At 43.8% G+C, this 72,089-nt stretch overlaps 1 protein-coding gene across 2 annotated transcripts; it reads right to left on the bottom strand.

Annotated features, from left to right (window-relative positions):
- Window positions 1-1,130: 1,130 nt before the first annotated feature.
- On the bottom strand, window positions 1,131-59,685 carry MARCHF2 (membrane associated ring-CH-type finger 2). 2 transcript variants are annotated; one of them, XM_085636857.1, is made up of 6 exons: window positions 59,511-59,685; window positions 35,508-35,595; window positions 16,357-16,586; window positions 13,280-13,475; window positions 11,244-11,453; window positions 1,131-2,337 (listed from the first exon to the last, which is right to left on the bottom strand). In XM_085636857.1, the coding sequence occupies exons 3-6, from the start codon at window positions 16,530-16,532 to the stop codon at window positions 2,179-2,181; spliced, it is 741 nt and encodes a 246-aa protein (XP_085492983.1). In that variant the 5' UTR covers window positions 16,533-16,586; window positions 35,508-35,595; window positions 59,511-59,685; the 3' UTR covers window positions 1,131-2,178. The 2 variants fall into 2 exon arrangements, with proteins under 2 accessions (XP_085492983.1, XP_085492984.1); XM_085636858.1 differs by having other exon boundaries at window positions 59,320-59,627.
- Between the last annotated feature and the right edge of the window lie 12,404 nt (window positions 59,686-72,089).

A 72,089-nucleotide genomic window follows, 5' to 3' on the forward strand; every position in this document is an offset into this window, starting at 1 on the left:
GCTAAGAAATTGAAAGTGATTCCAAGGAGTGTGAGCCTACAAAGGAGGGGGAGCTGAGAGGTATGCAATACATCTCCACTCTCTCTCATTTAGAGGGCGGCACTCACACTTGTGTGACTATACAGAAAACATTATGGCATTTTAGTATAGGATGAAAAAAGCATTGTAAAATGCACCATTTTTCCTAATGTTTTTGAACATTTAGTGGGGCACAATCCAGCAAAGCCCATTTTTGTGTGTTAAGCTTCATTATTTTACTAACAAATACAACTTTTTTCTTAATTTGGTTTGACCCACACATTTTATATTTGTTTAACTGCACTGTGTTTATTTTTTTAATTGCTGGCCTTTACACTACAAAGCAAAATCCATGCTACCTGCAAATTAAACAATGATTTTTCTTTTAAAAAGAGACCTTTCATTAGGTACTCTCGACCATTCCAGACAGGGTTTGCATTGGGTGCTTAGAACTAGCATCAAAATATTTACCCATTCTCTCCCTTATCTTGCCAGTGTGTTTTAATAAATCAAAAATTGTAAATGTAATTTAAAACTACAAACTAAATTATAGATTTTGTAGATGATCTAATGCTTAATATAGACTAAAAGGTCAGTACAAAATGATGTGAGTAGTACTAGCCACTCTATAGAGGAACGAATATATTCTTCACAAAGCACAAGTTCTACCATCTGTAAATTACAGGTTTGCTCATCACGCATACTTCAGTATGGGCAGAATAATAAAAAGAAGCCACAGCTTAAGACTATAGTAATCATCAAAGATGAGCATTGAGGAATCTAAAATGGCAGCACGTGTAATGTGGTCATTTTTGCTTTCGTTACATACCTTAATTTTTACAGTGCTGTCGATAAGCAATATATGCACTTGCATTATAGTTTTTAAATCTTGAACCTTCATATTCACATTATGGATATTCAAATAACACATGCCTCTATGAAAGACATTACCAGAGAAAAAGAAATAATGTTGGGCATTTCAAATTAACAAACAGGAGGCAGGAAAAGCATTACAATATTGTGTGAAAATATGGTATTTGGAATTGTTCCTGGTCATTATATGAATGTACATGAATGTCACTTGTTTGTTTATTCAAATGAAATATTCAATGTATACATGGAATACTTTTATTTATTTTTCCAAAGTATGCTTAATACAGTTATGTTCAATCATAGTCTGAGGCCACTTAAACCATGGAGCTCCTTACATACTAATGATCTGTGAGGAATATTGGAAGAAAGAAATGTATTTTACAGTAATCGAATGTATAACTCCTCTTTCAAATGAGAAAATCAGAGCAATCGTTAAATAGAATACACAGTTTTTCTAGGCCTCAACAAGACACTTATGCCAAGTGTACTCCATGGAGAGAACAGCGCGAGAATGAATTGTTCTCAGGATGCAGCCGGAACGCGTTTTCAAATGTGGGATCTTTATACAGAAACTTAAAAGGAATTTTATAAGAATTGTGAAAAGATTAAAATACTTAAACAAATAAAATAAATATTGGTTTACACTTTTTTCATTTGTGTTTTTCAACACAATACAATTTCTATAAAGAATAGCAATATAATACATGGAAATTACATTGTCTCATAACAAGATGCATTCAATGCAAAGGACCATTGGATTTATAGCAACAATAAAGATTATCAGCTACTTGACCTCTACTTTTTCATTGTGAAAAAGCAACAAGACACCTCTAAATAAGTTCAGGCAGTCTGCTTCTATACTGAAGCTCAAATAAACATATACAGAGATATACCATACAAAGTACTGAAAACACGAAAATTTAAAACATGAAACTGGGATTCTACCCACTCATGTTGTAAGAAAAAGAATTGCAGCTTCATGGCCTTTCTTGCCATTTTTGTCAAAAAAGTGCTAATGTCACAATGGATTTTGAAAACCAGTAAAAAGGGCATTCATCCACGTAATCATCCTTTGAGGGTGTCCTCACGTTAAAATATGTACTCTGTTTTAAAACCACTGATTTGGCACAGAGGCAGTTTTATTAGTGTCTTAACTTATACTGTTAAATATCTGTAAGTCAAATGATGTGTAAGGTTATATAGGCTCTTTATAGTTACTTTTCATCAAATACAAGTGGTTGTTCTTAGCTTGTTTGCCACTTTTAGAGAAAATGGCCAAAGAACAAATCATACTGTAGTTTCATCCGCATTCTTCTTGATCAATTTTGCTGACAGCAAGGAATGCTGTGTCTTGTGAGAGTTCTTAGAGTCTGGAATCAGTAACAGGACTTTCTGATTGGTCCTTCTCCATTCGGAGTATAACTGGCAATGATAGCGAAATGAAACCTGAAACAAACATGTAATAATTTTACAAATAGTTCACGTAATCTTTAACAACTTTAAATGGAACAAATGACTTGCATAGTCCTACAATTCTTTTATGGATGTAGAAGTGAAGTAATGTTTTGAGACAAGACACACAATTTCTTGAATTGATGGGACTAACCATAAACTGGGCAAAGTATTATGGGTCACTACTGTACTCCACGTCCTACAGAGCGGTCACAAATCAGGCTAAGCGCTAACCTTACGGATTTGATACCGCTTTTTCTTATTTACTAAACCCATTTAGAAATTCAGATAAGTGTTTTCAAAATGCTAAAGGAATTTTGAAATGTTTAGAAATGGTTTCCGAATCCCTATTCGGTATGCTGTATTTTGGGCCTTGCTTCTAAATAGCGATTCAGACTCTGATGTAATTCCGGTCACTAACCACTGTCCTGTTAAAGACTCCAAAAATGGAAAACAGTAACTTGACCTTTGCTTAAGTTGATCCCTTGAGATAGGAATGGACATTATTTCCTCTACAGTTTCACCATCACAATAAGATGGTCATTAGGTGGCCCTTAGTCATTTTTAACACCCCACTGTTTTTCTCTAATCTATACATTCAGCACCCTCATTTCGGGCTCATTAAGGCAAAACACTTTAAAAGATCTCTGGCAAAGAGTCCCCCTCGATGGGTCCATTGGGCATTGCAGCGCCTGCCCAATGAGGAGCTACCCGATGATGAAGCATGCCACCCATTTGGGTGGGCAAGGGCTCTTGCTTTTGAATATTTCTATTACACCAACCATTCTTGGCATGAGAGGACACTAATGACATTCCCTCATGAGATGGATTTAGGAACTGCATAATCTTACTGCATTGATTATGGTAATATGATTCACAAAGTGAAAAGGGTCTCCTTTAGATTCATTCACTTTTAGGAATCATGGTAGCAACTTTAGTTAGAGTAGGCGGTGGTCAAGGGGAACCATCGCCAACTCTCACTGAAGGTGTTGAAAACTTAAAAAAAAAAAAAAAAAAAAGAAAAAAGCATTTCTAGTTCCTTAAAGGAAATCGGGCTGTTTCAAAATGCAAAGACCGGCATGGTGGTGCTCAACTGCCATTGCAGGCCACCATTCCCATATTTTCAGCCAAATGGAGTGAGCCGCAATTTAAGGCATGCCTAATTAATATTCATTAGGCAGGTCATTCTATGACCCACTCCGATTTAGTATTTTACAAACCGTCCTATACGTACGGAGGTCTGTTGAGAAAAGAGAATTAGTTTCGCAAAAATCTGTGTCCACATTGTAACCGCCAATACTCCACCTACACCATCTCCATTTGCTTTTTCTAGTTCATCTAATGTTTTCAACGTCTACACCATGTTGTAATCATCCCCATCGAAAATGGACAAGTAGAGTAGATTACGTGAAAGACTTTAGGACTACGAGCATGTAGACAGAGGAATATGCAATTACCTCCACATTATAGCCTTTAAAAGTGGTTAAAGAATGTAAAGCATCAATACCACAAAGACAAAAGACAGCCAAAGAGTAATCTGGTGCCCTTGAAAAAAAAGAAAAAAAAAGCTTGAATGCCAAAGACTATTAGACTATTTCTGACCTCATTGCGTTTACAAAGCAAAACCAAAGGGGATGATGGATGGAGTGGTGAACATTGCAAGCACTCACCCCCAGTCAACTGATCTGGGTTTAATCCATCATCATTCTTTAGCTCACTCCGCTATCCCAGTTCAGAAATGGCCATCGGCTAATCAGCAGTCATCAGTCAGTCAACTGATCTGGGTTTAATCCATTACCAGATCAGTTGACTGGGGGTGAGTGCTTGCTATGTTCAACACTCCGTCCATCATCCCCTTTGGTTTTGCTTTGTTGGCCCTAAGTTGGCAGGGTATGCCCAGACGTGGCTCACTTTGCCACTGGATTCGTGATTGCCTGGCTGATGAGGGTTATGAACCCGAAACCGGTCTCAGGATGCGTGTTTCCGGTCCAGGGAAGACATGGCTTGGCAGTTCGGGCTGGACTGTTCCCATGACGTACAGGGTCAGACTGATTTGCATATGGCCATGTCTGAACTGGGATGGCAGAGTGAGCTAAAGAACGGTGATGGATTAAACCCAGATCAGTTGACGGGGGGTGAGTGCTTCAACACTCCATCCATCATCCCCTTTGGTTTTGCTCATTGCGTTTACAAGCACACAGTCAGTTTTTGGGAGGAACCATGGCCTCACAGTGTAGAAGTTCAGGTTACAGGAAACAATGTACATACGGTACCATCAGGAATGAGAATGAAGCCACTGTGAGATGTGCCAACGGAAATGTGAGGTTGGCTGATTAAATTTTTTCCAACGTTGAGGCTGCACATGTGATTACTACTGCGTTTATATAACATTCATTGAGAAAGAGGGAAAAAAACGGGATTATATCTTTTTGATTTTTGAGAAGCAAACGTCACTGATAAAAAAATAAAAACAAATAATACAAACTCTTTTCAAACCAGGCAGGCCGTAAGTGAAAATTAGCTGCCATTAAATAAGGTTTACTAAAACATTAAAGCAGACTGCTCATACAAGTCTCCAGAAGAAACAGTAATCCATCAGCTATGCAAAGGCAAAAATGATAACTACAGTGAATGGGGCTAGTTGAGTGGCAAAGAGTGAGGTTTAGGAGTGGATGGGGCTAGTTGAGTGGCAAAGAGTGAGGCTTAGGAGTGAATGGGGCTAGTTGAGTGGCAAAGAGTGAGGCTTAGGAGTGGATGGGGCTAGTTGAGTGGCAAAGAGTGAGGCTTAGGAGTGGACCGAGCCGCAACACTTTTTTTTTTAAACTTTTTATTTAGCAGTTGATTCATGATATATATCAATTACAACGGATCACATTACCATGAACAGGCCACTTGCAGGGGGGCATATCTCATTCCAAATATCGACTCTGGCTTGTTCTTAGTCTCTGTGGTACTTTCGTTACTGCCTAGCTTTGCTTGAGCAAGCCACACACTCTTAAGTTTCTTAGATCCTCAAGTACCGAGGGGCTTGCTCAGCGGTACCATCCTATGGGCGTACTTCTCACTGACTGATTAGAAGGGATGGGAATGCAGACCATGACATGAGCAGCCTGGATGGCTGCATGTGGCACTGGGCACTTAAAGCCACCCTGGAGAAGGTGAACCAATCTGTAAACACAGTTTCACTTTGGACCCTTTTTTCCCCACTTCCACTCACAACAATCTTCAGGAGGGGCAGCAGATTTCAGCTATATCATAGGTCACTGTATGGAGTTCATGCACTGTATGAGATACTCAGTGAAGCATTTACAAGGCGAGGCCAACATCACACTGAATCCATGTGCCAGCACATAGAAAGAAGCGGTACAAAAGGGGGTGGTGATGGACGGAGCATCAGAACCAATCAAACACTCACACCCAGTCAACAGATCTGGGTTTGATCCATCACCGTTCTTTAGCCCACTTTGCCACCCCAGTTCAGACATGGCCATATGCAAATCAGTCTGACCCTGTGCCTCATGGGAACAGTCCAGCCCGAACTGCCAAGCCATGCCTTCCCTGGACCGGAAACAAGCTTCCTAGGACCGGTTTCTGGCATTTCAGCCGTCTTCAGCCAGGCTTGCTTGAATCCAGTGGCAAAGTGAGCAAGGGACTCACGTCTGAGCATACCCTGCCAACTTATGGCGAACAAAGCGGTACAAAAGGGGGTGGTGATGGACGGAGCATCAGAACCAATCAAACACTCACACCCAGTCAACAGATCTGGATTTGATCCATCACCGTTCTTTAGCCCACTTTGCCACCCCAGTTCAGACATGGCCATATGTTGGCAGGGTATGCTCAGACGCGAGTCCCTTGCTCACTTTGCCACTGGATTCAAGCAAGCCTGGCTGAAGACGGCTGAAATGCCAGAAACCGGTCCTAGGAAGCTTGTTTCCGGTCCAGGGATGGCTTGGCAGCTCGGGCTGGACTGTTCCCATGAGGCACAGGGTCAGACTGATTTGCATATGGCCATGTCTGAACTGGGGTGGCAGAGTGGGCTAAAGAACGGTGATGGATCAAATCCAGATCTGTTGACTGGGTGTGAGTGTTTGATTGGTTCTGATGCTCCGTCCATCACCACCCCCTTTTGTACCGCTTTGTTCGCCATAAGTTGGCAGGGTATTCTCAGACGCGAGTCCCTTGCTCACTTTGCCACTGGATTCAAGCAAGCCTGGCTGAAGACGGCTGAAATGCCAGAAACCGGTCCTAGGAAGCTTGTTTCCGGTCCAGGGAAGGCATGGCTTGGCAGTTCGGGCTGGACTGTTCCCATGAGGCACAGGGTCAGACTGATTTGCATATGGCCATGTCTGAACTGGGGTGGCAGAGTGGTCTAAAGAACGGTGATGGATCAAACCCAGATCTGTTGACTGGGTGTGAGTGTTTGATTGGTTCTGATGCTCCGTCCATCACCACCCCCTTTTGTACAGCACATAGAAAGAGGCATTATTTTAGCTTAGCGGAGAGTGATGGAGAAGGTGAAAAGAAAAGGAAAATGATAAAAAAAGACAGGGTAAAAAGAAAAACTGAAGACAAAACCTAGGATACAATGAAACCAAAAAGAAAAGTGAAATAAAAACCAAGGGAGATAGCAGATTGATAAAAAAAAGTTAATAAAACCAAAATACTTCAAAGTAAGTAAATCATCACATCTAGGAACACCATTAAAAGCGAGTAGATACATAGAGCTCTTTCTTCAATGTATTCCAGATGTCACTTAGCCTTGAACCTATTTATACAGAGCTTTGTGCAGTAAGAAGGGCGTTTTCCCAGTGGGCCAGAAGGGTGGGGGCCACTTTTGGATCCGTGGGGGGCGGTTTTGTTACTGGGGGGCAGTTTTGAAGCAGTGCTGCAAAATTGGCTCCCTGTACCAGAAGCGGGGGCAGTGCTTCTCAATAGCAAACCTCCACCCAGCGCTACCGGGCTGGTCGAGCAGGATGCCAGGGGTGGTTGCTGTTCCTAGCGCGGCCGCGACAATAAATATGTAAGTCGTTGTTTTCAACTTGCAATACACACAGTATAAGACAGGTCGCTACAAAATGCATAAAAATGTTTTAGTTTAAAAAGGCCTTTCAAAATATAGATTTTAGTATTAGCCAGACAGTGTGTAGTACAATTCTTTTTATAACTGTTCTTTAAAAGCACACACTTCACAGCTCAGCTGGTAACTCTCTTACAATACCTCTCGAAAAGAATAAATCTGTGCCATCAGGAAGCTTCAAGTGACTATCAATTAAAGCCAGTGCCAGCTTCCAGGCACCTTTAACATTTGCAGATTGACCAGTTGAAGCAAATTTACGTTTCTTTCAAAAAGCAGGCACCCTGGCAAGATTGCTTGTTTAACTGTCTGCCCCTCCCTTGCTTGTTTAACTGTCTGCCCCTCCCTTGGTTTCACAGCACAGGAGACTCCCTGCCTTACACCACAGCTGAAGCATTTCAACTGTCGGAATTAACCGTCTTGGACGGTTGACTTTTCCCAAAAAGTAGGGGGGAACTGTTTTACTCAAATTGAAAAAGTTTGAGCACGTCGTGCCCCTCAGAACCCGCCCACTTCGACCACTGGGGAGAAGCAAGGGACAAGCTGGAGGTAGGGCTAAGCAACATGTATAGGGGGAATGAACTGAAGGGAGAACAACGCAAAAGGCAGAGAGAAAGAAAACACATACATTCCCACTGAGTGCCAACAACAAAATAAATAACAGTTCCCTGAACGTGAGCACTAGAACGACACAAGTCATCCATTCGATGGGCGCAAACCCAAAGAAGAAGGCAAGTCACTGAAAAAGAAGTAAGCAAATGAGGGTAACACAAAAACCTGCTAAATCAATGCCCTTGCACAAACTCCACAAAAGGTGAATGCAAACTCCCACAGGCTGTCCATTACACTAAGAAAGAGCATTTAGGTGATCGGTTAAGGCTGATGAAAGAGTTGCGTCCTTACAGCTTTCTGTTTTCTTTTAGGAGTAGGTACATTTCCTGAGTCTTAGAAGTTCTGCATTTAGAAATGCCTGCCATAGAATTCAGTTTCCAGAGAGATGATTTGTCCAGACTTTGACTCACCCTAATGCTTTTGAATATAGCTTGTCCTGTAGTGCCCTCTTGTGGAATAAAAATACCGCACAGTTTTCTAAACGTCTGTCAAAGAGAAAGACCTCTCTTTATCTGGAGAAGGGCGCTTCTGCAATTGTATTTATATAGTGCTTACGACCCCTGACGAGCATTGAAGGGCTTTGTGCAGCAATTAGCCGCTTCTCCAGAACCCAATGTCATTAATTATTAGGTTGATAGAATTATTTTTGTTTTGTTATTTCTTGTGCGGTAGTTGTGATAGGATTGTGCTCTTGATTTCTTGTGTGTTTAGTGGAGTTTGGGGAAGGGAAGCAATGAATGGAGTGGATTTGAGATGGGGAAGTACTGAGTTGTTTTGTTAGTAATGGTCATGCCATATTTATTACCTGCAACGGTTTGACTGAAAAGTGAGACTCCCAGATAGGGTTGTTTGTTTGGTGGGCTCACTAAGTCAACTCTCTCTCTCTCCTTCTACGTAGTAAGAGACAGAAGTTTCAAAAAGCCGACGTTTGACAGCCCTTCAAGGGGATCCTGTGAAATATCTATGGATGTTTAAGTCGCTTGTTCTGGGTTGTCTATACATTGGGACCGCCGAGTTAAACCTCGGATAACGAATGGGACACTGATGCTGGCCGGATGAGGGGTTCTGGGTTCTGAGGTGAGTTTTTGGTACACCGCAATTCACTGAGGGCCTGGGTTCCTGCGCATAAGCAGAATCCCTGCAACAGTATTTGGCCCAGAACAAGGAAGCAGATACTATGCAATGCCCTCAGATTGTATTTGCCTACACTGCAACATTTTGTATATCTGGCTACCCCAATGCTGGGCGATACAGCACTTGCCCACATGGACAGCACTCTAAACCGTGTAGGGTGTGCATTTGAAAGTGGGTTGTCTTTGTTTTGTCCGAGCGTGGGAAATGTTTCCATGTCGTAAGAACAAGAAAAGAAAACCTAAATGACGTTGAGAGGTACCGAATAAAATAAATAAAAAACAAACACCGCCCCCAAAAAAAGAAAAACGGTGGCACGAGGCATTTAATAGCTGGCCTCAATGCTTCGGGTATCTTGACTTGTTAAATGCATGGGACAGTACACTTCTAGAAACCGAAAAAAGGAGAACAGTGAATAGTAGATTATTGTAGCTTACCAGGAGTGGGACTGAATAAGGAGGAAAAGACACTTAACTGTTATTGTGGTTATTCATCATTGGATTCTTAATTAAAAGGCAGAAACAGTGAATAATCGGTTCCAGGTATGGGATTCCAAAGCACCCTTAAAAGACACAGCCTGTAGCAAAAAATTGTTTTTCGCAAATCTATTTGCAAACTACAGTGACTACATTTCATATTCAGTTTTAAATTAAAAATAGGGGATTCAGATAAAATTCCCCAGGTTCAATAAATGCAAGGTGCCTGAATTTCCTGAGCCATTTTAAAAGGCGGCGAGATGACAAACTAAGAGCAATGGAGCCATGTAAGCAGCAGCTCAATGCATCTAAAAATAGGAAACTACATCTTTTAGATAGCCATCCACCCTTGCGTCCCATTCTAGCTTGCCTAGGGCAGCGGGGTTTGATCTTTTTTACAGTCTCTTGACAGGACCACTGAACTTTAATAAATATTTATGGAAACCTTCTGCCTCTTCCATGTTATTCAATCTGCATCACCTTTTGCTATTTTGTGTTACAGGGAAAGAGTATTTAAAAAATGTTTTCTGCAGCATGAAAACTTTACAGTCATGCCTTCAATATTTGAGAAATATCCTTAAGGTGGCGATTAAAATCAAACCAGTGAAGGGCCCACACACTCTGTTTTGTGCTCCCAGCTGACACATACTCTTAAGAAACACAAACGTTATCGAGGCATGTCAGGAAGGACATTGAGAGGCCAGAAAGGTATTAGACACGTCCCTACAGCCCCTGCACAAAAAAATCACAGTGAGAGTAGATTCTCGGTCCACTGACCAGCTCAAAGGAGGTCCACACTTACTCTGATTCGCCTATCAAGAGCTGGGAGGAGCAGCGACGTTGCAGAGAATCTTGCCAAAAGCTGACTTTAATGCCCAGACACCATCACCTCTAATCAAAGAAGTCAGAAGTGCATGTGAAACTTGGAAGTACCTCAAATCATCAAGCACAAAGCCATCAATAAGCATATAAATGCTCAGCCCCAACATACGCCAATGGTGAAAGGCCTCATGCTGCTGAAGGAAGCATGAAAAATGCAGAGGTGTTGCTGATAGCAATAGTTTGAAAAAAATAAAGATAAGTAGCCTCTTTAGGCGTAAAGTCTGTCATGTGGTTCATATGGGTGTTTCTGGCATGGTGACGTGTGCAATGGAGCACCATGCATTGCCTAGGTGTGGCATGCAAATTTCTGGATTTTTGACTATATGAAATTACTATAACGGTGACTGGTTATCAAGGGGGGGGGGGGGGCAGAAATGTGTAAGCACACCACATTCACATACTCAACCAAAAAGGTAGGGTGCAAGAAAATATATATATTACTTCACTGACACTTCCTGTACACCCACCCATAGTGTGGCACAATGAGAGTAGCAGGAGCAAACCACTCCTGGCAGCCACAGAATTCTCTCATAACACATACATATTCTAAATGGACTAGTTTCCACAACATATTGTAAAAACATTGAATCGTGAATATATTGCCTTGTGAATTCAGGTAGTGGACATTTTTACTGGCGTTGAAAAGCATAATACTCTTTTTTTTTTAAAATAACAATGTATCTAGCTGGTTTGAAAAAAATGTGTTTCCTTAGTTTACTTACCAATGTCCAAAGGACGTAGATAGTAAAAAGTGCTATAGTAAGTGCTACAAGTCCTACAGCTTCCAGTCTGCTGTTAAACTGTAAATGATCCTGGGCACCTCGCAGACACAACCAGCCTGAAATTGCTGCCAACGGAGTAATGAATAGAAAGCACACCATATCACAGAATAGTGTCCTTTTCTCATTTCGAGGGCCTGGATCCTTCAGCCACTAATCAAGAGGAAAACATCATTCAGAATTAGAAATGTAACTCAAGATACATTTGATACGAAATCTACATTTGTTTAACTTAAAAAAATTCAGACCTGAATTTAGTAACATATCTTAGTGCTAAATTATACACCAAAGAACTCACTTTAGCGGCCAAAAATAATGTTCTATACTTTAACTCCATCTGAATCTGTAGTGAACAAAAAAAAACTTAAACCGTATCCAAATAGATACCTGTCCAGATAACATTTGCCTACCAAGAATCTCACAAACCGATAAAGGTTACTAGCACAATGCCCTCAAATAAGAAACACGCTGTCTATCTTGGTCCTAAGAGCTGATCTCAACTCATCAGACTGGCATCCACATCATACTAAATACTCACAAACACTATGAAACACACATGTACACCATCTGACAAGCACACCAGGACCAGGCACTTGTACGTACGTACATGTATATATACACACACACTATATATCGCCACCGCCCCCCCAGTCCTCCATCTTCTGGCCAGACATGACAATATCCACTATTGAACGTAGGCATCACCATCATGCAAACACACATACACCACCAATCGACTATACGCACATCGTCAGTGACTGATGCACACTATAAGAAACCCACTCATACTAGACCTACATACCTCCATCAGACGTACACACAAGCACTAATGACGCACACGATCGGGAACTCAAGCGCACACAAACCCCATCAGATGCCCATCTACACACAAACACTAGACACCCACATGAAAATAGACATCCATGCACTTTCAAGTACCAAACACCCAAACAAAAAGACCATCAGAAGTCCACACACCAACCAGACCACAAAGCATTCATCCAGAGAATGCAACCACTCACAACCATTAGACAGTAACAACCTCAATATCAGAAGCCACCACAATTATGCTCAAAAGGCCACACACATCACACCAAACAGCTTAAACACATCAGATGCCAACATACTAACCACACACCGTCACATCCCATCAAGAACCCACATGCCTACACATGCCTGGAGAAATCAAAACATCACTAAACACTGAAACACCACCATTATCGGGGGCCCTTGTAAGGTTTCTCGGTCCTCCTTGGCTGTCAATTTTCAGCCCAAGGATGGGAGGGACAAGCGGCAGCACACAGGGGCCTGCTCCAGGCCAACTTCATCCTCCAACAAGGCCTAGGACAGTTCGTCTGGCACACTATTTGCAATAGCAAGCAGGCTGTTGAAAGAAGCACTCGGCTTCCAAACCATTATGTAAAGTGTGTATCTACAAAACCAATTATATTTTGCAGGAGAGTTAGAATTCAAGAGAAAGTTCACAACAATTTGACCAGTAACCCTGGTGCCTTGTCTGCCCATAATGCACCAATACAATAGGTCTACGACAACATGTTTATTCTAACTGGACACCAACTTAAAGAAGAAATACTATTATACAAGTCACACACCTCGATTAGCATTAAAGTCTTGGACATTTTAAGGTTTTAGTTTGTGTACTGACTGATTGTGCTTCGTTGATGAGCATTCATGGGCAGAATTTTAGCAGGTTTATGCTAGAAATGCTTGGGGTTTGCATGTGTGTTTGGGTTTTTACTATAAATCTTTCAAACAATTACTGCATCTTTAACAGGCCACCATTGCATAAAGCCCAAATCACAGACATATTGCTTTTGACATAGCTTTTGGTCTTAGGTATGGGAAATAAATTATACTCTGACCAACCCCTGACTTCCACATCTTTTACAAACGATAGTGTAATTTATGAATCTGCAAACAGTTAGGGAGTGAAAAAATACATGCGCACGGACGGATACCTCTGTCAAAGGCCTTGGTCTTCTTTCGACAACAAATTCTGTGTGACACAGTTCACAGTAACTTGTGTTTGAGGAAGAAAGCCATTTTTCCAGGCAGCTTTTGTGAACTGTTCCCAGTGTTCCTGTGCAGTCACATGGAGAGAGCAGGCCTTCTCCACTTCCACCTTCATGGCATATGCGGCAAATAGGGCCATCGCTAAAGTATGCACACCAGAAATGAAAACAGAGCATGAGGACATTTTGTGGTGACAAAAAACTGGTCATAACATCACCACGTTGATTTAAATAAGAACGATGCAGAAGATGGCGAAGTAGCAAAAACACCAAAAAGAAACACAAGACAACCTCCATAAACTGAAAAAACCCAAAGAGGAAACAAATGATTTGCAAAGTTGAAAAAGAGAAAAAACGCAAATGCGAAGCAATGCACAATCCACACAGTCGGTGAGAAAATTAGAAACTGAGTAGGCTAAAAATGACCCTCTTTGCTTCAATAATACAAAATCCAAGTACCTGCCCCTAAGATGTATATGGTAGAACAGCTTCACACAGCTAACCGGTCTACCTATGATATCCCAATATTTATCCTTGCAGATTACACTTCCAGCGTTTTTCACAATTTTGTTCCAACCTCAGGTGAATTCTCCAAGAAATAACCCCTTCTCAGCTGTTCACATTCACAACATTTCTTTCCAAAGATTTAGGCACATCTAGTTCAGAAAACGGTGTGCTCTTGATTATAATCACTAATCTCTGGTGTCCTTTTAATGCCTTTCTTTCTAACTAATGGTCATAATCTTTGCAAAACTATTCAGAGGATTTCTTATCAGAGTTCTTTATTTGTTAATGGTTCATCCTGTATATTTAGGAGATTACGCAATCTATACTTAGCATTGTCAGTATTTGTAAGGACACCATAGCTCCAGTAATTCGAATTCTATGTTAATATTTAATTATAGAGATCGTTCGGCGTCAGAATGATTCTTTTGCTACTTTTTCAATAGGAGTTTTCTTAATTTTGCTTTACAGTTTGTAGCTCCGATTTAGCATACAGATTTGAGTCAATTTTACTTTTCTTTTTAGAGACTTATAGATCTCTAGATTTCTGAAAAACCTAATAGTATTTAGAGGCATAAATGTGCCAATGCCAGGTAACGCTTGAGGTCTCACATTTTGATTAATTTATCACTTTGTGCATATCAAATACATTTGTTCACTGTTGGTTTAAATACACTTTTACATAATCGGGCCAGAGCAGTTCACGAATTACCACTTTCAAATGCTTAATACTATGGAATAGAAAACATTCCCCTACATGTCTTGCATTTTTTTAACATTGGATTCTTCATGAAGAAAACTGAAGTCTTACCAATAACATAGTCTCGTAGCCTCTTTAACTGATGGGATCATCAAACTAAAAGTTAAAAGTCTCCAGATTCTAACAATCTACACTGAGCAATCGTAAGTGGGAAAGTTAGTCTCATAGCATCTGCTTCAAAGGCTACTGTGGAGGATGGGTGATTGACAGGCGTCTGTCACAGTGATGGAGGCGATGGGCTCCAAAACAATTTCAATAACAAATTTGAGGTTAGCACATAACCTAGTATGTCATCCAGCCTGGTTTTGCTACCCATAGATGTATTTAAGTTGAGATTTACGGTAAAGTCTGGAAAAAGGATTCAGCATACATGTAACCTGAAATGCATTAGGTGCAAAGTAAAATATTAACCAATTCCCCACCCAAAAACCTTAGTTTAGCTGCTGAACCAATTTTGTTATTTAACCTTAACTTTATTAAACAGAAACATATGCAAGTAAACTTTAGGAATATAGTATACATTTTCTGCTGAATAGTAATAAATTCAGTCACTAGCCCTTTTCAGGGAGCTCGTGCTTTAACGATAGTGTAACATAGCCTCCTGTCGCCACTGGGTGCATGCACCCTACTCTGATGATGTTCTCATTACACCTTGTGCCAAATACTGCACTCCACCTGCTGTGCTGCCATAGGCCAGGTCGGACTGTAGTGTTGCAGTTGCCAGCTGAGGCATTCTATGCGCTCGCCTAATGCAGTGGGCATCAGCATGCAGTGAGACTGGCGCATCCGTTGCCCCTTTGGCCTAGCTAAGCTTGCAGCACCATAGGAGAAACCACAGCTGGCCGACTCCAACGGTCTCCACAGGCTGCATGCAACCCCCCCGATTCCAGCACAGGAGCTCTCCCACACATGCTTCAAGGTCATAGAGTACACGCTGACAAATGAGGCACACGAGCTCCGGGATGCAGCTTTGACGCAAACAACTATGGTAAAATCCATCCCAGGTTTTTCAGTTTAGAAAACATGCAGAATTTTTAGAAATTAACCATCTTGGTCGTTTGCCTTATTGAAAATAGTAAACACTGAACCAGAAGAACTAATTATCTAAATAAATTATATTATATATATATATATATATATATATATATATATATATATATATATACACACACACACACACACACACACACACACACACACACACACACACACACACACACACACACACACATACATACACACACACACACACTCTAGGCAATTACATGGAAATAAATAAGTTTTGCAACAGGGTGCGAGTTAGAGTTTGCCTCAATTTTTTTTTTTTAAACATATCCTAAATTTACACAGACAGCCGAACTTGCACTTCTTATATTGCCATTGCTGTCTTTCCAAGCAGCATCGTGTGTTCACGGTTATTTCTGGACAGATGCTACCCTGATCTTCCAACCCTTTCTAACCCATTTAAGTGTAACGAGTGACATCTCTGTTATAATCGGTATTAAATCAATTTTTCATCCCATTAAATGACACCTTCTGTCTTCACAGGGCCCTCCAGGAAAGATGTCGCAGCGGCCCCAACGCCCAACCGATTAATCGAGGGCATGTTCTGGCTATCCTGTGTTTAATGATGGTTATTGAGGCAGGAACTCTGTTTTAGGTCTGTTCTCGAGGGCCTCTTAAACAATAATAGCATGTCATTTAGCTACGGCATTTATCCAATGTTGTTTGTATTTCCAAGTGCTGTGGGTTACATTACCTCTGTGTGCCTAGCGCTTTAATCACAGTTGAGAGGAGCCGTCCATCTTTCGCCGTGACCTGTGTGACGTACTGAGGACGGCCGATGTCCGTTTCCTCCACCGTCTTAAACAAAGCTGCATTGCCAGTGCAATCACACAGCGAGCCCGGAAGGTGGCAGCAGTCGCCTGTCGTCATGGCAACAAGGAGTGCCTAGCCTTTCAGCACCCAGCTTCTCCATTCACGATGGATCTAAAAAAGAACGAAAAAAAGACTAGCATTCCAAAGCGAATAATGCACATATGTGGAATAGATGATCTGTTCCCATACTGTGTTTGGAGCACTGGACCAGGACACAAAGTATAATAACAAAACTAATACGGAGAAATTCATGGATAGATGCTCCTGCAGAATTGATGGGCATGGATTCAGCAGAAATGAATTTAAGATACAAAAACAACCAGCAGGAGTGACAAGACAGTGTACTGTAATTGCATTTCTATAGCGCTCATTACCCCTGCCGAGGATTCGAAGTGCTTTACGCCGGGCAGCACTCTACCCTGGAACACAAGGTTAATGGTTGGTTCAGTGTTATTGGTTACTGTTAGTTATTGGCATTAGTCTTGTGCACTCAGAGCAAACCATTCCATGCAGTCAGTTCATTTTTGTTTTTTTAATGGTGGACTAAAGTAATAGTGGTTGGTTGTGTACAAGAGTTAGAGGAAATGGAGTATTGTTAGGTTGCATAGGTATGGCTTTCAGGAGAAGGAGGAGACATTATGATCCTGTAAATGAGTTGTGGGAAATTTGCTGAAATAGAGAATAGTCAAATGTGCCAGAGTAGGAGGCATTCAGAGGATGGAAGGGAAGGAAAGGGACATTGAAAGAGAGAAGAAAAAGGAGAGGCAACAAACAGATGTATTAATTAAAGGCTAGTTTTTTTAAATGCCGGATTTAGGGAATGTAGTGAATATTTTTGTGACAGAATGCAGTTTAAGGATACAAGACTGCAGAAAGAAACATTATTTACTTGTGAAGATTGTGATATATTGGGAAATTTAAAAAGGGACTCGAATCGGGGAAACCATCACTCCGCTGCTAGGCTACTACTAGACCACTGCTCAGTTCAAGGGTTGCCAGTGAAAAATAATGGTTGGGCGCATATTTTGAGAAAGTACATGGGAAATAATGTACACAATGAAAAAAGGGATTCTGCTGTTCATCCTCAGATTTGACTCCGTATTAATGGCTGCCGATTTTCCTGAAGCTTTGCACTTTTTAGGTCTGGCACCTGCGTTCCAGTGCGGAGCGGTGCTCGCGCAGCGCAAGACCTTTAGAACTTGAAAAACGGGGTTTTAGCACTGACCTAGGAATCGCACACGCTTGTGCGTGTGCTTTTCCTTTTGTGCTACCCCATTGGCCTTTGCGTGCGTCTTTTTATAAAAGACTGCACGCAATTGGCCAAAGGCAGGCGCATTGCTCCGCCCATGGCCTATTGGTGTCTATTACGCGCTTGGTGTGTGTAATAGACACCAATAGGCCATGTGGTTTCAATTATCGTGCCCAGACACGGGCACGATTGAAAGCACATGACTCGCAGTGGCGCACGCGCACCACTCGCGGGCTTCAAGCCATGAGGTAAATGCGCGAGAATGGCACCCTGTGTTCTTCCTCAAGGCATTGCAAAAACAGTATTTATTGTAACAATTGCTTGTTAAAGAACCAATGAGTGATCGATAAAGCTGCCACTGCGACTTTCACACTGCACCTGCAGACTCGGCGCAGTCTGTCCTGGGCGCAACCTGCTCGGGGCGAGGCCAGCGCTTCTTGGAACGGACTTGTTAATTTTGTTCAATGACACGCGGAATTAATTGCCAATGAATACAATGTTTACTCTTTCCATTGGACTGTGGCACTTTGTGTCCCTCGTGTTTTCTTGCTTCCATTAAGAAACATTTGCTTCAAATGCAAACATTGGCCCCAGCGGTACACTGTGTGTGTGCGCACAGACCCGTCCTTTACAGGTGATACACAGGCTGCCCCTGTCACAGGAACAACGCGCTCGCATTCATCCTGTTCTGCTCAGCATGCCTGGAAATGTGTGCTTGAGTGAGTCTGTGCTATGAGGTTGTCATCATTGGACCGCTGGGTTTACTTCCAGAAACTATGGCCACCTGTCCGTTTGTTTCTTGCCCTTTGACCGTGGTATACATTAGGCGCCATGTTTCTTATCACTCACGTGCACTCCCGCCCCCCAATTAGCATCCATTAGTTTGCGTAATATCCCCTTTCTGTGGCGCGGCTGATTCACCTTTTTGCTATCTACCCCGGTTGCTACCTAACTGTTGCTAAACCTGTATTTAGTAACTGTTTGTAAATCCTTGCGTTTAGCCGTTTCTGATCGAGGTTATAAGATTCTTTTTTAGGTCTCGGCTGCGAAGGCTGCGCTTGCGCAGTCTAGCTCCGAGATTTAATGACTTGGAGAAGAGGGGCTTGAACCCGCCCCTGTTCTCCATTGGCTGGCCTCTTGAATGCTGGCCAGCCATTGGAGAAGAGGTCAGTCATTCAGATTAGGCCCCGTCCTTTTCGGATCGGGGGGCGTGTTTTTTGCAAGAAGTCTCAAGGAGGAGTTAACAGCAAAACACGCCCCCGAATCCGAAAACGACGCTGCCTTTCTCCGAGGCATTTCTGTTTTGCCTCGGAGAAAGGCGGTGGTGTCTTCCGGTGCCCTCGGCTTGTTTAATTCGGTATTTCTCGTAGATGTTTAAAGGCTTGCATACGAATTGGATACAAGTCATGGTAAGCGAGGCTCGCACTGTTTGCTCCTGTTAGTGAGATTAATTGAGGTCTAACCGGTCTCACCGTCACGCACGCGAAAGAACAAACACACTGCTACTATATGTGCCAGATTGTTGAATGAAGGTTTTTTGAAATACGCAGTTATGGAGGACAATTTCACCACACCCCCTTAAAGCGGCTGCGTCTTGAATAGATGTTCCTAAGCGCACTTATTAATTAATGAGGCTGGAGGCAGAAGGCACAATGGCCTCGGGTCTGCGTGCTGCGTGTCTCTTTAAGAGGCTGACACCCTCTAGCCGCTGGAGGACTCTTCCTCTATGGTGAGCCCCGCCTCTCTGTGCCTGTTCATGCTCCCGGGGGAGTTCCAGTAGCTGATCCTCCTTGTGAGGTGTGAGCCGGGCTCCTGCCGAGGGAAGGCTTTAGCCCGGGCTCAGTGCATGGCGGTGCCTGCTGTTCCAGGTGCCGCCAGCCTCCCCCGCGCGCCCTGCAATGCCATGCACACGCAGCCCGTCCGCACCTGACTCCCTCCCTCCCAGCCTGGATGCGCACCCCGCCGCCCTCTCTGCCAGAGCCCCCTGCGCAGGGATGTGGTGTTTCTGCGCCGTCCCGGAGGAATTCTACTGTGAAGTTCTGCTCCTGGACGAGTCCAAGCTGACCCTCACCAGCCAGCAGCAGGGCATCAAGGTAGGCAGCCGGGCTGCGCCGAAAGCCTGCGTCCTGTCACTGGTGTCAGTGCGGCTGGGATGGGCTTTGTCTGAGCCTGGAGTGCCGCAGGGGCAGATAGGTGCGCACTGACCCGAGTGTGTGCGTGCAGCGCAAGGTCTGTGCGTGAGGCTCCTGCAGAACCTGTCACACGACATCAGACAGGAGTGTTGTTACCATGTCCGTGTTATCTGAGATTAGTGACGATGGCAGATAAAGCCGTTGCCCAGGGTCACACTGTGTTCAAGTTATAACCGGGATTAGAACACAGCGCTCCTATTTCCAAATAATCAACCGTAACACTGGACCACGTTTGGCTCTCAATCTAGTGTCTTTCCCAGAGCGCACAAAACACCTGCGTGGCCTGACACACAGAATGTCACACATATCACCCCCGCTCTGAAAATTGGCCCATTACACTGTTTATAAGAGTCTCCCGCAGACCACTTGACTTAAAATGCGCTCCCTGGAATATGTAATTTATAGCGAAATGAGGCCAGGCGCGCCTACAATGCAGAAACTCGTGGTAAGGCGGTGGAGTCCCCTTTCCGAAAGCTGTTTTATGTTCTGTACAGAGAGAGTGATTCGTCGGAGCGCGCACCGAGGGCAGCGGCATCCGCAAGTGGGCCGGTAAGTCAGGCAACTAGGGATCCGTAAGCTTCTGCGCATGTTAAAAAAAAAAAAGCATTTACAATGTAACGGTCTCGGCATTGTTAAAGTTAGAGCTATTGGCATTGCTCATGACAATGCCGTTTCTTTAAATGTTTGAAAAAAAAAAACATAAGCAAAAATAATGTCATGAGCAATGCCAATAGCTCTAACTTTACCAATGCTGAGACCATTGCATTGTAAATGCTTGTTTTAATGAGGTTTTGCAGTTTGTAAGTGTGTTTCTGGTAAATCTTGCAGCAGTCGCACAACCCCCTCATTCAACCACTGTCTCCTGAGCAATGTGATATCGTCAAGCACCAAGGTGCAGGGCCAGGCTGCATCGCTTCCCTCTGGTGTATGTCTCGCTCTTGCCACAGGTCCCGGCCCTTGTGGCCACATCGATCTGGAAGGAAACAAGATGCTGTATGATAATGCACACCACATCCATGACATCATGGTGTTAACCTCCAAACTTGGATTTCCTTAATGGGTATAATTGTACACAGCCTCCTTCCTCCAGTCCTTGAAAACACATGTTCGCCTCTTACTATCGATATCATTTACTTATCATGAACAAAATACAGTAAAACGCATGCCTCTGGTCTTTGGACATAGATTCTGCTATGTCCCAGGGAACTGAGATACCACCCTAGTATTTTTTTGCATTCTAATACAGACAATACCTGCATAACTCGGTAAGCTGGTTTGGCAGTTATCACTTTTTGTAAAAAATATGCTTTTCACATAATGGAACTGTAGGTGCCAGCACAGACAGGACTGGGCATCTGGTGTTTGGGCTGCACGCTCAGTAGGGGCAGGTTAGCCCTGCACGGGCCTTCCTGTGCGCAGCTGTTTGGGTGTTGTAGTTTGGGCTGCTGCACACGCCTCCGCTACCTGGCCTGAAGATCACCTAATCCCAAAATGGCACTGTCTTGCGAGGCTGTATTGTATGTCTTTTTTGCAGCTTCCTCCACATTTACAGCATGGATTGCGGTCTTCAGCTTTGCAACAGCGGTCACTCCCTGAGTCATTGTGGTTTCAATGGCTGGACTGGTTTCCCAGTCCTCTGGAGGCTCTTGACCACTCCATACTACATTTTCCTATCCGTGCATCATAGGTTTTGCGGTCATACCTTCTGCATGAATGCTTACCTGAGTTACGTCAGGCCTGGCCTATTTCTTGGTCCCCTCACTGTTCAGGACCCCTTGGGCCCTGGCAACTGACTGCCCAGTTACAGAGTGACCTCATCCTTTCTACACAGCGAGTGGTTTGATCAAAGGTCTGTTCCGGAGATCGCTAATAAGTGGTAAACAAAGTAAAATTTGATGAGTGTGCTAGGTTTATTTTTACAAGGTCAACATCCGTCTGTTTATATCGGGATGTATAGATGTGCACAGCGCTGGTGTCTCTTGGGCATCAAACTAGTCGATTCGGCACCTCAGTAAATGTGCTGCGTTTCCATGCAGTGGGACTCTGAGCTGGCAGAATGGCAGCACGTCACTCAAGGGGCCTGTACTATCACTGCGTGCAAACATGCTAATGTTCCTGGTTTATAATGGAGACGGACACTTTTTTTTTTAGCATATACATTAAGGACATATTTTTTTGCTTCCATATGACTTATTCTTCCTTTGACCTCTGTTTTGGCATGAGTTTTTTTTTCTTTTCTTAGCCAGATGGGGTGGATCCCTAGTTCCACCTTCCCTCTGCTGCATGTCGCAGCTGTGCCCTGCTGCATTTTCAGCGAGGTCCTGATCGTGGCGTAGTGGTAGGAGTCTCGGTTTTTGTAACACAGAATATTCATTGAAATTATTGCCAGATATCACTCGCTGTTGGTGCAGCAGTGTTGTAAGAACACGATTAATGTTTGGCAGACCTCTGCTTTTCTAGTGTTTCCCAATCTTGTTCATGTTGGTGGAATTCACAATCTGATTTTATCTTCCTGTTCGACCCTACGTGATGCAAGAGTTGTTATTGCTTGTATATACGTGCTAAAATAAAATCTAGGGAATGTATTTTCCCCATTCACGTATACTGAAGCAAAGGCAAGTTAAGGCGGGAGACACCCAAAATAAAGCCATTGTTGGCTTCAAAAATCTTAAGTGAACTTGTCACAATGTATGCTTACATCAAGCCATTGGTGCCCTTGCACATTGATTTTTGGCGGAGGTTCTATGAACTATACTGGGCATCCTGTGGCCGCCACACTTTATTAGCACACAGATACCTAAGCTACCTGTAGAAGTCCCTGTGCCTTTTCCGCACGATCATGCTTGTGTATTCTGCCCACTCCTAGGCTGTAGCACCCTTGCTTGCATGTAGGCTGTAAAGTCTGGCACTCTGTTCAGTTCGGCATCACCTGGTCTTTATTCCAACTAGGTCGATTTTACAAGAACTTGTGCCACAGTTGCCTTGCTTGGGAGCCTCACTGCTGTTACTGTCGGGTGATCTCAGATTGAGATCCATGGAGGTCCGTTTGCCGATGGGTCATATCTACTGTTGGTCTCATCTTCAACTAGGTGCCGTTCCACTCTTTCAAGGTCTGCAGTGTGGTCGTGTACTCGTCCGTGCTCCCCCGACCCCAATTTGTGACCTCTGCCTGTCTTGCCTGGCCCATTCCAGTCACCATCTTCCAGAGTGCCCCTTTTTCCCCCATGAAGGGATGCTCAGGGTGGTGAGGGTGGCTTCCGGTCTCCATCCTCTTGTGGCCTCTACTGAGTGATGATGTTTGATTCCGCTTTAGGGGACATGAATGTCTGTCCTGGGGACCGAACAAAGGTCTCGTCTGCTACTTCATCAGTTGCCTTCATGTTTTTTAGGTCTCGCCAGAGCCAGCGCATACGCTGCAAGACATTTAGTGTGTTGGCTTTTAAAAGTCTAACCACACACTTTTGGCTGGCATAGAGCGTGCGGTTATGCACACAATGACTAGCAGAGGCGCCATCTGGCTTTTCTCTCTCGTCATGGTGCGTGCACATCGCACACCACTCGCCAGCCTGTTTTTGCAGTTTGCCGTCGCGTGCACGCACCTCAATTAACTTTCGCGCATGTCTTGGCCCCCACTCTGCTCCTCACTCCTTTTGGCTTCACTCTGCCAGCCCCGCCTCCCTCGGCATCCTTCCTCCTAATCGGCATCCTTCCTCCCAATCTTTTTTACATGTTTTTAGTAAAATCGCGTCGGTGTTTTATTCCACATTCAACATGTAGTCGTTCCTTCGCTTTGTTATATTTAGCTTGCCTGTGTATACACCATACCCACAATGTGAACGCTTCCCAGGCTCCTCTTAGCTGATGGCACCGGCTGTAAATTTTCACTGGCAGCTTTCGGGGCGGACGTCATTCCAGGAAGCAGAATGAGCACAGGTTTTTATAGCTCTCTGAGCGCACCTCTTTTTCTGCAGTGGGAAACGTATAGTTTGTGCAAAATGTAACCCAGTTTCTTAGAAACGGTGGGACTCTGATTTTTTTACTCTACATGCACAGTAAACATTTTTCCAGATCGCATACTAATAAGTTGTCACTTGTTTCTATTAAATTCCATGCGTGAAAAGCTATGAGCAGTTCACCTCTAAAATGAAATCCTGCCCGCAGTTTATGTCCCTCAGGTCGTCAGCGTTCCATCAGCCAGAGGTTTCTGTGATCTAATCAGCACCACTAAACCTCTAAACCAGAAGAAATTCCAGGGGGCACCATATATGGGTTCAAGCGTCCAGAGTTGTAAATTCTAAGAATATTGCACGTCACAGGAGGTGTTTCATGACCGCACTACATACTTTTAATGTTTTTTGTTTGAAACTTCAGGGGTTGGAGGAGTCTGTGTGGCGTTTTTTTTTCGGAGTCCCTATATTGCATTTAGAAGTGAAAGAGGCTTCGTTTGGAGCAGTTAAATGGGACCATGTGAGGCAGAGACCTTACAACACCTACACTCTACCTTTAGCGCCTCCTTTGATGCTAACAAACAACATCCGATTTTTAAATTGATTGCTTTCTAACATGGAAGTCCCGCTATGTTGCTTGTCTTTTTCCATTCTCTTACTTGTAGTTAAAACACGCCCCAATACAATGTGAAGTGATGCTTGCTACATGCCAAGACTAGCCTGTATATTTTTTTCCGAACAGCTCTTTACATTCTGGGCCGCTTTCACAAGTATACATGCAACCACCCGTGCTCCACGTCATGATGGAGTATTGTTAGAAACGTTATAAATGTAATCTATGGAGTGTGTAAATATTCCCTTACACTAGTGACCAGGTTTCAGTTTTTTAAAAAGAACAAGCAAAATGGTAAAATGAGAACTACATTTTGACGCTCAGTTATTCTTTGTTGTTCGATCTGGCTTATAGTCCTAAAAAAAAATAAGTGCATCACAAGCAAGCATTGGCAAAGCCAATAGGTCTCGCCAATGGTTTGTGGCCATGCTACACAGCGTCAGCAATGCTGTGCAGCATGGCTGAGGTAAAATGTAAAAATACTTTGCGTGGTTGCCAGTTTCATTGTATAGGCACAATGCATACCTGGACACTTTATTTTTAATTACTGATTATAGACACCCCCGCACAGCGGATTCAGCGCTGCAGCGGGTGAGGTGTTTGGTGTTATCTTTGCCGCCATTTCCGCGTTCAGCAGGAGACGCCCACCTGCGTTGGCCACGCCCCCTTCCAACCCCCTCCTCTACCTGTATATAGTATGTGTCCCCACCGGAAGCGCAGCGGGCGCGACGATTGCGCGCCAAAGGCGCGCCTAAGGCAAGCCCGTCTGCGCCCGTCCGCGGCCGGCCGGGGCCCGACACTCTGCCCAATATACATCTTTTGCCCCTAGGGACTTGATCGCTCTACACACATTCTGGCCGCTGGAATCCACTAGCTTCTTAAAATTACAACAACTAGGCATTTTCCAAGCCCGCAGTACTTTTCCAGAGTTCCGGACCCTCCCGTCCTCCCTCATCCCCGAGCACACAGTCACCCCCCCTCCTTCTAAACTCCTGTCCGCTCCGCTCAGGCACCTGCTAATATGGAACTAGAAATCACATACCTTAACACCCGGTCGTTAGTCAGCCACCAACTTGACATCTGCCACCTCCTGGATTCAGACCGACCCGACATTCTACTCTTAACGGAGACTTGGCTGAATGAGGATTCCTCCCCTGACATTTTGGCAGCCATTCCACCTGGGTATTATATTCTCCAAGCCAACCGGCCAGCTGGGAAACCTGGTGGTGGCGTCGCCGCCATTATCAAACTCTCCCTCAGGTTCACTTCCCTCTCCCTACTCTCCATTCCCCAGGTTGATTGCCTGGCAATCAGATTCGAATCCTCGGTGTCCCCCCTCACCTGTGTCCTAGTATACCGTCCTCCCCAACCCATGCCCAACTTCCCCTCGCTCTTTGGCGATCTACTTTCCCAGTTTGCAATCAACAACTCCAAACTCCTAGTCTTGGGAGACTTTAACTACTGGCCGTCAGACGAACACGAAAGCTCCCACTCCTTGGCTTTTACTGACCTATTAAGTGGGCTCAATGGCCTTCAACACATCCATACGGCCACTCATTCCAAGGGCCACATCCTAGACCAGGTTTGGACCTACAATCTTGAAATCAAGTCCCTTGCGATCTCACCTTGCCACTGGTCGGACCACTTCTTAATCTCCTTTCTTCTCCTGGTCCCTCCACCGCCCCCCCGTAACCGAGGCCCTAGCCTCCTGGCCCGTAACTGGAACAAAGCAGACCTCGATCTATTTCTCACCTCTTTAACTTCTTCGATTCTGCCCAGCCCCGGTTCCATAGACTCCCAGGAAGCTCCACTTGTCAAATGGCTAAAGTCCGCTAGCGACAAGGTCGCCGCCCTTAAGTTAATTAGAACTAAGCGTCCCCATGACGCACACCAATGGTTTTCAGATAGCCTTAAATCTTTAAAACTGGGACTCCGCCAAGCCGAGCGTCGCTGGCGTAGAAACTATGACCCCTCAGAAAAATTACAATTCTTAAAACTATCTGGAGAATACAAACAGGCAATCTCAGTCGCCAAAACTGCTTACTTCTCTACAAAAATCCTTAATTCCGCGCAAAAATCTAAAGAAATCTTTACCATTGTGGAGGAGCTCTCACACCCGGACAGGGTGACCATCAAACCCCTCCCATCTCAGGCACTATGTGATTCCCTTAACCAATTCTTCACAGATAAAATCAGCAAAATCAAAAACAGTATTTCCTCTGGATCCCCTGTGACGTCCCTCACAGAGGTTACTCCCTTTTTTAACCTCCACTCCCTGACCCAGCTTCCCCCATACTAGAAGGAGATTTTCTCTCTTTGCTTAATAAAGTCTCATCTGGCTCCCCCACGGATTGTTGCCCTCCTGTGATTCTCCGTGCTGCCTTTTCGGCTTGCCCTGCCCCTCCGCTGGCCCTCCTGAACAATTCCCTCCTGCTCGGTGAGGTCCCCAGCCAGTTTAAGAACGCTGAGGTGGTTCCCATACTAAAAAAACCCAACGCTGACCCCGCGGTTATGGGTAACTTCCGTCCCATCTCCCTTCTCCCTTACCTGAGTAAGGTACTTGAAACACATGTAACCAGCGTCCTCAGTTCTTTTATTGAAGATTCCAACTTCCTAGACTCCCAGCAAGCAGGGTTTAGACCTGCCCATTCTACGGAGGCGGTCATCCTCTCTGTCATGGAGGAACTCCGTAGAGGTGCCGACTCCAATATTAGTCAAGCCCTGATCCTCCTGGATCTGTCGGCGGCCTTTGACACGGTCGACCACACCATCTTAGTCGACCGTGTCAAGGAGGCGGGCATCAGTGGGACGGCCCTTAGCTGGGTCTGCTCCTTCCTGACGAACCGCCACCAATCTGTCCGACTTTCCCAGTTCTCGGCTGACAGGATGAAGCTCACCTGCGGCGTTCCGCAGGGTTCGTCCTTGTCACCACTCCTATTCAACTTGTACCTCACCCCCCTGATCCGCTCCCTCCGGGGAAGGAATGTCACTGCATTTAACTATGCAGATGACATTCAGCTTGTCTTCAACCTCGATTCCTCGGACGAAGCGGCTCAAGACTTTCAGTCTACCCTTTGCCACATCAGTAATTGGATGGGTGCTCACCATCTTAAACTTAACCCCGACAAGACTGAGCTTGTTCTTGTCGGAGGCCCATCCAATCCCTGGAACTCCACCTTCTGGCCCCTTTCCCTTGGCCCCCCCTCCCTGCCCCGCAGACAAGGTGAAAAGCTTGGGAGTTTACATCTCCCATGATCTCTCAATGAAGCATCAGGTCAGTGCCACTGTGTCCTCCTGTTTTTTCCAGCTAAGGAAGATCCGGAAAATAGCTCATTTCTTGACCACCGAAGCCCTCACTTTGGCGCTGCTGGCATTAGTCATCTCCCGGATTGACTATGCCAACGCCCTGTATGCAGGCATCCCACAATATCAAATCAAAAGACTACAGCTGGTTCAGAACCAGGCAGCCCGCCTGATCTACCATCAACCCAAACACCACCACGTCCGCCCCCTGCTTAAAGCCCTCCACTGGCTCCCTGTATCGGAGCGCTGCAAGTTCAAACTAGGCTGTTTGACCCACAAATCTCTGGCCGGCATCGGCCCTTCCTTCATCTCCTCTCTTCTGCATCCTTACGTCCCCTCCAGGCACCTCCGATCCTCTCACCATGCGCTCCTCCAGACGCCTAGGTTTAGCCGCAAAAAACACGGAGGTCTCAGATTTTCTTTCCTGGCTCCCTCATTCTGGAACTCACTCCCGTTGGAACTCACTCTCTCTCTCTCCTACCCTCACTTTAGGTCTCTCCTCAAAACTCACCTCTTCCGCAGCATCTACACATAAGCACTCATCACCTTCCCTTTATGCCATCTTCCCCAAATAAGTGAACAGCGCCAAGAAACCGTCCGGTGTAAGCTGCGCTTTACAAGAATTTTTTACATTACATTACATTTTACATTACATTACTTGGATCAGTAACTAAAGACAAAAAAGTGCAAAAGCGTTTTTAAATCAATCAGGGGAATAGAAACAACAGGGAGAGCAAGCAGTGAAGCAACTATCAATAACTAACTCTCTCAATCTCACTGAATACTCTCTTACTGACTCTCACTCTCTCACTAACGCTCACTCTCTCACTCTCTCACCAACTGACTCTCACTCTCTCACCAACTGACTCTCACTCTCGAAAATCACTCTCACTAACTACCTAAATAACTGACAGAATAACCTTCACCCTCTTGTTATTCATGCCACCCCATAACAAAAAAAACATTGGCATAGTCAATAGGTCTCGCCTTTGGGGCCTTATAAGTTTTTAGCCATGCAACAGTCGATTTTATTGCACCAAGGATATTGTGCTACATAACTAAATACTTATAAGGTCCCAAAAGCGAGACCTATTGGCTATACCAATGCTTGTTGTAGATGCTATGGGGGAGTAGGGGTGGAGCTGCAGGTTGAAGGGGTCTCTTTAGGTGAGGCCAAGCATTTGTCTACCTTAATCACACTTCAGTGCAGAGCCCTCACACCTCTTTGTGGCTTTGTTGTGGATGCTCCAGGCTGGAGACAGCCCTGCTGTGGGGGGGGGGGGGGGGGGGCATCGCTACACAAAGGCTGTGTCTGAAGCACAGCCTGGAAGACATTAACGTAATGAAATTTACCTTTCCTAGATCAGGAGAGGTACCTGGCTCCGTCTTTGTGTTTTCCAACATGGGCAATTTTAAAGGCAGGATAACAGTTTAAAAGATGTGCAAAATAGACTCAGAACATCCCAGCATCACTGGGTAAAATACAGGGAGTCACCCAAGAACCTCTACACAGTGCGCCTGCAAATAGCGCACAAACGTACATAGGCGCGCAAGCGAAGCGCAAGACACAAGGACCAACGTAACTAAAATACACTCAGAACACCTGAGCACTACAGCGTTAAAATGCAGCAAATCACGCACCACTGTACAGCATGAATGCGTTGTAAACCATTGTCGATGTGGGTGAAACGAACAAGTTCCCAGCGCCCTCTAACTGTTCAACTCGGAAAAATAAGCTGAAGAATTAAAACACATTCCAGGGAAACAGTCCACGTCGACTTCAACTGACCACATTGTTATACTTAATTTACTCTCAATTTGTTTTTGCGCAATTATGTGGAATGTCAGAAAAAGCAGCTCGAATTCTCGTCATTTGTGTAGATCCTGTGTATTTATTTTTTACATCATTTATAATGCACTCTATCAATCGTTTCAACCAAGGGATTTTACGTGTGTTGCAGCTAGAAATTCAGGCATTCGGGAGCCTTGCAGGACAGGTACTACCTCACAAATAAAGGAGTGTAATTAAGGACTACCTCTATCAAATCTTGGTTAAACAGGGTTGCTACGGTCCCAAAGAAAAATACAAGCCATCTGTTCGTATTTTAGGATTCTGCAATGATCAGGGCATGATATTAAGTAGGACATGATATGAAATTGGATTTGTTTTTAAAACTGGTTTTCTATCTTTGCTTTAATTATCCCAGCGATCATTAAATCAGTGTTGTAGAACACATTTTAAAGGGTTTTCTTCCTATATGTAGTCTTATAAATATGTACTAATAAGGAGAAAAATATTGAGTTGAAGTAATTTTCCCAAATTTTGTACCAGACAGGACATTAAAATACAGGTCTTGCTGGTAAAAAAAAAATGACAATGTGGCAAATCCTTGGTTTATACAATGGCTAGAATTCAAATTTTCTGTAATTATTATTGGATAAACTAGGAGTGGTGCTTGCTATGGATGCAGATGTGACCCTCGATGGACAGCCATAAAACTCAGGATGTGGTTAATCAACAAGCAGTAAATCAAAATGGAGGGCACGGTCATGTTTTTAGTTGTTATAAATACCCACTCTATTACTTAGTTTCATAGTTCTCTCTATAACTTCGACTACTGTAGTAAAAAAAAAATATATATATTGTCTTGATTTATCTCTCGCTAACCTTGGCTAATGTAGTAAATACGTATGCATTGTCCTGCGTTACCCATTTCAATGCCGAAAATTGGGATACTCATAATGCTTATGCATATAACTGTATTGATGTCTTAAACGTTTTTAGTATTTGATATCCATTTTGTAGCGTCTCTGATGAAAAACTTTAAAACAGAAACAAGCACTGGCAAAGCCAAAAGGTTTTGCCTATGCAAGATCTACTGGCTTGGTCAATGTTTTTTCTAAATGTTGCACATCGGTGTGAGCTGCTGTGCTTCATAGCATAAAGAAAAAAAAACAAGCGATATGAGGTGTACAGACCGCGTCATAGTGTTTATTTTTACTTTAAGCTATGCACATACAAACAAGTTAAGCTATATAAAACAAGCTATGCGCGGTGGGGCAAGGGCATGTAGTGACAGGAGTGAGGTGGTGGCAGAGACTGGCAAAGAACAGAAAGTAAACGCTGTAAAGTAAAAAAAATATATATACAATTGCATGTACAAACACGTTAAAATTGTTATACTTAATATGCAGTTTATATTCTTGAACAAATCCCATTGCAGTTACCAGCGTGTCAAAGTGCAGCTACCTGAAACACTAAGCATGGAGAGGCTGTGGTGTAACGGTCAGAGCTACTAGCTTTGGAGCTGGGGAAGCAAGTTCAAGTCTCGGCGCTGGCTCAACATCCTGCGATTCTGGGCAAATCACTTAATCTCTCTGTGCCGGTAAAAATGAATGTGTCCTTGTGTAATGTAACCTGCACTTGTGTAAAGTGCTCTAAGTCCTTCCAGTGGACTGTGCGTTATATAAAACAAGCTATGATAGAGGCAAGCAACTAGTGACGGGGTGAAGACGACGCATGCAGCGACAGAAGTGAGGTGGAGGGAGGGACAAGCAAGCAACAAACAGAATGGCGAAGCTGCCAAGTAAAAAAATAATAATAATATTAATAAGGTATGTTACAAGTGTGCACCGGAAGCAGTATTTGGTCCAAGCTCCACAGAAAGGACGAAGACATGAAGCAGAGCAGGAGGCGGCGCTGACCAACCGGAAGAAAGAAAACAAGAGTGATGTGAGAGGCAACCAAAGGTAAGTAATCGACGGCCTCCAAGCCCCTTTTCAGATTTATTTTTTTCGTTACAAGAGATTTTGCAAGCACCGTGTATGGGTAACCCAAAAAATGTATGCCTTCGGCCTTACACGAACCAGCACTGGAAATGTGAATAGAGAATTAGAGAATCAATCTCTACATCTTGAGGACTTCCACAGGCAGCCATTAAATTCTCGGGCAGCACTACCTTCATATTATGTCTTGTAGAAACTGCTCTGCATTTAGAGATCCCTTTCCAGAGCTAGAAGATGTAGTGTCAGCTTGTATCACCCACTTTTACCGGGCTCTGCTTCCAGTTTCTGGAACATGAATGAATGGTGGTGGGATCTATAGCGTCAATTAATGTATTTTGCCAGTAGCACTATACCCAGCTACTTTAGGTACCCTGGCTTTGTGGCAGTTTGGTGGATAGTCCTGCAAGGTATAGTTTTCTGTAATTCTAGCAGGTTCCTGTTGGGACCTGACCACTTTACTGATCTGCCTCACATTGCGGGTGGCTGGGTGGAGGCACTGTCCTGCCACTGCTGTGAAAAGTGGTAGTCACTTGGTTCTGGTATCATCTAAACATTTTCTCCCGTGGAAGTTTTCCTATGTCAGATTCTGCATCTGGTCAATCATGGAGTCTCCTGCTGTCCAGTGATTCAGCATCTTGTGATCTCTGTCAGCTGCGTTATTATTCTAGCCTCTGCATTGGCTAGCTGACGGACTACTACAGTGTCATCTCACTGGTGTTTGTGTATTGAGCTTCACCACTGTGGCACTAACTTCACATTTAACATCCTGGACCTGCAAAGTTTGGATGTTGGATAATATGATTTACTTATCTATAAACTGGAATTGCCGCCCCACGTTATAATCTGTTTTGCTTTAAAAGTTTTACAAATTGACCACTTACTTGTTTAGAACAAAAAAATGTGTGCTTTATTCTTTGTCCTGGTCACTATTGTTCATTTACATCTATTTACTTGCGTTTTATTCCTAATAATATTAACATGCGCCATTCCAAGATATTTTGTAAAGAGCTTTGGTGTAATGTGCTACAGAACTACCACCCAAAAAAATACACACTTAAACAAGTTTTTTGTAAAAGCAGTCAACCATCCAATTGGTCGAAGGAGATATAATGACTTACAATGCTGCTTCTTACTTACTGGCCCATAGACGCAACACAGGAGTCCGCGCCCCTTCTCAAATACCCTGCACCAAACCAAAGTGGGACTCGCACGCTAAGGGAACATGACGGACCTGGACATGCTGGAGCACTATGGCACCAGAAAATTGTGCACTAAAATGTTTGCATCATACATAGTGTTTACAAAAATAATGCCTTGCGGAGGGTAATTAAAAATCTATCCCAAATGGGAGAATATTTATGGACTCAATAGTTAGGACAATACTTCTGTTACTCTGTCATTTCCATCAATGTTAGTCAGACAGGCCACTGCTGGAAGGAAGACAATAAGAGTTGCCTAGCTCCTCTAGCAAGTTGCAGCCAAAAAGAGGGACCACAGTGGATGGAGGTTTGATACTGTAGAAGCTATTTTCTGATTATAGTCATATGTGCATATTAACATGAACCTACTGAAATTGAAACGAAACACTAAGATGTATAAACATATTTTTCTGGCTTATGCTTAACTAGGCCTCGTCTCCATTTTGAAAAACATGGCTGCTGAATCATAATATTCGTATGTTTAAATTTTCTCATTCTGACACCGCGTGCAGCAAAATGCGCACTTCTTATTATGCACTGATATGCTATTTTCGAAGAAGTCCAGAGGAAGCCTTCGCTACTTTCAAGGCTCTTCATGCTTACACGCTGTAGACACATCTATGAGTCTTCTTTCCATTGCTTACTCTAACACATTTGTTCGTCCACTTCAGATGACATTAGGGCAGAGAGTTTAATATATTCATATTAGGAGACAGTACTAGGATGGTAGGTTTATAGACGTTTTATAAGGCTCAACTGTGATTTGTTCCTGAAAAGATACATTTGCTCATCTGATGTCGACTGTGCATTTCTTCATTTATTCTATGCAAGAATTTGTATACAAAACTCCTTAATTTGAGGGTGAGAGAGAACTTTTCTGAACCTCTAGGAATACTGCCTGATATCCTGTTGATGTGCAGTACATCTTGAGACATTGGTTGTATTTTTCTAATTTTGCTCATTATTGCAGCTATTTCTAATGCGGCGAGCTTTTATGGGAATTCATTTTCTATGTCCTTTGAATGGTTAACTGAACTTTTTTGTTTTACTTCTGCATTGTACCTTAGTATTTTTAATAAACCTTCATAGTTTTTTCTGAATAACAGATTCAGAACTACTTTTTTGGGTCAGTCCTTTCTTTCATATTGTCTATACTTTTGCCGTCTTGAATCATGTCTTTAGCGGCACATTGCATCACAGATTCTTGAGGTCAACGCCACCCCCGACCCCACATCTAGGCGTCACGGTCATGCAGATTGTCTGCATTGTACCTTAGTATTTTTAATAAACCTTCATAGTTTTCTCTGAATAACAGATTCAGAACTACTTTTTTGAGTCAGTCCTTTCTTTCATATTGACTGTACTTCTGCCGTCTTGAATCAGGTCTTTAGCGGCACATTGCATCACCGATTCTTGAGGTCAACGCCACCCAGACTCCGCATCTAGGCGCCACTGTCATGCAGATTGTCTAAGTGACATCGCGCCCACAATACTTTGACACCAGCTTTTAGATAAAAGAGTGCAATGCTCAGGTCCCAATTCCATTAGAAGGGGGAGCAACCTAAATCCTATGGTGTCACAGCCAATTAGAAATTAATGTGCATTTGGGGAGAAGGAGGTCACAAAAACCAGTAATTTGCAATTGAGAGTACAGGCTGGTAAAGCTGGCGAGGCAAAAGTAAGCTATGAATTTAGAAAGTTTGTGGGGCAGGGGAAATCAACAGCCGTAAGAAAAGCGGGTTCCAGTCTCATTGACTCGTTATTAATTACTCTGAAAGAGAACAAGGTGCATCTCTGTGCAGGTTATTTATTACTTTGAAAGAGAACACGGTGAATCTCTCTGCAGCTGAAGATAGCATAGCTGCACAGAGTTCATGTCACATTTACAGTATTAGTTGCCATCGAGGTGCCAGGGTAAAAATATGCTGGAAATAGGGATGGCGAGAGAGCCTGAATGTAGGTGTATACTTATGTCTACTAAAAAGTGTTCCTCCAATCAATGAATAGACTATATTCAGTGCTCATGAATTCAGTGAAGTTACCTAAGATGGGGACTCAGTATTACAGGCAACTCACTTTCCTACAACCCTATTAAAAACATACCAGCCCCGTGGAGAAGCACTCGTACCATCCAATTAAAAGCATGGAATGCCATGAGTGGTCCCCTATAATTTGAATGACCATGGCCCACAGCAGACCTGCTATTCGCCGTATATATTACTACCTCTAGGCCTGCTGCACTACGGTCAGAGCAGTCCACAGTAGATAAAGCTCGTTATGTACATCAGAGACACGTTACAGACAATCCTCAGAATAATGCTAACAAAACAAATTAAGGGAGACCATTTTGACTGATTGTTCCAAATTGGCCTTTGTTATATTTTTCTACAAATTTAGGAAAAATAGGTACACCACAAACTAAGCATCACTGTGTGAGTGGTAACTGCAGGAAAGGAGCTTTTATACAAGCCCGACGCAAAACTGGGTAGAATGTGGGCAAAGTAAGTTTGGCCACATTGTCCAAAAAGTGTATAAATAATGCAAAATAAAATTCACCATTATGTCACAAACCATTGCCCTCTTTAGGACCAAAGTTGACACCCCGTTTAAATTTATCAATACGCAATAAACTTCTTATACACTCCTGTTGTCCGTTTTCCAAATGTACCTGCTGTTAAGCGACTGAGAAAAAGAAAAAAAAAAAAGATCCAAGTTTGAACAAAGCTACAACTTTAACGCGTACCTGACTGGTGTCATCTTCCCTGTGGCAATCTTCTGAATTCTGCCTAGGCACATGTTCTGTTCTTGTGCGGTAGATTTCATAACACCACCTGAAACAATAATGGAGTGTTGGGGTCTGTGGGTTCTGCAATGATTTAGGGTTCAGAAGGCATATTTCAGATTTCGCTGCAAATCTGATTTCTGAGCTATTTCACCAACAAACAAGTTAAATTCAATTCAAAGTTAGCTTTTTGCACATGGCCGATTGACTCTTAAATGGAAAATACTTTGCAAAATTGTCTAAACACGGGATATTTCCTAAATGGATACAATCAATTCATTTTCGTGAACTAGCCAGAACTGATGTGCTACTGTTCTCCCATTTATACGCGCATATCATTTGATTGTTAATGTTCAAACACAGGGGGTTTCACAAATCCCAGATTACATTCAACGTGATCTTTACACAGGATCAGAACTGCTGTAAGGTCCAAAATATGCGCTAGTTAGTGAGGGCAGAAGTTGCTGAAGGCAGAGGGTTGTGACAAGAGTATACAGCTAAAACCTTTATCCTAGTTTTCAGAATCTCTTTGGAACCAGAAACGTATTTCCCTTTGAGAGCAGAGCCATGCAACACCCCAGCCTCTTCCCTGACTAATGTTTAACAGGAAGAGGCCAGGAATGGGGTTCGCTTGCTGGCTTTGGCCCTGGTCTTGATAAAATCTAAAGGGAAACAGTATCCGCTCCAAGCTGTTGTGTTCACATTCACTGAAAAAGCACGATGGGTTAGCTTTAAGAAAAGACGTCAGTAAACTATCTTAGTGTACTTCTGTTTGTAAACTTGCCAAAAACGGAAAAAGAGTTTGGAAAAACAGTCTCTCATCAAAACCCCCAGGTATTTTCCTGAACACGTGGTACACAAAAGGGAAATATAGTAACGAGGGGTCCCTTGAACTGAAAATGTATTGCTGTTGTAAGGAAGCAGTGCACTGAAAACACACAGCTACCTAGTACCTTTGGCACACTGAAGAAGGACATTGAATTTTTCACATGAAAACTGCTGCCGAGTCGCTTTTGCAACTTTTTTCAGTGCATTAAAGGACACCGCAGAAGGCACTGCGCACCAGGTCCAGAGGTTAATTTGGTTACCTTTGTTACATTTGTTTACCTGCAAGACGTGCCAATGGAATAATGTGCCTGCCAGCTGCAGAGCTATGCCTGGATGTTAAAGTGATGAAGACGAGAAGCGATCCACACCAATGCCTTACCAGTTATTCCAAGCAAACTCCAACAAAACTGGCTGTTCGACCGTGTTGGATTCAATTGAGAGGTCTTAGAGAATAATGAATCATTACAGTTCGGAGTTAGATTGGTGACATTTGTTTTCAGAGTTCTTACTCTACATAGATGTTAACACCATTGTCAATACTTCCAGCCACCACCTATATTCGATGAAATCTTAAACATTTTTTTAAGACTCTACCTCATTGTCTCGGCCCATCAAGATGTTGCCTATGAACAAAATCAAAACTTGAAATGTCTTAGTCTAGAACATCAAGTAAATGGTAGTCAGTAGCATGCTGGCCAAAGGTGAATGGAAGTTTAAATGACGGACGAAAGTGGATAGGATAGTGAGACCTTTAGATAAATTCCTACACACCTGAGAATCTCAGACCAGGGCTGATAGGTTGGTTGGAAGTAGGGAATCCAGGAAGAAATATTGTGGTCCTTTTATCCAAATTGATCAGACTATGAAAGCGTGTACAGCGTTGCCCCACGGAGGAGATTGGTCTGCTCTGGGAGATTGGGAAGAGAAGGGAGTATTCATGGTGGGTGACCTATATGAAGACGGCGCATTACTGCCATTCTCGAACCTGCAAGATAGTTATGACCTGCCGCGGGGGCACTACTTATTGCATGCGGCACTGGTAGCGGGGATCCAACGTAGGTGGAAGATGGGGCTGACGGAACCAGAGACATCGTTGGTTTGTCAATATGTGGCCATGGCAGCAGGCACGTTCAAGGCCGTCACGTGCCTTAACAGGAGAATGGAGCAGGAGGGAAGGCAACCGCTGGACAGACTAAAGGGGAAGTGGGAGCGGGACCTAGAGAGGGACATCCCAGAAGCTACTTGGCCTAAACTAGTGGAAAGGGCATGGAAGATTACACGGAACGCTAGGTTTCAGCTCGTGAAATTTTATGTGCTCCATAGGGCATATATGACCCCGAAGCATATCCAACAGATCTTTAAGGCGGAGAACGCTAGCTGCCCTAGATGTGGGACACCAGAAGCGGATTTTCAGCATATGCTGTGGTCCTGCCCGAATCTGATAGCATATGGGAGAGAAGTAATAACAGAGCTGGAGGTGATTACAGAGCGAACACTTAGCAAGGATATAGGGGTGAGTTTGCTGCATTGGTACCCGCACACAAACATAACAGGGTGACCAGCAAATTTATTGATTTGGGACTGATAATAGCTCAAAGGGAGATAACCAGCCATTGGAAACACAGTCCGGGACCTAGAGTACGGAGATGGAAACACGAATTTCTTAAGTGGGCAGCGAGTGAAAGTGTGACTAAACTGCGGCTGGCGCATTGATTGCAGAAAGAGGCAATGCTAGAAGGGGCGCGGGCCTGGGAGGCACTAGTTGAGGCGCTGCGTAGGCCTGTAAGAGACCTGGAAGATGAACCGGAACCTCTTTGAGACGGCGGACCACAAGGAGCTGTGGGGGGAGCGCAAGAACAGGAAGAGCTTGCGACAGGGAGGGCACCAGGAAACATGGGGAGGGAGGCCATACCATAGAGAAAGCACATTTCCGGTAAACCCCAAGGACCAGTTTGCATAAGACATGGAATACGGAAACGGAGCACACTGGAGGGGGGAGGGGAAGCAGGGGTGGGAAGGAGATAATAGATGGGTTGTTGGGAAGGGTTGAATGATTCGGAATATATTTGCTGCAAAATATGAAGATGTTAAGATGTTGATTGCAACCAAAAACAATAAAAAACTTTAAAAAAAAAAATGTAAAAAAAATTGATCAGACTATGAAATTCAAAACATTATCGGATAGGTAGGTCTTAGTATGGCTAATCCAGTTAGGAAGTTAAACGTTTAGCATAGTGTCAGGACAATTTTTTTCAACTAGGCTGTTTAGCACAACTGCAAATATTATGGACAACTGATAAGAGGAATATGGATGGTTAATGCTGTATTACAGAAATATGTCCGACTGGACAGAAAACTATGATTTAGGGATAAAAACATACATTTATATTTGATAATTTATGCCTATTTTATCAGACCTCAGCTACAACCTACATCCAGGGTCATTCACGGGTAGAGGTATGCAGTAAAGATTTAACAATTTCTCAGACTACCAATTTACTGAAAAGTGCATGGGTGATTCTGCCTCCTGACTGCCTAACTTTTCACTGGAAGCTTTCATTTAAATTCTCTCTCTCTCATGAAACTCATCTTCTATTTACTGCCTTTTCGCTACCTTTGGCATCCCTTGGTAATCGTGATAGAATGTTATTTCGCCTGCCTCTGAATAATCCACGCACCTAGAACGTACTTATTGTAGTATCCCTGAACATGATCACTACCCACTGTCTCACCACTGCAACAAGAGGACAGGGCCACATGGTTTGCGCAATCCTCCACAAGGACCGCCTCAACATGAAGCCTTGTCTTACATGCCAGTCGGCTAGTCTTTAAGAAACCAATCTGTAATAGCGACTTGAAGGCAGACTCCGGTCTCCAGGTGGGGAGGGGTATGCAGTGACTTAGGAAATAATGAGGATCAGGTAGGCTGGCGGTAAGGATATGCTGCTGCTGTTATAGAGCTCAAGGAGCATAGAGCTCTCTTTTAGTTTTGCCACTAATACAGTACACAATAACAACCCGACCCATTCTTTATACTTAAAGACCTGACTTCATTGTTTCTTTGCTGCACTCCAAAACGCAATACATTCACTACTCGCAGGTTCTGGCAAATACTTCTTTCGGCCTTTACTAGTCTTACTTTGGGTGGAAAACTCAGAGCTAGAGGTCCATCACTAGTATCACCTTTATTAGAGAAAGACCAGAGATAAAGGACGATAGGTTATAAAGTATTGGTATATTTAGTATAAGGTAGATTTCTGCCCTGCCTCTGGACAAGAGAGCATACCAGTGAGGCAACAGTAGTACTAGACAAATCCCAAGAATGTTACCATAGGAGTTGGACAGGCATAGGTGGATTGAGTAGTTTTTGGCAATGGCAGCGTTTTCTACAGTATCCCTTGCTCTGGATGTACGACAGGAGGTAAAGCCAGCACAGGTTGTTGGCATGATGTGGCAACAGCCTTCTCATCTTTTGTTAACCTTTCTGGAGGAACAGTGACGGGGATTTTTACCTCATCAACAGTGGCTGGTAACGCTGGCACATCACCAAAGAGACCAGGAATAGAGGTGGGCAGTGTGGCAGAAGCACCATCCCCTATGAAGACAATGAGCTACTCTACGAGTCAGCCACCTCCTCTAGGCCTCGTATATATCTTACTGGGGTCTCTTTTTAAACACTGCCACTATGGGGCCTGCAGAGCCCTACAACAAGTAGTCAGTGTCCCCTTCTCCTCCACAGATGCTTAGCAAGTATATCTAGTGTGGCACCACGATACATTTGCAGAGAAAGGTGGGAAAAACATCGGGTTATTAGCAGATATTGTTGCTATCACAACAGCCTCGCTATTGGACAAACAAAAATATTATGCTCTGACGAAATGCACCCAAAATCCTTTCTTACAGGCCGTTCAACCATGACCACTCTCACACGTGAACTAGAGACCCCAGTGAATTCCTTTTAGTTCATTTACCACACAGAATTTCATTCTAGCTGTCAATGGCCACACTTCCAATGGGCATAGTTTAACAATCACAGAGCAAAACAAGATGAGGATTAGGATGGGACAGAAACAGTTAGAGCTCGGCCCGGTTGAGTAACAAGAATAATATGTTTGAACGGAATGCAAATTTAATTAGACTTTTAAGGAATGAGCTGAAGATTTGAACAAATATAACAAAACTTTAGAGTGGCAGGTAACACCATCCATAACCTTGGCCTTCCAGGCACCAATAAAACTAACAGATTACTTCTGGTCAGTGCTTGTTTACTACTTGGGAGAGGTCAGTGGAAAAACATGGGCTGGGTAACATTTCAAGTCCTCATTTTCAAACACATCCTAAAAAACATACAGGACATTTTATATACAATGTTGGGTGTAAGAAACTAATACATGTTCGCCAGACGAAGCAAATGTACTTTTTGTTAACCAGATGGTTTTTATGTACTGTTTTCAATTGCTTTGCAGCACAAAGAATGACTCACATGGAAAGAATTTACATACAAGTCCTGGCCCTGCTTTTGGAAACTGGAACAGATTAAAATATTAGGTTTAGTCAAAAGTTCCATTTTTAAAAGCAATGCTCGGCTTCCCACATAATTCAGATTAAACACTCGTCGGAACAGTAATCTAATAAATCACATACAAGGTCACAAACTAAGTTGTGGGGCTCTGAAAAACTACTAACACTTCCATAACAACGAGAATGGACAAATCTAAAGTTTTGCCCTGGTATAATGCAAGAAAACAAACATACACAGCTAAAAATATATGTATGCATACACCACCACCTTCATGGAGTAAATTTGAGATTGACAATGTCCATTTTCTTCTATATCCGGTAAAAAGTGAGAATCAGCACCAGACAAGATACATTTACTGTCGTACATGTGAGAGAAAGTATGGCGACATAGAACATTCCTTCATCATCTACTTCATTATTCACACCACAAAAGAATTGTTTTAGCATATACAGTAACTAGACTAAAATATCCTCTGCTGCTCACGCCTACGGTGCCTGAAGGTTAACCCACAGGCAGATAACAAGCCCCATGAAAATAACCCCCGCTCAGGAGCCAGATTCACCCCGCCTCACCTTCACGAGGTGAATCGCATCAGCTAACGGATCCCGTAGTGCGCCACATGGCTAAGTCTGAGACTCATTTGAAGATGAGGAGAAGAACATGGGACGCGGATAGCAAACTCCCCCCCCAAAAAAATCAAGATTTTCCAGGCCACATCAGAAAACAATCCTACCCGATCCAGAGTGGATTTAAACACACTGCCTGATTCATTCAAATGCACTATAATGTAAGGGAGCCAGACGTCAATGAACAACCAGAAGTTGACCCTGGGGAGAACTGAAGAAACTTCAAAAAGGAAAGACATACTGAAATGCTACAAACTGACAGCCCAAAGAACGGGTCAGGTTGCCACCATCCAAACTCCCTATATCTGTCCATCTCTAAGCTGATTTCCACAGAGTTTAGGGAAGCCTAACCGAACCAAAGTGGGTGACAAAAGAGACAACTAACCCAACTTTGAAGAACTGATACAATGTTGGACCTGTGCATCATAAAGATACCATGTGAAGACTGCACAGGATCTCCACATGGATCCAATGCCTTCTTTAGCATTTGTTCTACAAATCTCTTCTCATGCTGGACGCCAGAGAGGATAAAGGTCTTGTGGAGAACATGGCTGCGGAGCCAAGAGTGATGCAACATCTTTCTATGGACAAGTCAACCCAAACCTTAAAGTTCAATTTGGCGCGTCTAAGACTAAAAATCAACAAGCAAGCCCAGAGAGACATCTCATTAAGAGCACCTGGTACAAAACACATATTTGCTACTCTATGATCTACCTTCTCAATCCCTGTAAACCAAAAGGAATAAAGGAAAGCTAAAAAGTACTCTTCTGTTGAGCTACATTACATTCTTCCCTCACCTTCAACTGCTTAGCAGTGTTATCCCTTTTCTGTTCCATCTGCACAAAATCATCCTTGGAGAACCCTCTACCCATTCCTCTGCTAAAAGTCCTTATGCGTACCTCAAAGAGTGCAGAACCACAGCAACCAGGACATCATCTACTATAAACAATGCATTTTATTAAGATAATTTTAACATCTTTTTTAGAATGGAAAATTCCCCACAAGGCATTACAAGATTATCATACCATAGAGAACAAAGCAACTGAGTCCAATACAAACTGGAAACGGACACATAGAAAGCATAGTAGCTCTTGCAATGAGGAAGAAATCCCTAAAACATTAGGAACAACCTTCTTAAAAGACAAATCAAAATAAAAGTGAGTGTTATGGGAAGGAATAAAACGTCTTCCAGCTCATGTATCAAGAACTTTCAATTCTATTAAGGACGCGGAGGAGAGAATTAGGCTTCTCAATCTTTACTGCAAAACTGACAGCAGCCAATAAAAACACTTAAAATACAAGATTGCATTTCCCAAGAAAACATGTACACTGTCATTAGTATGTGGGCCTGTGAGTATTTGGCAGTGTGTGTATTCTTAGGTTTTTACTGCAACCCATGCTAAGCTGAGGTAGTAGAGTGGAATAACCTATGAAAGGGGCTCTCTAGTTGTACCAGATTTCCATTAGGAAGAAGACATCAATTTTGTAGTCAAGGTTAATTCAAGAGTTTGGCATTAGGAAAACATGCAGCTGTGAAAAAGAAATCGCAGGTGAGTGAGGACTGTGGTTCTTTTAGAAGGCTTACGATCAGTAAATTCTGGATCGTGATGAGGATGCTTATGCGTAGTGTTCTAATGTGAGGATGGTTGATGATTCTTGGGATGATAAGGTAAGGATTGAGAAAAGCCTTTATGCCTCCCTGCTTCATTTGCTGTTTTCCGATCTACTTTCAATGTTGGCTATGTTTTAATGCTTTGCCTCCGTCTAAGGGGTTTTACAAACCTAGAGTTCAAAGCATTAATACTTTACATAACCAGAGCCTCGAGTACGTTTCTTTCTACAGCAGAATGACATCTCATTGGTTGACTTTTACTGTGTCGCAGTCTAACACTTCACAAATAAGAAACCAATAGTGTTCTAGACATCCTATAATAGGCTAATTAAAATTCCAGGAGTGTGTGTGCCTGTTACCCAGCCCCACTGCCCCCTGACACCAGCATGGAATGCTATAGTATATTAGAACCATATGCAGACTGCTTCAGAACTCGGAATAGAGATAGATAGGTTTTATTTTTGATGCCTATCATATAAAGCTCAGAGGTAACTTCTTAGGAGGCATGAGGCATTTACACACTTTAGCGCAAGCCTCCCAGAGGTAACACTTTTTTTGGACCAGGCCGCCAACCGCTTGGATTCTCTTTTAGCCGGAGCCGAAGGGAAGTTGCCAGCTGAGAATTTGGAGGATGAAGAAACCTGTATGACCAAGCTTTCGTGGGTAGGGTGCTCAGAGAGAACATGGGGGTCACTCAGTGGTGGTCTATATCTTCCTGCTATGGTCTTGATAACAGCTGGAGTAGGCAATGACTTCACCAAAGCGGAGAGGACAGGATCTAGTAGGGCTTTAATGAAAAGAAGCGGGCGTTCTGCTAACTGGTGTGTAGTGTATAGGACTTCTGATAAAATGTTTGCTTTGGTCATTACTTTTGAAAATCAGCCATTCGTGCAAATGTTCACATATGAAAACGTCACCAATTTATAATTTGCCTACTCATTTTCATTATTTTCGGGTCCTCTCTAACCAGGTGCAGCCTCCTACCACAAGGTACAACATTGGAATTACCTCTACTACCTATAAAGACCAAGGTAAACTATAGCCCCTCAATAACAAAAAACAACAACAAAAACAGAAATACTATCACTTTGAAAATTCTTTGTGGTTTCTACCGACTTGCAGCATGAGGTGGAAATGGGTGTGAAACCCATGGGTGAACTCGGAATACTATATATTTATGAAAACTAGACAAAATTCGGAATTCTGCATGGGATTATTTATTTTGCAGATTGCCCATAATTTTCTCAAATTAACTGCGGGGATAAAAAAAATATAATGAAAATAAGTAGTAATGTACCATTAGGTCGGACAGTCTTGACTTCCTTCAGTACCATCCCCCGCTAACGGAGCTCCACAGAGCCAATCAACCATGGGGGATAAAATGGGGAAAGACACTGATTAGGCACAGGTGTAGCTTATTCAAAATACATCGAACACACAGATACGATGAAGAGTTTCGTTTGCTTTCACCTCCTTAAGTTTAGCAGGCAATGTTCTTCCGCTCAGTCTGCAGACCTCAGTCTATGTCAGTCTCTAGTACCACTCTAGGCCATGCAGTTAACTACAGTTTGGATTTGGATTTCAGTTGATGCAGGATGGACATGTGCAGTTGCCCTGCACAAGAGGCTCTTACACCTTAGGCGTTAAGGGTGCGCATCGCTCTGAACTTAAATGCTTGGAAACTTTAGGGTGGTGGCTCTCATCTTTGGCAGTAGAAGCCATCCGAACCTCGATGCTGACAGGACGATGGATTGAAAGGTACGGTCTCCAGGCATGCCCTGGGCAAGTGGACTTCTTTAGCAAATTGAACCTCCAGACTAATCAGGAATTGCATCTCGGAAACAAAGAGTTCTGACTACAATATTGGCCGTACTATCTGTAAGCCTCAAAGCAGACTGCCAGTCTCACAGGATGCTTGTCACTTTTTGGAAGTGTATGTAGGGAATCTGCCTTTTCTGCGTGTTCACCCTGACTTTTCGCCTTTCACTGGACCATATAATTTTACTGGCTTTAGAACTCTGGGCACTTTACCCCTGATAACATGTAGTAAAGTGCTTGTACTTCCTCTTTAACAATGGTTAAATTGGCTTATTACAGATTGACACATTTAACTAGCCTAAAAGTCCCTAGTATATCGACTAAGAAGTGCACTCAAGGCAGGGAAGTTAAACACCACAAAGGACTGCAGTATCTATTGTGCCATCCACTACAGTGGCAGTGCAAACTCGGCTTCAGGTTTACACTGGGTTGTCTCACTGTTGCAGTGAAAACATTCACTGCGAACCGATAAAATAAATCCTTTACGACAGTTAAAAACCTCTGTTTAAGTATTAGTAAGTCACCCTTTTGTAAGCCTTGTAGCCCACAAGGTAGGATGTATAATATTTAAACGTAGGACAAGTAGAATGTTACTTTACCAAGCTGTGACAGGGACAAGGAGCCAAAAGCTATTTTGACTGTGGCAGGTGCACCTATGTCCCAGACTACCAGGACCATTTACTATCATTGGTGCATTGTGCTTTTGTAAGGTTATTTCTACATATAAATGTATACATCAGTTTCCCCTTATTAGATTTGTGTCAGCCTGTTTATTAAAGTTTACTGTTTTTCTAATTCTGTTTAGAGTTTTTACTGTTTTGCATTTTGACGCTGTTAGTAATTCGGCACAGCATGAATACTTTACATATTGCCCTAAGCTAAGCTTGTCTGCTCCGTCCACATCAACCAGGGGGTTGAGCTCAGGTTAATTTTGTGACTTGGAGGGTTCATCCTAACAAGGCTATTTGTTTCTATTGTAATGACTATATGAAGTGGACAATCACCCAACTTAAATAATAATTCAATATTGTACACAATTCACAGCAAAAACCTCTCAAGGAGATCCAGGGAACTAAAACCTACATGAGTTGTGACTGGATTCGCTCTCTCATAGTCGTATGTTTATCTACCAGATATGATGCCCTGGGCTTCTCTTCCTTGATCGTCTTGCCTTCTGCAAGGTCAGGCACACTTATGGGCTTTGGTCAGACCCTCAGCTCCTCCAGCAAAAAAGTGCAGGCTTCAATGTATGTACCTGACATCTAGGAGACTGGGGGCCATCCAGACCCCAGCCCTTGTCACACAGCAGCTCTTTGAGAACTCTCCGGAGCATTCCTTAACTTGGATGATGAAAAACTTGGAACTAAAATAAAGCGATTTGGATCCAAATTTTATACATAATTTTCAGAGTGGGATTGTCTAACGTTTAACAGCCGGTGTGTGTTGTTTCCTTTTTCAAATGTAACTTTCGGTTATTTTTCAGACACCGCCTTTAACAAGATGATGACTCTGTCAGGAGGTACAAAAGGGGGTGGTGATGGACGGAGCATCAGAACCAATCAAACACTCACACCCAGTAAACAGATCTGGGTTTAATCCATCACCGTTCTTTAGCCCACTCTGCCACCCCAGTTCAGACATGGCCATATGCAAATCAGTCTGACCCTGTGCCTCATGGGAACAGTCCAGCCCGAACTGCGAAGCCATGCCTTCCCTGGACCGGAAACAAGCTTCCTAGGACCGGTTTCTGGCATTTCAGCCGTCTTCAGCCAGGCTTGCTTGAATCCAGTGGCAAAGTGAGCAAGGGACTCACGTCGGAGCATACCCTGCCAACTTATGGCGAACAAAGCGGTACAAAAGGGGGTGGTGATGGACGGAGCATCAGAACCAATCAAACACTCACACCCAGTAAACAGATCTGGGTTTAATCCATCACCGTTCTTTAGCCCACTCTGCCACCCCAGTTCAGACATGGCCATATGCAAATCAGTCTGACCCTGTGCCTCATGGGAACAGTCCAGCCCGAACTGCGAAGCCATGCCTTCCATGGACCGGAAACAAGCTTCCTAGGACCGGTTTCTGGCATTTCAGCCGTCTTCAGCCAGGCTTGCTTGAATCCAGTGGCAAAGTGAGCAAGGGACTCACGTCTGAGCATACCCTGCCAACTTATGGCGAACAAAGCGGTACAAAAGGGGGTGGTGATGGACGGAGCATCAGAACCAATCAAACACTCACACCCAGTAAACAGATCTGGGTTTAATCCATCACCGTTCTTTAGCCCACTCTGCCACCCCAGTTCAGACATGGCCATATGCAAATCAGTCTGACCCTGTGCCTCATGGGAACAGTCCAGCCCGAACTGCGAAGCCATGCCTTCCCTGGACCGGAAACAAGCTTCCTAGGACCGGTTTCTGGCATGTCAGCCGTCTTCAGCCAGGCTTGCTTGAATCCAGTGGCAAAGTGAGCAAGGGACTCACGTCTGAGCATACCCTGCCAACTTATGGCGAACAAAGCGGTACAAAAGGGGGTGGTGATGGACGGAGCAGGATTCAGGCAAGCCGGGCCGACGAAGGCTGTGATGCCAGAAACCGGTCCCCGGAAGCTTGTTTCCTTCCCAGTATAAGAATTGGCTTGGTAGTTTGGTTTGCCCTGTTCCCATCATGCACTGGGACAGGTACAGACTAATTTGCATGTAGCCAGGTTCTGAGCTGGGATGGTGCAGTGAGCTAAAAAACGGTGATGGATTAAAACCATGATCTCTTGACTTTGTAAGAGTATTCTGCATCATTCAGAAACTCTGTCCATCACCACCCCCTTTTTCCCAAATCGATTTTATACACACTCAGTGTGGGAGGATATGCTCAGACGTGAGTCCCTTGCTCATTGCACCATCAGGATTCAGGCAAGCCGGGCCGACGAAGGCTGTGATACCAGAAACCGGTCCCCGGAAGCTTGTTTCCTTCCCAGTATAAGAATTGGCTTGGTAGTTTGGTTTGCCCTGTTCCCATCATGCACTGGGACAGGTACAGACTAATTTGCATGTAGCCAGGTTCTGAGCTGGGATGGTGCAGTGAGCTAAAAAACGGTGATGGATTAAAACCATGATCTCTTGACTTGGTAAGAGTATTCTGCATCATTCAGAAACTCTGTCCATCACCACCCCCTTTTTCCCAAATCTGTCAGGAGGTAGCATAGATACTGGTATCACACAAGAGTATCCAATACAAGGGCACAATGAAGCGGTATGCCTCTACACCTTGATGTCATTAACCTTCCCAGAAGGCAGTAATCAGGGACAGACAAAAGGACAGACTCTGCCTAGAAACGTCCTCACCATGAACAGAACCTACAGCCACCGCTCCTAACCCCACGTATTTATCAAATGGCATCACTCAAATAGAACTAATCAGCAGCCCTTGCTAACAAGGCCCCCATTTAATTTCTAATAGAAGCTTGTCTCCATGATCCCTCACTTAAGTGCCTTGGCCTACACAAACCAGCCACATGAAAGCAGCCTATACACTTGCACTGTCTGTGGAAAATGTGTCTACCCTCTATCTGTGCCATGCTAAACCCAGGACCATCACAAATAGATTGTGCTGGTAGTACTCAGACTTTTGCCACACACTGAGTGAGAATTTCACCATACAAGGGCTACACATTCATTACACACACACACACCAATGTATACTAGGGCAAGCTCTGGGGTTCACATTAAAAGAGAAGTTGACACAGAAGGGGTCAGCAGACCACATCATCTTTGACACAGAGACAAAATATCTGGTCACACTAATGATTCACACAACTAAAAACGATCCCACCACCGCTCTGTGACTTACTAAGGGAATGGACCTTAGTCCTAAATCCACTATGAGGGTATGCTTTGTGTGGCCGTCTAGGTCACAGACCGGGTTCCGAACCTTGCATTACCAAGGCTAGGCCAATGCCTCCGCATAAAAGGCTAGATTAGTGTGACACACGCCAAAGAAAAAGTTAGGATACAAGTTTCATGTGCATATGGACACTCATGGGTACAAGCCCTTTTACCATACAGGGAACATTCTCCTCCCAACAAACAATATTAGTACTTAACCCATTCAAATGCCATCAATGCAAGACACAAACCTTTGTATCCCTAATTTAAAACATGTAGTAGGCCAGCTCAAGTGCTGACAAAACAAGAAGGCTGCTTTACTAGATAAAGTTCCATTCACTAAACAATATGTTTGTAGTAAATATCTATGCTATCCCAACAGAGCTGGGCAGCAACATACAATACGTTCTGCTGTTTCGTTTTTTATATTGACATAATCTACAACCACCAAATCTCAACTGACTGAATCTGAAGGACAAGAGGTGCATTTGAAGAAGGGTAGGCCTATTGGGTGAAGCCATTGATTCTAGCAAATACAATCAGACGGCATGAAATTAACATGCTTTTTCTGATCATCACAAAAATTAAATTCCCAAAGAATTCCAATGGCTCAAGTTACCAACTTTGTTCCCTATGCAACAAAAGAAGCACAAACATCAATTGGGATCCTAGCAATCACATTCAATGTGGACCATTCTTATGGAGGAGGTTGTGGTGCAGTTTACTAAAATCCTCAGGTGTGTGTTAAAAAACACTAGTTGGCCCAGAAAGGATACGTTTAGAGAAATGTTTTCCCTAATCCTTTTTTGACATTACATTGTTAGGCCCCTAGTAACTAGTCAACAAAAGACAACCTTGGGATGGTTTGGATATAATCAAAAAAGAATGGGACACCCAGTCTCAAACCCTAGACTTAGTTTATTTTGTACAAACCAAACAGAAATTAATAGAAAAGGTACGATTGGTTTTACTAAAAATATATATATATTTTTTTAAATTAAGGTCAAAACCTACAAACCTAAAACAGATTACATCGCTTCCAAGAACATAACTTGCTTTTGAGCCTTTTAACTAGCTTTAACACTTAAACTATTATGTTGGGTACATCCTATCACAGATGTACTAATCACCTCCATTCTGCACATCAAGCTGATAGATTCAAACGGCCAGTGCTATATATAAACCAATTAAAGCAATAGCTCAATCCATAGGTTGAGGTGATAACCAACAATTATGTTTCAAAAGGTGATCTCGCAGGACTATTCTAAAGTCATGTAACTCTTTCCTAGGGGGGGGGTCTACAGATCTCATTGAAATCTAGCCAAGTAAGAAAACGTGTCATGTCGTTAAATACGTTTAAATCGGGTGTCCTTAAACAAAAAGGAAATATCTAATGTGTGCCAGAAACAAAGGAACTTGAAAAAGATTAGCATGTGCATGTTTTGGTACCAAAAGAGATGTCCCCACAGAGGGTTGCCCTAACTGTAGTAAACAAATGTACCAGGTATGTGTTCAAAGAAAGGTGCTGCTTAGCAAAGCAGACCAAATCTCGACCGTTATAATCCTACACCTACCTATGCTGATTCACCTCACCCTCCTCGGGCCTAGTAAACCAGACATCTGGTATTATTTTGCATGGTATGTTTAGATATTTGATTTGCATAATGCCGTAGTGCCAGTAGTAAAGCCTCACATCATAAGAATATGTAGGCTACAAACACAAAATGTTTTGAGGAAACAAAAGTGTCCCTGGCTGTAAGTGAACCCCACTCCACAAACACCACAGGGCCTGGTAACATCAAGCAAAAACATCAGATCCACGATGTGCATGCTACATGCTGCTCCTTCCACAGTAAAATGATAACTGTTATCAAAGTATTCTGGGCAAAACTGCTACTATAAACAGAAAATCCCAAATTACTACAAAATCCAAGTCTTGTGTTTCCACTAACAAATCCTGCAGGTCCTGCTTTAGTTTTCACCCAAGAGCATTAGAATGTCCTCAACGGAACTTTGTGATTTGCAGGTCTGCTTTTTCGTCTGACAATTTATTTTGTCAGCCCTTCTAATATTTCTTGTCATTTCTATTTTAGAAATATGGACCGCCTTCACACAGAGCACAGCAAAATTTCTGCAGTACATATTTTTCCATACTCGGAGATTAAAACCAGTAGGCAAATAGAAGTACCAAAGTTGTGGGTTTCCTTCTCTGAAATTATTACAGGACTTACCTTCTTGGGACTCAAACATGGTCGGATGCGAGGGCTGTGATGCCTATCACAATACGCAAATTGCAAGGCAAAGTGCGGTATTCAGCAAAAGATAGTGTTCAGATGTGTTGTGCTTTTAAAGAGTATGATTTGTAGTACACAACCTGCAGACTACTACTACTGGTATATGGCCTGCATAACAACACTGAATAGTCTTGGGTAAAAGGCAAGTTGGGTCAATGGGACAGCAATGTGCAAAACATATTTAAATTATAGTGGTGGGTGGGTGTATGTACCATAGTAAACATTCTAGTACTGTCTACATTATTACAGAGAGATGCAGCGTATATATATATATATATATATATATATATATATATATATACATACATACAAACACATACACACACACACCCATATATATAGCGATAAACAGAATGGAGAAAGAAATGTGTGCATGTTATCACAGTACTGGCTATATAACAATGTGTAAACATAAGCTTTGGATAAAGTTTTTAGTTTTAATAGTTCATAAGGATTATACAAAGTAAATCATGCTGCGATCATGGGTAAACTGAAACAATTGTGAATATCAACATAGAATGATAATAGTTGTTCATACTATAGGAGGAACTGTATTTGTTAGTTAAAACATGTAATTATCTGGGTATTACTTTTGATTACGAGTTGAGATGGGATGATTTCTTGAATATAACAACACAGTCGTTGGCTGCAGTAAATGAGGCCATTTTTAGGTCTCGCCTGGCGTAGACTACGCAGACATGCGCAGTCTCGCTGGCAAGATTTAATGAGTTAGGGTAGATTCCTCTAGTGGGCTTTAAGCTCCGCCCCTCTTTTCCATTGGCTGGCGCCACCGCTTATGCTAAACGGTGGCCAGCCATTGGAAGAGCGTCTAGTGATGTACACTTCTCTCTTTTAAAGCCGTCCCAGTTGGACTGGCTTGGTTGCTTTACGTTTGTAGTAAAGGCTTTTCTTATCTTTATGGGGCCATGTGTTTCAAACATATGGCCCCATAAAGACAAGAGATCGGCTGCAGCGCGGTCCTCTATCACTTTTGGGACCGCGTTGCTCTGCCTTGTTCTTGTTTCCTCAAATAATTATTCATAGATTAAACTATATATAGTCAGATCTAACTTTTGTGGTATGTATGACCTTAAGTGTTCTCCCTAAACATATATCACCTTTTCGCGTTCTGTGTCTGAAAATGTTAGGTATTACTCTAGGAGGCACAAAAGTTATATTTGAAAATACTTAGTAACGAGTGTGTGGCTTTATGAAATAAATAAAAAACAACTTCCCTTAAGAAGTGATAATGGTCGTCTTTGAAGGACTTTTGAAGCCCAGTTCGTTATTATTGCTCATCATTCCCCTAAAGTGGGCAAACTGCAAATCAATCGAAGATGGCAACGGAGTTAGTAGATGGTAGCGGAACGTTTGTAGTGACATCAGTTCCGGCTGCGCCCCTGGCACGTTGCTTAAGAAACCCAGTGCGCTACGGCGGTCTCTTTCCCGGCGCGCAGGCAGCCATGGCGGATCTAAAAGGTGAGGATCTGTCCGGCGTGACTGAGAGGGGGCTGGCAAGTGTAAGATGGTGATTCCGAAAGGGTACACCGTTTCGCAGGGAGATGATGGAGTGTTCGCTTGAGGATCATTATGAACCAGTCTGATGTGCTAGAGTCTCGGTAGCTTTTATGCTGTTGGCTGCCACAAGTTTCATTCTTCTCAAATGGACGACTTGAGGGAGCTGTGCCTAACTAGTGATAATATGCGGTTTCAAACGTTGTCAGTGGTGTTTGCATGGCGTACTAGTAGTAGTCTTTCAAATCGACAGTAGCGAAATGTTAAAGGACTCAAGATGTGTCATCTGAGAGGGATACTTCAAAGTTCGTTATGGTGGAATACTGTTTTTACTTTTATAGACCCCTCCCTTAAAGAACTAGCATCTGTATGGAAGAAAAAAGAAAAATTTCATTTGCGCCGCGGATGAGATTAGTCATTGTCGTGCATGGGACCATCTCATTGTTCATGGTCCGATAATGTCCTTCGTTCTTTACTTTTCATGGTTCCTGTTGTGGTGCACCCCGTCCACGGGTCAGAGTAATTTTTCATTACTACAAAAAGCTGAGATTTTACTTCCTACTGACTTTACACCTTTTTTTAGTGTTACAGGTGTGGAGGGGGGGGGGGGGGGGGGGGGAGGGGGTTCCCCGACTTTTTCCAGGTAGGAGAACGCTGTATAGAAACGTTGTTCGTGAGTAGGCAGAACTGCATTGGTTATTTAGCAAATTAGCAATACTGCTAGCCTTTATTGGCGTACTTCTATTTAATAGCAGCTCTGCTGAATTGAAGGCTGTGCAAAGAATTAACTTATAGGGAAGGTTCCAAGTTGCTTCATAACACGTTGTCTTATTCTGTGTAGCTGCGGCTGCTGGCATCACAGTTCTGCAGCACCAACGTTTTCCGCACAGGTTTGCCACATCTACAGTGTATTTGGCAGATTTCAACTGAAACAAGCATTAACAATGCAATGGGACTCGCCTTTTATTAAGTTAAAGCCATTTGCATTGCTATATAACATCATTAGCAAAGCAAATGGCTTTAACTTAATCAAAGGCGAGACCTATTGCATTTTCAATGCTTGTTAAATTTGCGTCTAAATTAGGCCATAAACCCAATAAAGAAAATGTTACAGCTACGCAAAAGTATCCCTGTGGGAACCTATGAGGCAGGAGTTTGGTGTTGGGGGTATGTAAACCCGGGGAGAAGTCAAAGGGTGGAAAATAGTTTCTTAGACTATTTTAAATTCCAAATAGTACAGCAAGTTATATATGTCATAATGAATTAGGCATGAATTTTGTGGAGGATACTATAAATATGGCTCCCTTACTCTTACTACCCTGGAGTAAAATCTAGCAACCTTCTTGAGGTTAATTGCGAAGGACTGTGTTGCCCTTGATAAAATGATCAGGATTCCCTGGTTAAACTACGTAAAACAATCTTTTGTCTAATTGGGTATACCAGAATATTTCTATACCCTAGATCTTATTAAAGCAAGCTCGAAATACAACATAAGAATTTGGGGGGGGGGGGATTTTTCTATTAGCATTTGATATTAAGAACATTTACACAAATACATATACAGTAGGCATCCTGGGCATTTGCCCGGATAAGATGGCAAATTTGTTCCACATGTCATCACACCCTGGGTACTTGACATGAGTGTTGCATTCATGGCGCATCATGTCGATCTATCACGCATAAAACAGATTATAAATTGCATATTGACAAAGATAATCTCGCCCAAGACAACTGAGCACTTGCCCTTGATCACTATTAAAGTAGACATTACTATATTTCGACGTATTGCGTTGATTCATGGCTGCCTTATCTATAGTAACTTAACCTCTTCCATGCTCATGACGTCTCCCGGCCGTCATGAGTCACGATGGCGTGTGCGGACGACGGCCGGGAGACGTCATGACCACGCCCGCGATTGGAATGCCAGCACTGCGGTAGCGCTGCGGCGGAATTTGCGCCGCAGCGAAGAGGCTAATAGAATAATACAGAACTTTCGGCAGTCACTGGCGGTAGCGGTACAATACAATAGCATTTGCAACATTTAGACGTACCCAAGCATATGTTAGCAGCTGCCCCCCTCCCACCCACTTTCAGAGAGGTGTGGCCCCACTACATTCTGAATAGAGAGGGATGATGTTGTATCCAGTACCAGGCAGCGTAGATCTAAGACAACTAATTGAAGTAGGCATGGATCAAAAGGTGCGCCAGTTGTGTCCCACCGAGCACCAACAAGAAGGGAATGCAGCTGGGGTATGTGGCTCTACTCCCGAGGTCCCCACTCCGACAGTCGATCCGTCCATCTTTTAGCCACCATCACCATCAGACAAGGGGAGTCTTCAACGGCTGCACCTGCTGTGTGTGGGTCACTATCCGGGGTAAGTCTCCTGTGCACCAGGTCGGCTGATCAGTCGCCTGTAATCTCTCTAGCATAGTACCCATGTCTCCAAGTCTCAGTCAGCATTTTCGTCTGTGCGAACGGAGCGTAGACAGCATTCCTCTGCTACCCCCTAGTCACAAATTTCTACCTTCCATTGAACCAAACCAGGGGCCGCAGACAGTTTCCAGTGTATAGCGATACGGCACCTCGCCGACACCAACTCCAGTGAAGCAAATTTGTACTGCATACGGGACTTTGATTTTGGGGCCGGTAAAACGCCTAAAAGGCAGTGCTTGATCAATATTTCGACTGGGAGTCTTGTTGCGTATCGCAACAATTCCAGGATCTCAGTCAGAAAATTGTTTATTAAGCGAAGGGGTAACATACATGTGGCTCATGTGGAAAGTACGAGGACAGTAGTGCAACACAATGCTCTGATCACTACCCCAAGTGTTGAGTCACATCTATTGTGGATTAGATTCTCATAGCACAGTTTCTACCTTACCTGTCTTCGATTAAGTATGGTGCACTTTCTTTTAGTGTTCCCGCAACAAGGCATCTGGCTTTTAAATCTTCCAGAATGCCGTTGCGATAATACTTCTGTGCAGAGCTTCATGCATTTTATGTTGTTTTGTGACTTATATAAGAGTCTGAGCTCACAGTTTATCCTGATTTTTTGCACAGCAGAGATTAGAAATTACATAGTAGGTTTGGTACGCCTACAGAGTCTAGAGTCACAAGCTACTTGTTACGTAGTTATAAATTATGTGGCGCTCTAGCAATCAGGAGAAGCTACTGAATGTTTTAATAAAACAGCAGTATTTAACAGTATGTTTCACTGCACTTTAGAGACCTTGTGACAGATGATAGGTCTCAAAGGGTCACTTCAGGACGCTTACCGAAGAGATCTCATTTGTTATTCAGGATTTGTTAATTTATATAATGTAATTCTGTTTCTATTGTATAAATTTTAAGCATTTGTTGTATGTTTATCTATGTGCTTTTATGGCTCCAAGCCGAATAAAGAAACTTGACTGACAACACTTGTTTTACATTCTTAGTACATATGAATCGATATTTCACTTCTGTTTGTCAAAGTTTTAGTCCCACTGCTCTTAAAACGTATATTTCATTTATGAAAACTTCTGACATTTATATTATTATAAATCACCTTAAAAAGGGACTCTGTAAGCATGGTCGGCATTAGTGTGCCCTCGTCGGACATAATGGCATCCTCTATTTTATTAGTACAATCATGGTCTTATTATTAAAAAGAGATTACAAAAAAAATTCTCAATTCTTGGGCATTAACATTATTTCTTAACTCGTTTTGCAGAAAAATGCGAAGAGACGCCAACAAAGATCTTCCGGAGACGATCTATCATGTCCCTTTACTGTGACTTAGGGATTTGTGGTAGCTTAAATTTAACGACCTGATCAGGAATATATAGTGCTTTAAATGGGCCGGTACTGAGTAGCGGCGCTTTTTATTTTTACCAAGCCGAGTACCGGCACTTCTCCACAGTCAAGGAGAGTACCGGTACTCAGGTTCTGACTGATAACGTTGGCACCGACTGGTGCCAGAGGGCCAGCTGAGTGACGATTTTTTGGCAGCATGTTGGCCGTGATGTCTGTATTATTTAGTTGTGACAGCCAATTGGAGGCCTGCCACTGGGTGGTCTTGTTAGTGTTTGCCGAGGAAGAACGCAGGTACAAAGGGCCATTTTCACCAAGTGGCCTCCCAGTGGGGTCTGATTGTCTTTCTCCTCTCTCACTTTCACCTGCAAATGCCCCCCGCCCGCCTGCTGGGACATTGAGTCCATGATGGGCTGGGATGAGGTGGCGGTCTCCCTTGTGCCCAGGTGAGGTGGGAGGAGGTCAACTGACTTTTTCTTTGGAGGCCAGTATTGTTCTTCCCCTGACCACGACCCAGCTGGCCTCAGCATATGCTCGGGACCTGGCAGTGCTCACTGCCTGACACTGCAAGCTCTCGGGCCGTGGGGCTTTCTGCTGATGGGAGAGGAGGGAACATGGGGGATAGGTGAAGAGTGAGGGGGAAGGAGCAGAGAGTTTAAAGTACGGAAATATAGAGAGGCTGAAGAGGTAAGCGCAGATATGGATATGCAGTGCTTTAAATGGGCCGGTACTCACCGGTACTGAGTACCGGCACTTCTCCGTGTTCTCCCATTGAGTACCGGGACTTCTCCTTGTGTTAAGAGAGTACCGGTACTCCTAGTGGCATGCTGTGGTCAGTCTCTGGGTTATGGGCGCTTGACACTTAATGTTGAGTGGATTCCGGCGCTAGGTTGCGGCTGCAGCCCTACACTCAGAGCAGGTATTTGTTAAGATAGCGCTTTAGGCGGAGAGAAATTTGGCGCCCTTGCTAATAGAGACTGAAATGAGGCAGCAGGGGGTCCTTTTTGAGTTGACTGGTCAGTCCCTGGATGAGCAGTGACTGCCCCCTGAACACAAACGCCTCGGGACCTCCCCAGCTCACCTAAATCACCGATAGATTAGCTGCCTCACGGTGATGGGTCTGTTGGTGCGTGTATCAGCAGGGGTGAGACGGTGAAAGGAGCGCGAAGAAAGGGGCAATGAGGTGTTAAAACAGGCCGGCCCTGCTCACACCCTGACAGCTCAACAGGACAGGAAGACACCTGTGGTTTTCTAAGCTAGAGCTCTCGACATTGGAACTGTCGCACTGTCAGCTATAGGGAAAGTTTGCAGATCCATTGAAGTGCCTTAAAAAAAAAAGTCTGCATTCGCGTAAAACTTCTGCTTCTCACGTTAATGCCCTCGGGCTAAGTTCACGCTATATATAATTACAAAAAACACCAATTACACCCTGCAGCTATGGGCAGAACTTGGGCAAAGGCACTTTGAACATTGAAGAAGAAAATGCTGATAGTGTACAAGGCTGCCTTGAAGCCACGCCCCCCAGACACGCCCATTCCAGGCTCACCCCAATCAATTTGGTGAGTACCGGCACTTCTCTTTTTCCATTTAAAGCACTGTGGATATGTGAGGGATCCAGACAAGTTACAGAAAGGTAGAGAGGCGCGGAGAGGGCAGATTAGAAATAGAAAGCGTGATGGTAGAGCGAGTGATAGGATACAAATACTATAGGGCACATAATTAGCTACAAACAGGAGAATGGTGAGTGTGGAAGGGATCGCGAGGTTTGAGATGTGAAGTCAGTGTATGTTTGAGAGGAACAGAATCGGGACGTATTTGAAAAGAAATGCGAGGAATGCTTGTTCATGTGTGTGTACTCTTGTATATATACAAGCAAGTAGGAACATTAGAATTATTATTTTAAGAAGCTGTAAATATTACAAAACAAGGTAACATGAACATTTGGCGTTTGGCCTTCATTTTGTGTAACGAGTTAACACATTTTGTTAAGATTGATACATTTCTCATGTTTTGTTATGTCCCGCAACCGATGTAAGTGGCAGAGTCTCTCTCGCCCTAAGCACATTGATTATTAGCCTGAACGTGCTAAAAGTACTGTTGATGGCATGGCACATTCAGGGTTTTAGCTATTAATCTGCACATATGGAAAGTTTGAGACCACTATCCAGGAAATGCAAGGGCAAAATGAATACTCAATAGAAGTGTTTTTGTATTATGTCTCGCTCCGCCTCTAACCCCGCCCAATATCCACGCCTCTAGCTCAATTTAATGAGTACTTGCACTTATTTTTTACCATTTAAAGCACTGGGAATATATATATCCTTATATCAAGTCAAGCTTTCAAAAAGGTCTCTTCCAATTAAATAAGATTTCATACCGTACTATTGCACACTAAGGCAATAAAATACCCTCATTCTTCTGATTAGATGCTTCCCATTTCTACGTAAAACAACTAGTATTTATAGTAATGACTAAGAAAAGGTTTGTATAAAACGTGATCATTAAATAAAACCATGTACTAGTTGTGCGGATTTATCGATTTGCGTGATGTTTTAAAAGTCGGACACTTACTCGTTACAACATCGACTGCATGATATGAAGAAATCTGGGATTGTTACACTTTTCCAAAATAAATATATCAGAGCGAAAAAAATCTAGAGCTCTCATTGGACGATTCTCTGAGGCCCAATGTTGACAACAACTGGACTAAATAGCATTACGTTTCAGCTCGAAGTATCACCTGGCTGGGCACCCAGACGCCAATGACAGCAACAGTGTAAGTGACAGCGGCGCACGCTGACACCAGCACGCTGTCATCTCACACCTGAGCCTGAGTGCGCAGGAAATGACGCAAGGATGCTCCGAACTTGACATCCCGCTTATTTTCTTACCGTCAGTAGGCGAGCCATACTTCCCTTGGTGATTGCCACCCGCGGTGCGCGCGCCTCAATGCGCGTGCCGTGGAGGTTGTCAGCTCGTGCCGCCCCAGGGCGCATCTTTCGCCATGGGAGGCGGAGCCGTTCTGTGACGCATTACAGCTACAGCAGTGGGGAGTGGCAGGTCCGGGTGGAGCCCCACTTACCTATCCGCTCCCGCCCTTCTCCTCACCGTCCGGCCCCCTCCTGCCTTCAGTACGGCGGCTCCATGGTGCAGACTGCCCTCGGTTGTGGTCAGCCTCAGCTGTCACAAGCACCAGCGTAACAGGCGCAGCCACGCGACCAGCGGCGCAGGCTACGTAAAGAGGGCAGACCATTGTGAGCAGCAGATGGGAAGGGGCGGGCGGGTGCCTGATGGACCCTGATGGCATCCAATGAGAAAGACACAATCCTTATCCCGGCCAATCCCGAGGCATGTAGGTGAAGTGGGCTCGGTTGTCTGCAGAGGGACGCGTCTATTTTTTGTAACAATGACGTCATTGTGTATGCTGGGAGGGAGGGTTTGTCGCTGGCACGGTTTTGCAGACAGGATGCTGTATATCATATTTCGAGGGCAGATGCTCTACTGTGAATGGAGTGCGCTTCGTGGCTGGCAGCGAATGGGAATGGATGCGAATAAGAGTGGTTAGAGAGATGTGGCTGACATATTGTGACTGGCGAGACCGTTGAATAGTGTTAAATATTGGATGAGCTGTCAGGCGACCGAAATGGCTACAGTTGGTCTTGACCGCGAGCCTGGAAGGAGAGACGAGTGTGTATGGCAGATTGCAGTGATATGCTCACAATTGATAATCAGGGGGTTTGCTTTACATTTTATTAATGACCGCTTTCTGATGGGCGGAGGGGGGCTAGAGGTGAAGGACATATTGCGACTTGAAAACTAGCAAATTAAGACTACAGCAGCCCAATTTGTAATTTTGCTAAGTGGCCTGACCTATCGTCACGGAATTATGCGGCAGGTCGACTAAATTATGTAGCATAACTTGACACATTTTTTGATAGAATTACTTCATTATTTTGTAATTTTTACACATGGTAATACTGTCTGGGCAAAGATTTCACCTAATAGTACCAGTTTAAAAAACAAATACTGAAATAATAAACTGAACAGGCCCGGTTCCAGGAATTTTCATCTGGATGCGCCAAGGGTTCATTCGGGTGGACTTAATTTTGGAGGTACCCTGCAAGCCCTATATTTACATCAGATCTTCCAAACAGGCATACAGTGAATTTAGAGTTATTTGAGAGTAAGAGCTGATATCTATACTCAGGGCTTTAAGTGGGATGAAAAAACGGGGGGGGGGGGGGGTCTCTCAAAGGGGCGTGGCCAATGTAATTAAGGGTGTGGTTTAAAAAAGCAAGCTAAAAATCTGTGCTTAGGATAGTGTGCCACCCGACTTGTATTTTGCTGTTTCTGTCATTGCATCCAGATATATGATACAACAAGTAACATACCTACAACAAGTCAGGACTATTAGATTTGTCAATGGTTGTTAGTTGCATAAGATGAATAAGCAGCAACTATGGCTTGTATATAATATTGAAAAAGCTTCTACTTAAAGCCCTGGTGACACCACGACAATGTTGCTGCTCCTGAGTTTCAAACAGAGAAGGGAAATCCAGAGAGAAAATGACTCTCTTTAAAGACTTTCCCTTCCCCTACAACACTCACCTGGCTCATGCCGTAACTTCTCCACTAGTGAGAAGTGAGCACGCGCACATCGATGTGCCTGCTGTCACTGCAGAACGGAAAAAAAACGGACTGCCTGTGCCAGGGCACAAAACAGAGCAAGCTAGAGACCCGTTCCGAGGCCCCCTTTAAAAAACTGCCGGTGCTCAGCACCGGTGAAACCCGGCCCACTTAAAGCCCTGTCTATCTCATCAGCCACAACCCTTATAATTTCCAACAGGCCAGGCTTCAACACAAGCACCAGGATTCTAGGAAGATTGTTCTAGTAGCTCAAGCTTAAGGAGGAACCCGTTACCACACCTAAGTAAGCCTTTACATTTTTCACTAGCAGACTGGCTACTTACTCCTTGTAATGTGTCCAAAACATATTTCTTTGCACACAGTGAACTTTGTAACTCTTTATTTTCATGTCATACTTTTGTGGTGTACTTTCATTAATAAAAAGGTTTGAAAAAACAGCAACACATTTTGGAAAAAAGAAAGAAGTATTCTTGACAACTAAGAGAAGTTTTCATGCCTCACAAGTGTAAAACACGGTAATTTCAGTCAAACAGGTAACCTTTTGGGGCCGTATTACATAGAGTGCCCTTTTTACAGAATGGGCTGCAGATGCTTGTGCGTCCCTTTCTGTAATACTGATAGCGCTGGCACACATGTATAGCCAGCGCTATATTCCGAGGGCATTCCCTCATTTGCTTGAGGCGTGACTCCAAGCAAATGAGGGGAAACTATGCCTCTGAGCCGGTCCCATATGAGGGATACGGGCGCAGTGGCAAACAGGCACACAACATGGGAAACAAAAGCAATCGTCCAGGCTAACATAATCCTTCAGCCATGATTGTGTTTTGTACCAGTCTGAACTGAATGCTCTGTAAAGTGCATTTGCTTCTCACGGGTCAGGTCATGTTATGTTATTTTGATCTGTAAAGCACACTCACACCCAGGCGGATATCCTGGCACTGAGCATGTGTGAGAATAGCCAAGCCTAGGTCTTCAGCTTCTCGTGGAAGTCAAGAAGTGTGGAGGAGGCTCAGATGTGTTGTAGCACCTCATTTCACACTTTTAGGAGCGACATAGGAGAAGACTTAACCACCAGATCTGGTTTTCCATATGCGTGGGATGTGTACAAATAGGGGTCCTGCCGAGCTGAGGTGTCTGGAAGGTTTGTGAAAGCAGAGTGTCTTGAAAGTTTGGGTGAGGAGTTTCAAATGTGCTCATTTGTGTATGGTTAGCCAGTATAGCTCCTTGAGGTCAGATGAGATGTGTGACTGTTGTGGGAGGTTGAGAATGATTCTGTACACAAGTTCTGGATGTTCTGCAGCCTCTCGATGAGATGCTTGTTGATCCAGTTCTTTTAGTCTAGTTTGCTGGTGGCAAGAGTGTGGGTGATGATTTTCCGGGTGGTGTCTGGGAGTCATTTGAAATTTTATAGCAAGGCCCGGAGGCCAATATTATTCACATTCCTTTATTACTACTCAAACAGCAGCAACATCACATGGAATTAGAATACAATAAAAACTCTAGAACACTGAACATGCATATAACCCCTGAACAGGCAGCTATCTTCCTCTTTTGTTGCTGCTCGAACAACAAGATAAGTACATTTGCGTGAATGGTATTATTAAGAAAATGGAAGTTTTGGGGTTTTGAATAGTAATTTTGTGTTTAGAGATGTTAGTATAAAGATTTAAGTGTGAAGTGAGCCTAGAGAAAAATTTATAAAAGAAAAAAAACAAAAAACGGAGCGCTTTGAGGAAAGAGTACGTTGGGTAAATATGCGCGCATAGGCATGAAGGGAGAGGATTAGGATAATGAGGCTGTTTGTAACGGAGAAATGGAAGGTAGACTTAATGTTGAGAGATTACCGATTTGATTGATGAGGAGTCCGTTACGTGCGCGAGAGCAGAAGGGTTGCGCACGAGAGGAGTAGAGGTGAAGGTGGTTGTGCGCGCGTCTGCGCGTGAGGAGTTACGGCCCTCGAGCGCATTGCAGGTTGCGCGAGAGCGCGTTTGTTAAAAAAGAGGAATTGTATGTGAAAGTGTATGGCAATGATGGAGGTTGACTCAGGCTGTGATGTTGAGTTTGCAGTCAATGATGATCCAAAGGTTCTTGGTGTGGGTTATTTAGTTCTGAGATAAGTCTAGATAATTAGCATTAATGCCGCCATCTGTATATCATACCACATTGCATAGCCTGTGGTAGCCCTTTATTGAACTGAATTATGATTAGTCCCATTGCAAGTAGATCTGGTTAGACAAAGAGTATCACTATAACTAGGCCCACTGAATCTTACACAAACTAAAATACATAAACACTTTCAGAACCCTCACACAGACCATAATCGAGGTGCAGAAGGCCTTAACAGGCCTGGGCCCTGGTGTCACTGTACCTGCTTCGTCATTGGCAGGTAAACCTCTGTCCCCACTCTCCCAATTAGAGATGGGATACTCACTGAAAGCTTGAGCCCGGGCTCAGCATGAGGTCCTGTTGAAAATTCAAGCCCATAATAAGCTGAGCTTTCATGTACCTATTGCCTGCCACCCCCAGTCTACCCAGTATGTGGCGTTTCTGCCAGAGCTTCCAACTTTGGAACTGAAGCAGCCAGGTTCGAGTCTTGCCGTCGGCTCAACATCCTGTGATTCTGGGCAAATCTCTGGCACCTAAAAGAAATTAATGTGACCTTGTGTAATGTAACTGGTGTTCATGTAAAGTGCTTCAATACCTCCAGGTTGAGTTTGCACTATATAAAAACTGCACAAAGAGATAACAAAAAAGAATTAACAAAAGGAGAGACACATAGCTGTTTAATCACTGATTTGTACAAAGTGAAACCATAAAACCTGGATAAATTGCAGATTCCCCACTTAATTTGTGTGACCATCAGCAAATATTTAATTTCACCAAAACTCTTTTTGCTTCATATTTGCACATGAAAGCTCGTTCAAATTCGTGAATCAGAAAAAAAACATATTGTGTCTGAATAAATAGACTAATGTTGCTCTGTAATATTCTGGGCCACATACAGATCCACGTGACAACTCTCTCGCCTCTTGTTCACTAATTGCACTGCCACCAGTGTGTGGACTGAGGCAGGAATAACTGTAAGTTCATGTTTAAATACTATCACTTTTAATAAGTACTTCTCAGTGCAGTGTTATTATGTAACATAGTAATGTCAAAGCTTTTGTGTGTTAAAGAAATAATACTTTTTTTGAATTTAGAAATCTTTATCATATTTTACCTGATGTTTGTTATGTGATTTACATAGAAAACATGTTCAGGGCTCAGCTCATGCACGGGGTCTAAGAGTCCCACCCCCCCTAGAACCGGGCCTGCAACTGCTGCAACTGAAAGATGATCAGTTAACCTTTTGTGAAAGGCCTTCCACTGCACACAAACACTTCGCCACGTTAGTAATTTTTGATCCCTTCAAACAAAAATTTTTTTTTTTGTTAAAATATGCAAATTGTGCAACAGATAATGGATTATGTGCCAAACCCATAATTATGTGAAAAAAGCAGCAGGTTATCATAATTTCAGCTGCCCTGCCTTTAGTGTACACCATAGAGAGTTACCAGCTATTTTGAACTTGGAGATCTCTGTCAGAAGGACTATGTAATGCTAAAGCATACAAGTAGAAAAAAGTATACTCTCAGATTAGCAAAGCGCCTCCGGAATCCGAAAAGCTGCCGGGCTGCGGTGAATAGAGAGTATCAGAACGAGTTACTCCCACCACACTTTAATTGGTGAGAGGTATCTAACAGATGGTGAATGAAGAGAGGGCCTGTTTTGACTAAGGGGACCAGAGTGAAAGGCTACCAAATTATATTATAGTCTTAATTGGAGAAAAAAGTTTCAGTGGAGACCTTAACTAAGTTATCTGACAAGTGGGTCTATTGGCAATTAGCTGATTTTTAAATTTATAAGTATGGCCCAATAAGAGTGGTACTGGTGTAAAGAAGAGGGCAAAACTTGCAGTAGGTGCCTTGACTGATCGAGACCTGAGATCACCTGCATACAGGGTTCCCGCACGTGGCTATGCTTTTATGGGGGTTACAGATTAGATTTCACCTCCTGTGATGGCAACACAAATTCTAATTATTACTGGCTCCTAAGAATTGTGAAAACTTGAGAACACTCCTTAGATTGTCGGTAGGCTATCCCCCACTAGGTACTGATTTCTTAATTTGTCAAAATGATTATATTATTCCTCAGCGATGGGCTCCCTCGATAATGGCAGTCATTGCAGTGATCAATGTTTGACCCTGATGGTCACAGTTCCATATGCCTGTGGGGTCACTTATGCCGTCATTCTTCAGAGGTTGATAAAATAGGTACCAGTAAGTTAAGAAACAATGAATATCCTTTGCATTACAATAGATTCTAGATGCCCTCTCGGGGAAAACATGCTCTATAAATACCCCGGTTCCGTTTACATTTTCTTAATTTTCAGCATTAGATTGATTGGTGCAGAAAAATGCCAGAGGCAATCATATATTTAATTGTGTTGTTGAAAATCGTTAATATAAAGTAGTTGCAACATGTCTGGGCCGTGAGCTCAGTTCATCAGACCTGCAGTTCCTAACATGCCTCTGTGACTCAATAGACACAGATGCAGCACCCAGATAGTTGTGAGCATAGTGCCAGGCTCTGGTGAGATGCTGGAACCAGGTGACATACCTTATAAAGTTTATGTGTTATGTTTTGGAGGATTCTGAGCCTTGGAAAACAGAGATATTCAGGGGAAGCTGCAGTGCCAAGCAGCTGAGAGAGTGCAGGAAGGACCGCAACACAACAGCCAGGTCACGGGGAGGGGAAGATCTCCTCGGCAATCCAGTGAAGGTTGGTGTTTAGCCCCTGAAACTCATAAGATCTTTCTTCTCGCTCTTGGCAGGTCACGGCATGGCAATCTGAATCTTGATGGGAGATGCTGAGAGATTGGTATCTCTGAATCTGGTGCAGGGTGTCTTTGGTTGGCTTGCGAAGTGACAGAAATTGGTTCTCTTGTTTGTCTTTTTTGCTGACCTCATGGCAATGCTCAATGCTTTCAAGCCTTCATTGTTTTAGTGGAGCGGGTTCTTAGTACGCCCAGTAGCCTGTGTCCTCTAGTCAAGAAAACAGAATGTTTTCACCCTCAGTCCAAGATCTTATCTGGGACTCTTGAAGAACAACAACATACGCCTGGTCTGCCATGAGGCCAGTCCTTTCCTTTCCTTTGTGCTATGCATAATAGGGCTTCACTAAAGTAAAATGTTTTTTTTATTTAACTCGTTCACTGGGCCGGCTTTTACCAGAAGTTAATAGCTGTTAGTTCTAGGCCAACCAATCACTCAAGTCTTGTACAACACTTGAACATATGGCAGAAACCAACCGAATTCAAGTATCTCTTTCGAGGTATACAGCCAAGTTCCACAACGATAACAGTCTCTTCAAATCTTCCATTTCCTTTTAAATGGTCACTGCCCAAAACTCATCTCCAGCTTCTTCTTGTCCTTCACCACACAATAGAATTCTAGCGCTGTCCCTTTAGGGAGACAAGATTCACAAAAGTCGTATTTACAAAAGGCTGCTCTTGAAGGACTGATTTTCCTCTCCAGTCTGACTAAGAACTGTCACTTCACAGAGTGGTCTGTAGGCCCAACAAAGAGATGCCAGTGATTGGGATCCTAACTCAATAGGAGGACTGATATTCACTTATAGCGGTCTGATTATGCCACCAACGCACTGTTAGATTTCTCAGATTTGCCTCTCTGGGGCCATGGGACAGGGAATTAATTTTTAAATAAGTATGTGTGTGGAGTAGTGGAGGGGAGTACTGGATGAGTGGTAAATACTTTTGTCTAATGGACTGACACAACCAGCCTATCTCTACATTGATCCGACATACTCAGTGCACAAACATAAGGTCTAAGGACTATTTACTAAGGCGACACATGTCTGCTTGTTAAATACAATTTTGAATTTTGAAGACACCTTTTCACAGGATCTTTGTTGCATGATTTACATGCCAAATATTTTCATGGCTTTGCTCAGGCTCTTTGAGCCAGACCTGATTCTTGACTCGGCTCTCCGTTAATTTGTTGCTCCCCGCCTCTAACACTTGAACTGTAAGGTCTGTTTTTTTAATATAAATTTTCATTTATGAACATTTGGCAGTACACAGGTAATCATCGTAGTGATCAATAATAGAGGACAGTACATATAAAATGTGGTTGCATTATTGTGACTTGATACACGTTATAGGAACACAGACCACACAGAACACAATTCCAACTTATACATGCAGTATGGCAAGGCAACATCCACATTTTCTGCAATCTGTGTGGTACACTGGGTATATGTTGGTCATCCTCATTACAGTCTGGCGAAGTCATGGATTAAGACAAAGGGAACCGTAGAGTAACAAGTCATGTAAGTGAGGAATATTCGGCCTCCGCAGTCAGGGCGGTGTCTTTGCAGCGGAGGAAGGAAGTAAAGTGTTCCCAGATGTCAAGGGGTGAGTCCCCAGTGGCATCAGGTCTCAGTATGCGGAGAGTTGTTCATGACAGTATGCAATATCTGTGATCCAATTTTGGGACTCAGGGGCCTACGACCTGCCCCAGTGGATTGCAACTCTACGCTTCGCAGGGAGCATTAGGGAGACTAATATGCGAAACTCGCATGGCACATCTTTCACATAGCCAAGTAGTCCAGTGCGTGAGGAAAAGGGAATCAACGTGTTTGTGACATTCTCTATTGTGTGAAAAACTTCGGTCCAGTAAGCAGCGACCGCTGGGCAGTGCCACGCGAGGTGTATGAAGTCTGAATGAGACGTGTGGCAGTTTTGACAGTGAGAATCGGGGTAAGCCCCATACGTAGTAGTTGTGTGGGCACGCAGTATAGTTGGTGTAAGAATTTAAAGTGGATGGGACGAAGTCGATAGTTGGGGGATAGCATTTCAAGTTCAGTGCAACAGAAGAACAATTGAGCGTCAGTCAAGGGAGTAGCAAGGTCTGCATTCCAGGCCTCTCGCACCTTTGGGGTGGTCACTGGAGCAGATTGTTGCATGTGACAATAAAGACATGTTATCAGCTTGCGCTGTGATGCTGTTGTGTATATATGCTCCAGCGCCGTGAGTGTCCGGGGTGGGGGCAGGGAATGTAACATGAATTGCGCGGCAGGTGGCTCGTAGCTGGAAATAATGCAAGGTGTCAAGCAGCGCCGGGGTGGCAGTGTTAATGGTTCCCGGAGGGACGAGGAAGTGATAGTCAGGATAGAGATCTGCAAATAAGTGGATGGCTAGCCTGTTTGCGCGACCAATTGCGCCTTTATCCTGCAAAGGAGGCAGTAAGGGGTGGTTGGCTACAGGGACGGAGGGGGCCTATAGCTGTGTGATGTCGGCACGTTTCCCAAGTCCAGCCCACGCCCAGCGAATACATTGAGTAGTGTCGATCTCTGGTCTGGGCGGTTTGTAGGGGAGGAACAGAGTTTTGGTGAGTGGGCAAGGGGAGGCTTTGTTTAGCTCAACTGCAACGTGGGGTTGGAATTGTGTGGGGTTGGTCCAGTAATGCAGGAAGTGGGCCTGCCACACAAAGCATATAGATGCAGACCTGGGGCACCCAGCCCGCCCTGTGATTGGATTGTGGTAACGTATGCAGTTCATATGTGGTGCAGGGTGGCCCACACCAGCGAAATCAAATTGGATCGTAGGCGCTTGAAGAAGCTGACAGTGAGAGGAATTGGAATATTCACAAATAAAGACATTTGGGTAGCACAACCATTTCTGCTATGGCGATGCAACCTGCCATCGACAGGGGTAGTTTGGACCACACAGGGATGCGATCGTCCAGCCAGTCCAGGACCCTAGCTTAGTTGGCCAGCCACAGCTCTTCAGGGTTACTGCTAATCCAAATGCCTAAATATTTGATTGGGCTGGAAGCCCATTGTAGCAGGTATTCTGATGCGAAGGGGTAGGTTGCATCCATCAAGGGTAAGAGCATCGACTTGGCCCAATTCACCTGTATGCCAGAGTGGCAGCCAAATCTCACAAATTAGAGGTGCCAGGTTGATCTCGGGTTTTTTCACGTAAAGTGTGACATCGTCAGTATATACGGATATAACAAGACCCGTTTGTATTAAAAATATTTCTTTAGTTGCATTTTATTTATAGAAGCAAGCAGGACTTGGGACAGGTAAATAGAATTGTACTTTTCAAGACAGATTGATCAACAAGCAAGCTGGATGAGAATTACTTTTGTTTACAGGTTAGGGAAATATTTAAGTACGGTTGAAATTACTTTTGATGACTTTTTAGAGTACTTTTTGGAGTACTTTTTCTACTCAGTGTGATATGCCTAGATATTGTACTGGGAAATTTCCTAGATAAAAGGTAAGTAAAACAGTTTCCATCAAAACATAGTTTCTTAGGTTTTCATACAAACACCCTCAAAAATTTTGAAGGAAAACAGTCAATGCAATCCTATGGGGAAAAATGAGGTTGTCGGTTTGTAGGCCAGTAAACGGTCTTGAGGGTTGAGTTTCTGGGGTTAGAATAAGGGTTCCCCCAGGGTCAAGAATGCACTCAAAAAGCACCCTCAGTGGCACTAATGCAGCCAGGTGCAGAGTGCTGAGGCCCAAAGTTAGCCTATGGGGCTTCGGGGCAGTCGGTTGGTGGCTGCTTTCGGGTAAGCCACAGGGTTGGGGGGAGCAAAGCTCCTAGGGTTAAGCTCAGGGCAAAGGGGATCCGAGTTAGCACATAAGGTGCACCCACAGCTGCTCAGGGGCGGCCAGGTGCAGATGCTGATTTGAGACATCAGGTGCCCTGTTTTCAATAGAAGTTGCGGGTTTTGGATTTTGGCTGCAGGCTTGGTCCAGTAAGTCTTCTGGGACGTACCAACAGCAGGGCAGGTAAGTTGGAGGACTCGGGGACGTAGGTGCACCTCAGTTCCTCTTCTCCAGGGTTTAGGGCGGCTGGATGCAGGGGTGCCTTTTGAGGTCAGATTTCACCTTATCGGGCCACTCACTGTTGGGGGGGGGTCTCCGTGCAGAGGCTGCAGGCAACGTTGGGGAGTCCTGGGGGGTCAACCCACGGTGGACTCGGACTATGGAGCGCAGGAGGACCTTGCTGGGACCAGTGAGTCACTCGGACTCAGCTCCAGGCGTCTACTTTCTTTCTCTTCAGCAGGCTCCGAGTCTTTCTTTGGAGATTCTTTTGAACAGAGCTGCTGTTCACAGGGGATCCAGTCTTTGTTGAAGGCAGTCAGTCCTCCCAGGGGTTCTGTAGGTCGCTGGCTGCAGGACAAGGTGACTTTTGGCACAGTTTCTCTGGAAACTGTAGCTGGGCTGGGGCCAAGTCAGTTCTTCTCGAAGTCTCCTCTGCTGTGCTTTTTCTTTTGTCCCTCTTCTTCATGGGTTGCGGGAAAACTCCTTCTGGGTTCAGGGCTACCCCCCTAAATACTATATTTAGGGGTCTCGAAGTAGTACTCAATGGGCTACTGACCTTAGGGTGACTACACCCTTGGTGTGCTCACCCCACGTGGGGAAGTGAGCACAATCCTTTATCCTGATTGGAGAGTGCCTGCCATCTTCAAGATGGCTGACACTGAAGAGTGGGCTTCACCTCGCCTCCCCCACCTATGGTGTGGGGTTGGCAGAGGTGGGCACACCTTCTGGGTTGCTCTAATTTTGCCCGCCTGTCCTCCCGCCGAAAAGGGATGAAACAGGAAGGGGGCCTGCTCCTGATAGCAGGAGAATCTGGGGGTCACGTTACAAAGGTGGCATGGCCTTTGAAGCTCCTCTGCCACAGATGGCTGTTCCTGACTTGGGAGAGATTTGAACACCTCCACCCAGAAACGTGTCTTGTGGTGGCAGGCTGGTGTCTACCAATCAGGGAACCCACCAGAGCCTGGTTGTTTTTCAGGCGGCATCTCTGAGTGCATTATATAATAAATCCCCTACTGGAATCAGTGTGTGATTATTATGCCGAGACGTTTGATACCAAACTTCCCAGAATTCAGTAAAGCCATTGTGGTGCTGTGTAGTTCGTAATGACAAACTCCCAGACCATATACTCTTTATGGCTTTACTACACTTACAATGTCTAAGAATGGACTTAGACACTGTAGGGGTAAGGTGCTCATGCAACTGCATGCTCACCAGTGGTATAGTGCACCCAGCTAGAGGGGTATCCTACCTATACTGTAGGCAGTGGGTTGCAGGCTGTGTTCCATGTCGACTTTTCACTTTTCTCTGCACCAAAACACGCAGTCTGCAATGGCAGGGTGTGTGTTAAGGTACAGGACCTCTAACGGTGGCACAATATGTGCTGCAGACCTTAGAGGCCTTTACTGGTCACAGTGCTCTTGGTACCCATGGTACCTGTGAGAAGTTGGCCTGATGTATGATGTCACTAGTTCTAGTGTACACCTTATATCAGTCCAAATACCCTTATGGTGATTGGTTGTAAAGTCAACCTTATAGACCAGCTATCCTAGTGGTAGCATGGACAAGAGCAGTCTTAGGCTAAACTCTGAATGGCATGTGAAGCCAGCTGTGATACCATATATAATCCCTTGAATACCAAATGAAAGGACACCACAACAGATATATATATAAAATAAAGTGTATTTATTCTAGTCAAACCCTCAGCACTCTTTATGAGATTAGAGGTAAGTACAACACAGTCTTATTTAAGCATACATTAAGTCACACAGGTAAGTAATACAGTTAGGCCCTAGGGGCCACGCAAACCATATACTAAGTAAGTGGTATAAGGACCACTGTCACGGAAATAGAATAGGCCTAGGCCTAGGGAATCGCTGGGGCTACACTACACTAGCGTTAGTTAGGAAGTGGGAGGCCCACGGGATTCGTGTGCAGAGTGGAAACACTCACGCGTAATGCGTAAAAGTCACTAGCAATAGTACAGTTTAGAAAACGATAGATTTAGGACACTTCCGGAGTAGCTAGGAAGTCGAGACTGGAAAACTAGACACTAGGATATTCACTATCCTGATGAGCACCGGAGTACCCAAGTTACCTAGCCCACAGGCTGCGG

Source organism: Triturus cristatus, chromosome 12 (assembly GCF_964204655.1).
Source record: "Triturus cristatus chromosome 12, aTriCri1.1, whole genome shotgun sequence".
In the NCBI taxonomy this organism is placed as follows: Eukaryota; Metazoa; Chordata; class Amphibia; order Caudata; family Salamandridae; genus Triturus; species Triturus cristatus.

Excerpts from the sequence above, each read along its gene's own strand:
- MARCHF2 (XM_085636857.1), bottom strand. The coding sequence starts at position 16,532 with ATGACGACAGGCGACTGCTGCCACCTTCCGGGCTCGCTGTGTGATTGC. Across the intron at positions 13,476-16,356 it reads AAAGCGCTAGGCACACAGAG|CGATGGCCCTATTTGCCGCA; the intron begins GTAATGTAACCC and ends TGCATACTTTAG. Across the intron at positions 11,454-13,279 it reads GACCAAGGCCTTTGACAGAG|TGGCTGAAGGATCCAGGCCC; the intron begins GTATCCGTCCGT and ends CCTCTTGATTAG.